The sequence below is a fragment of the Etheostoma cragini genome, chromosome 12 (assembly GCF_013103735.1).
Source record: "Etheostoma cragini isolate CJK2018 chromosome 12, CSU_Ecrag_1.0, whole genome shotgun sequence".
NCBI classification, from domain to species: Eukaryota; Metazoa; Chordata; class Actinopteri; order Perciformes; family Percidae; genus Etheostoma; species Etheostoma cragini.
In genome coordinates, this window is record NC_048418.1 from 8,532,948 (window position 1) to 8,605,036 (window position 72,089).

Below are 72,089 nucleotides of genomic sequence, written 5' to 3' on the forward strand. Positions count from 1 at the left end.
TTGCAGATGTTGGTATTTTGAGACCCGGTGCTGCCTTCGCTTCTCCTCAGTTTTTCTCTTCTTTTTTCTTCTCCTGCCAGGAGCCGAGTGGGCCACATGAAAAGGATGGCAAGTGACAGCTAGAGAAGAGAAGGGTTATACACTCTGTCGGACAGTCCATGAGGATGATTAACGGTGTAACAACGTTAGGTTACACTATCAGGTAGGCTCTCATTCCCAAGCCTTGTTCCATGTTTTTGCTATCTAACACACGCTAGAGAATGTAGTAAATACTTTCACTCTATCTCTCTCTTCACCATCCCTCGACACTTGCAATGTGAAAACATGCTTCTTTATTATAAAGATCTTTTTCTGCAGTAGAACACCTGTGAAGTGCTGTGTTAAATATTGTGTATTCAACACAAGTATGAGAGTTGCAAACCACTCAGCTTGTTTTGACGTTTGTTGGAAGTCAGATTCATTTACACGGTATAGTCCCTTCTCACAAAAGCCTGTGTGAGCAAACACACATCTGACGAACAGCCAGTCAGAAAAGATAACGATTGAATTCAGCAAAAAACGACAAGGAAACAAACAAAGCACAATGTAAAATAGCCCGACGTGCAGTCTGACTGATCTACCCTTGCCATATTTACCCATTATGACCATCTTTAGAAAATCATCTGTGTCGAGCAGAAAAACCCTGTTACCTGCAGGTGTGGAATAAATCAAAATGTAACCATTCAAATAGATGTGACCTTTAGCGTATTAGTGTGAAAGTGTGTTTTGCAAGCATTCATTTGTCTTTTAAATCCTTGAATGTTGACACTCAGTTCAGTTTGAGGCAGTGCAACAACCTCTGTGAAATTCAACCGATTTGTCTCAATAACTCCATCAAAGTCCTTTGAGCATCATTGTCATCCTATTAGTGGGCCTCTCTGGGGGAAGACAACTTCATTGAGCCATGGCGAGTGGGATCTGACAGCTGAATGGGGGGTTTGAATAGTGACTGGGGTGCGAGGGTGAGGACAGAAAGGTGCAAGAAAGGTATAGTGGAGGAGAGGTGTGTAAAAGACACTTGAATTGAGAGTAATGAATCCGGAGAGGAGCACAGACATCTCTTTTATCTTCAAGCAGCCTTGAAGCGCTCTTTCATCATCATCATCTGACAATTGTGCATGTTCATAGCTCATGGTGTACACATTTACCTGCAGGGAGGAAAGACAGATTTCCCTTTCAAAGAATATACTCCCCCACTTTCCCCTTTGTCTGCAACGTTTGGGAGCAGAGTGAGGAGTCAATAAAGACATCCACTGTGAGGGACAGGCCAGGTGACAATTATTTACCCTGAAATTAGCCTTGTTATTGTGCCTAATGAACGTGTGTGGAAATTACCAGTGAAAGCTTCGAATGGCAGGCTTACAATGCAGCATAAAAAGGGCATGGCGGTGTTTAAAGAGTCCCTCATTAGGGTGACAGAAAACGATGTGAGGAGCTACAGTTTCTTGTACATTTTAAAAGCTGAAATAATTAGAGGGGAAGGAAGTTTCATTCCTATGAGTCATTTTAGTTTGTCTGTTGTAAGAGTTCAAATCAAGGCACAGCAAGTCAGTTGTATTCTTTGTTATTCGTACTAGCGGCATGGTTCTAGGGATGTAAATAACAGTCTGTGACCAATCCAGACTGAAACATCTCAGCATTTATCTGATTGATTGACATAAAATTGTAGAGAAAAGCATAGTCCCCAAAGGATAAGTCCTACAGACTTTGGTTTATCCTGCTTTTTCAACTATCATGTGAAATATCAACACATTTTCAACACAGTTCCAGAAGCTTTTAAGTCTGAAGACATTAATGGCTTCAGACATCACATCCCTCTTTGGTTTCCTCCAGGCCACCACGAGGTTAACATTTGTGGTTTAAATGTACCATAATATTTCAAACAGACATTCATGTTCATCACTTTTTGACGCACTGGGTAGTGACAATGTACGGTCGCAGTTTTAAACAGTCTTCAGTTAGTTGAAAGGTGTGTCTCATGCAGACGCTTAAGGCTGCCAAATTCGTTTTACATTAACGCATCTGTGGTTTGCAGAAACAGACCTATGTGCTGTAGTTAGAACAACATATCCACCGACCTAATGTGAGTGGTATTGTGCCTGTGTGCTTTTGAGGTCAACTTGATCTGACCATAAACTCCCATTTGTCCTGTTATTTTCCTTTAGTCTCTTTTATTTCTGTTATCTTGTTTAGATTCACAAAGCCTTGGGATAAGTGCTGCTGTTTTACTTAAGTTACTCAACGTAATGCCTTTGCCTCGGCTGCACCTACTCATGTCTTTCCATTGATTTTATATGCAATCATGCCATGTCTAAAATTCCCCTCATGCATTTACCTCAAAGCAATAAGCACAGCAACAAAGGCACTGTCACGGTTATAGATGGCTGTAGACATGTAGTCTTGCCTTTGTGTCTCTTGACTGAACGCAAAGGCAGGATATTAAAAGAGCATAAAAGCCTGTGCTCTCTTCTCTCTGACCTTTCTTAGGTGATCTCAACCTGGTTTGTCACTTTGTATACAAATGTGTGTGTGTGAGAGAGAGAGAGAGAGAGAGAGAGAGAGAGAGAGAGAGAGTGAGAGAAAGTAAGAGAGAGAAAGACAGTGTGAGTCAGTGTGTGCTGCTAAACTAAAGCTCAGTGGCCTTCCTTGGTCCACAAGCAAAGACTTGATGTGACCATCTGACTGGATTTACTGTGACCCAGTTAAGCTGATCCTCGGCTACTGCTGCCATGGAGACAACCTGGCTTTGCTTTCTTAAATTCCTTCTTAATTGAACAGACAGCTTACTTACACAACAACTTTCAAAAGGCATTTAGGTAGGTAGTTTATTTTTCTTTGAGGTGAGGTTTGTCACGGGCTTAGTCATCAGAAACATGACTTCACCCCGGTCTACTCTGCTCAAAGCACACTGAGCCTCGGACAGGGATAACAGTTATTACTATACTGGCAGACGTATAAATCTGATCTAAGCAATCTGACAAGTCTACATCTTCATTTTATCTATTCTGCTGGTGAATGCTGTCCGGAGAGATGAATGGTTTGTGATTTTGAGACGTATTTACAACATCCAGCTGAGGTTTTCGGAGCTGTCCTTTGATATGCCAGTTTCCTCCTCATTAATTGTCCGCATCTTTCCTGGCTGTGAGATTGCTGTTTGTCCAGTTATGGCAGCTTCTGCTTTCCAAAAGTCCCCACAGGCCGAAAGTGCTGATTCTGCGTGATTTTATATGAGAACTTATTCTCTCTTAATCGCAAAATGGTCTACAGATGCCTTTTTTTGTGTGAGTCAGCCCCAGTTTGATTAATGTGATCGGGGAGCGCTGAAAGTGCTGCCAGGCTCAGTGGTGTCACCCAACACTGCTGAATAAATGAACAGAACTAATTGTTTGTTTATGATTTGAAATATTAATAACTTCAATGTATGAGGTCGTCACTTGAAGTCATTATTGCGCTATGGCTGGTGTGGCTTCGTTTAACCATTAACAGTAATAGCATCGGCTGCACTGGCATTAGGACGTTTAATCAATAAGGCTACATTAGTTGGACTTTGATGCAATAATATTATTCCCTTAAGAAAGAAAAACTGTGTCTATTCATAATTAAAGTAACTTGCATAATGTTTTTGGGAAGTGTTGGGGGGTAAACATTTGAAGGGGAAACTGCTGGAGATGGCAGCGAAGATAGTGGCTTCTTTTAATGAGATGATGAAATATTCTCCAACAGCTTACAGCACATTGCACAGCTTCACTTTACTGTATGTCATTCAATGAGAAAAACTAAGTGAAATGATATCACAGTTACAGTTGCACACTAGATTAGGGACCTTGAATGCAAGTGAAAGTGGCCTTGACGATTATCATTAAGTATGATTGCACTTCAAGGATCCTCAAGTTCCAGGCTGACAAGTATTCCCGAGCCACTGATTAATGGACTATTATACAGTATGTTCTTCTCTAGAGCCACTTAGAGGACACTTTAGGGTTTCCACAGACAGTGGGGTAATCAGACCGTACAGTGCTTGTGTACTCTGGACATCCAAAGCAAGTGATTTTGGTCTAATGTTTCAGTTTGGAGCCTCATCAGGATTTCTGCAGTCTGCCTCACTAATGCTGCAAGTTTAAAGAGGATGACGGTGAATCTGGAGCCTAAATCCCATCTACCTCTTGGTGAAAACCCCAGGCAAAGTTTTGTTTACGCTGTGCTCTATCAGTAATCTGGAAAGCATTGTAAATCCTTCACATCTCCACTTTCATCTCCATACAGCACCTTGATCATCACTGCATCATTAGTGCTGCGGCAATAATGAGAGAGTGGGATGAAGAATTGCAACCTTCTGGATACATTGCTTTTGTGGGGCGTGTGTGTGTGTGTGTGTGTCTGTGTGTGTGTTTTTGTGGAGGGGATGGGTGCACCGACACTGCTCATTATAGAAAGACTTTATGTAAATCCAAAAGCCTCTGTTGTTGTTAATCTTTGTGAGGAAGCTATCCCGAACATTTTATTGTGCAGCACACAGCTCTCAAAATGAAATAAGATGGTGATGTTGATTATGGCAGATAGTGTGGAGCAAATAGCCAGATCTGAGCTATTGTTAGACATCTAATCAGTAACTTCATTTTGTTTTATTGCACAATGGACAGTCTTCTGGAGTAGCAAAACAAACCAATATATTGGTTTGCAGATGTATAAGGTGAACACTTTCCATTTTCACATATTTACTAGCAGTCATTTTTACACTTTATAGTTTCCTCTCTGGCCACAGCTGAAATTCTCTAAAAACTGAAATGTATATAGGTATTGTCAGTTATGATTTTATGTCATTTGCTGCTTAGTAAATATTTAATATTCATCAGAGTTTCTTCCCTGACATAAAACGTCGGGATTGTCACCCTGCCTTGCCGACTGATTTCATTATTCCATCAGTCTGGGTTATTTTGTGCCATTGATACTGTCTATAGTTCGTGCTGATTGAGCGGATTTTCCACCCTGTCAGTTAAATCCCAGGAGAAACACTTAACATCAAGACTACTTTTGACAATAAAAAACACACATATTTTAAAGATGCATTAGTGACAATTGGAGTGAAGTGCAAAAATGTCAGTATTGCATTGAAAAGCCATCAGTCAAATTCTCCGTCAAATCTGATCTTGGGCGATCATATGGTTCAGTTTGCTTATCTCCGTGAGCAGTGGCAACGTATTCAAACAGCGGTGTGTCAGATCTCATTGGATTTGAAAGGATGGTATTACACTGCTGGATCAGACTAACATTATTTGATGTCTTTTCATTATTCCAGTCTACATTAGACCCCCTATTACTGCTGGCAGAACATAGCCACACTCTTAATCTTCTAAATTAACATGTCCTTATGCTGATGGAATGAGGCTTTAATAGCTCTCAGTAGACGGCATTTAGAGTGAAGGAGAGAAAAGCTATTTGAATGTCCCCATTGCCAATCCACATCTCCTAGAGACAAAAACTGTACTACTTAGTACGGATGGCACATGTGGACGTCCAATTAGGACACAAAGCAAACAGTCTCCAAGCAGCCAAAGTTTTTGCAAATGTAAAGCCAACAATACAAATGGGAAACATAGTGATCAATAACCTGTTTCCTGCTCTGTTGTGTGCTCAGTTTATAATAAAAAGGTCTAGAAAGAAACAATGCGCCACGGTTAGTTTCCAAGGCAGGTCTCCCTCGTGGCTTTTAAAGCAAGCTGTCTGGCCTGTTCTGATGTATCGTCAGCTATTATTCCTGATGCCACCCATGGGGTCGTCCTCTCCATAAACTCTTCCCCTTCACTGAGCCCCTGCCTCCCATCACCAGCATGCTTGTTAAACAGGCACACACATTTGTCTAACTCATGTTTCCTCCAAGGCCCACAAGCCTGCCAACCCAAAGCTCCTGCTTATCACTCAGTCTCTGCCCCGTGTGTGTGTAAGTAAATGTGTGTGCATAGCTGCTTACACACATTTATACTAATGTCCTGTCCCAGATAAAACTTAAGACCTTAAAAAGGGTCATAAATCAATGACAAAATAAGCCCCCCTAAATTTCATCTCAGCCCCCTAAAAATGATAATAATAAAACATTTTTTGTTTAAAAAAACAAAATCAATTTAAGTTAGAGTTTGCAAACTTGTCTGTTAGTGACAGAAGACAAACAATAACAGGTTCAAAGGGCTTGAAACAGGTTTAATATCCTGTTGCTGTCGCAGATGTTTTACACTTGTAACCCCGTCAAGGAAAGGGTTAACCGAAATGCAGTTTTGGACAATCAGAGGTCACGGTGAAGGACTCCTAAAATTGCTGAATGTTAGAACATGGTGTTAATGTATTGGTTGTTATTATTGTGACTTATAAAGTGTCAGGTTTAGTTCCATCATAGTGTTATTAGTGTTAAAGAATGTTAGTTGACGTAGTTCAGTAGTAACTGTAAAATAGATTTTTAAAGGGGAACTATTCAATTTTTTTATAGCTGTTTTTGCCTTACCTGAACAGCTTCTGAGTAATTGGAATGGTTATATTATTTTTCAGGTTGAATGGTGGTCATCACACTTCCCCCTAAAGCCTGTGAGCGGATAAACCAGCCTTGCAACTTTGTGCCGGCGAGCCGCCAGCCAAAGCGTCAGGAAGTATCGTGTGATATCAGGTCTTGCGATGTAATGAATTGCTTCACGCCGCTGCACACATACACCCATTCAGGAACCGGCTAACAAGGTAGCAATGGAGTTTTTCACACTATCGCTATGGCTGAGTCGGCAAGAAAAAAAGCAGAAAGCTAGGAAAGCATTTTCTGAGGAAGCGAGAAAGAGGAAAACGGCAGACTGACGAGCGAGGAGTCAGACACAAGTAAACAAAGGAGCTGCCAAATCTCTATTATGAAGCTGTAGGTGGGAGATCTATAAAGAAACCCGCGAGCAAAAAAACTGCGTTGCGCCCCTTTAAATGGGTGGTTCTGATAACTAGTATGCTCTTGTGAAGTCTGACAGCTCAGGTAAAGTGTCCAATAACATTGTAAAAAACATTGTATGTCAACGTTTGTGCTCAAAGGCAGTCTATAGAAGATGTTTGTAATGAAATTAATTCCTTGAGGCATTTTGTCAATCTACTCTTTGCAACATAAACTGATTAAACTGTGACACCGCAGCATGATGCATCATACAATAAAGTAATCTGATTGGCAGCAGGGGTGGTGGTAGCAGTGTGCATCAACAACCTTTTCACATTCATTCGGAACGGTAGCATCAGTGCAAATTGTGTCTAGCTTTAATCTCAGGAGAAACATGTCCGGTGAATTTTGATTAAGCTATGGCTTTGCTACAAGTTCTTTAGATGCTCGTCTAATCAAAGCCGCACCATGCTGCTAGCCTACGGCTCTGCTGTCGACAGCTTGGGGGATTCAAACGGATTTCCCTATTGGTCATAGTCACTCTTTTGAGGGTCCAACTCGCTCCGGCGCTGGACAGGAGTACTATCCTTGTCACTGATACCTAGCTTACTATTGTTTGATGCTGGGCATGTCTCTGCAGCACCCCACCTCATCTATCACAGTAACCGTGAATGGCGGACAGGAGCAGCGGAGGAACATAAGCAGGCTGCTCCGACCCTCCCTTCTCGTACTATATACTTAGTAATCTGTGCTGAGGCTATTCCCTCAATGAAGAATGGAGACCTTGTGTTCTGGGGCTCCAGATGGCCAAAGACAACACAGCACACAACACTACAACTCTCCAGAGAGATAAGGCGATATGAGGATATTGTGATGCATGCAAGCTTTTTGTGTAAAAGTGACTAAAATGTAACGTGAGAATAATATGTTATTTTCTAATTTAGCTTCTTATTTTGAGCAATGGGCTCATGCATGAACATAATATTTTATGCAACAGTTCACGTGAGAGATTTCTGGATTGTTGTTTGTTTTTCTCACTACTTTGAAGTTGCTGAGTTTGGAAAAGGTGATGGCATGCATTTTAATGCGCCAATCAGAATCAAAACATGATGACAGTTGTCAGGTTGATTGCTCATGTTGTCAGGCCACTGTCAATCAAATCTGATCAAACCACATCCACACTGTCCTGAAGAAGCAGATTATTAAATGTTGAACTATTAATAAATTATATTGATGTTTTGTTTCCCAAACTTTAACTTTGATTATTTGATTAATGCTTACTTAGTCACATGTTTCATATAAAAGTGAAATACTTAAAAAATAACATGTTTTCAGGGGCTTTAATCCATAAAACTACACTAAAATTATGAAAACATCAAATTGTATTGCACAAAGTGTATGTACAACAAAACCTTGAACAACATGTCAAACACTTGACACAAATGGATCCAGCTGACAAAGGATACGGGGCTGTCTTTGACAAGGAAATAGTACAAAACATCAAATAGTGGCTATTAGCTACACAGTTTATTTGCCTCGTACTCTGCGTAGTTTGGTTGTCTGGAACTGAAAGCTTGCAGTGCAGTGAGTATTCTGGTCACGTCTGCACTGGGCAGTTTGAGTCTGTGGCGGAGCAGACAGGCGAACAGATCCACGTGCGGGGCCCCTGGAGGCGAGAGGCGGTTAACCTTGTAGCGCAGTTCCACCAGCTGCAGCAGAGCAGAGTCCTGTGATCCCTGAGTGTACGGGTAGTCTATCTGAAGAATCAGGTCCTGGATGGCCTCGGGGTCAAAGTGCACGCTGTATCCGAAAAGCTGCATGCTGTTTACTTTCATGTAGCCGATGTTGTTAGACGGCTCTGTTGCCTCCAGAGGCTCATAGTACACCGTAATGTTTTTGTTTCCTCCTGTCACCCCCACAGGGTCCCTGATACGACTCCTCAGGTAGAAATGAACCGTCTCAAAAAAGCTCTTCCATCTGTTCCCTACCGTTAAAGTCCAATTATAGCAGTCCAATGGGATATCCAGCTTGGTCCGTTCCCAGTCAGGGTATCCGTGCTGACCTATGGGCATGGTCCAGCTCTCTGAATGGCTGCCCCCAAAGGGATTCACAAACAGAGACAACGCCGGCTCCAAAGTGCTGTTTCTGGTGAGGCAAAATTGCAGGGTGAGTCCGAGGAGCATATGAACGCGGTTGGACTTCACCCGGTTGCTCTTGAGGGTGAGCAGCATTCTTTTCCTCCAGGATGGGTCAAACCAGGTGTTGACACGCACATCATTGCTCACAAACACAGCATTCAGAGCGATGCGCGGGTCGCGCCGCTGCAGCAGGTAGCGCAGCTCCAGATCCTGCAGGTCTCGGTCACTTTCCAAGCCAAGGTAGGGGTCCGTAGGGTCGGGCACGGCGGGCCGGCAGGCTCCCTGGATCAAGGTGTAGCCGAGGTTGCAGCCGGAGCACCTTGTCTTGTTCTCTGAGGAACAGGAGGCACAGCGGGCACCGTTGCCCACAGAGCAGGGAATGAGACCCTGGCAAGGCGGATGGTTGTAGGGGCAGGAGCAGCTGCGGCTCTCGTCACTGTAAACACCAACCTGGTCGTTCTCACTGCAGTATAAAATGGAGAGGGCGTAGCTCAACCAGAAGTGCAGAGGCCTGAGAATTGAATGACAGTTATGTTAATCACTTCAACCTTAGAGATAAACACTTCTGTTTTGGCTATTAAAGAATATCTAATGCATATTTGTTACTTTGAGTCTCATGTTGTTGTTTTTTTGGTTACATTTTGAGAAGATTAATCCTGCCTTTCAAATTATCAGTTGTTTTGATGTGCAGCAAAAACAATTTTAGCCAAACTCCGACTCTGCTGGAGTTCCAGAAGCAAAATCAGATCAAACTGAATATTTGAATCTATTGAATTCTTCCTCTGTGGTGCTGATGGGTGGTGATGACACCCACATAACAGATGCACATACCCATACATAGTGTGGGTACACGATTTGTTCTGCCCGCACTACCCGTCCTGCGCATGTGCAAGATGTTCGCGCATACGCAGATGATAACCATGATGAACAAGGATTTTTGACACTGCACGATCTGTTTTCACAGACAGTTAAAAATAAGTCTGTTACACAGTAGCAGTCTGCTGTTAGCCTTCACTGGAAAGCTAACGTTAGTTTAGCTAACAGCTAATTTGGCTAACCACTAGCTGAGACAGCATGTAAAAGACCCTCAAAACTAAAAATAACCATTAAAATATATAACAGCTGTTACGTTAGTTCTACGTTAATTGTGCTTATTTAAAATCCAATCACTCAATACTTGTCTTTGTTATTACTGTAAAGTCTTAATTTAGCTGTAGCCCGCTTTTCCCAGTGTTTAGTTTGAGTAACGTTATTTTAGACTGAATCAAGCTGTCAGTTAGCGGTTAGCCAAAATAGCTGTTATGTAAACTACCGTCGGTTACTGACGTTACTCAAACTAAACAGTGGGAAAAACAGGCTACAGACAAATTAAGACTTTACAGTACTAATTACAGTCATGACTATCATCTGCGCTTGCGCAAACATCTTTCGCATGCGCTGGACGGATCGTGCAGGCAGAACGGATCAAGTACCGACACATACATAATTTATACTGTTTATTTTACCGCAGATACAGCACATTACAATGTTATTTAAGTACAATAAATTAAAAAAATGTATTTTGTTCCAAAGTGACACAAAGAAACAGACTTACCCAGTGACCCTAAACTACTATTGAATCCTTTTTTTTTACAAGCAGAAGGGGTGTGATAAAGATGTGTAATTGGATTGTGAACTAAGAGAGGCTTTGCCAGAATTTGGCTAGAGAGCTGATGTATTGTGTCATTTAGTTAATTTCCCTGCCCGAAATAGCTATCAATATAGAGTGTTCATGAGAGGGGCATAAATCTGAGAGAAGTTATAACCACAGTGGTCTCTGGTAGGCTGCTGAAATAGAGTATCCAGGTGGGAGTACAGTAATAAATATAAGCAAAGTCATCATGTATTGCTGGCCAGAGCAGCTTAAATTCCTGGATGTGATTCTGTTCAAACAAATGGATTGTTATATGAGGAATTTTAGGATACTGGATTGATTGTTAAGTGGTTTCAACCTGCAGACAGTTAAATGGTTCTATCTGGTCAAACATGGTCTCGTTTGTCTACTAAACACCACCCTGCCGGTGGAACAGAGGAGCAGATTTGTTCCTGTCAGCACATTTTGCCTCACTTGACAACTACTTTTCCTCAAGTGCCTTCTAATAAGTACCATCCCGCTCCGCTGCTTTCTCCCAGCATCTGGTGCATAAATCATTCTCATAATTATAAGTTTTGGGGAGCACCTTGGGTTAACAGGCTGCGGTATAAATATTCCCCTCTCTTGTTCTTGCCTTGCCTCTTACCTCGTCCTCTGCAGGACTATTTTGGGCTTTTTTCGGCATCTCTTGCTGAGGCTGAAGAGCTTGTTAGCGGCGCGGCGAGCTTTGGTGAAAAGCTGGTTGCTACTGGTCTCCAGTTGCCTGTAGCGCTGGAGCATGCTGGCATCCGTCATCCACATGTGTTCCACAACAGATGTGTTTACAGCGTAATGGGTTGGCAGTTTCCCAACAAAGCTTTGGAACTCCTCTGGTAGGAGAAAAAGCACATGAATGAGTAAACTCTGCCTATGGCTATGAGCCGCAGGGTAACATTATTCCCCAAAAAAAACTCTACCCCTCATTGTTTGTCCCAGAAAATCAAACAGCTCAAGAGGAGAAATAACAGCTGCAATATGCCACGAAAGCATGTTTTGCTATTCGAATTTCTTTGGAGGGAATGCTGATCTCATGAACATGTCAGAGGACAACGTCCTTTTCATATCTTGTTTCTATGAGAGGATACATGTTAATCACCCCCTGTTGCCAGGGTACAGTACAGTACACCTTCAAAGCAACCAGTCTCTAATTAGACATGAGTAAAATTGAAAGCAAATTGCTGTTCCTGCCTTCAACATTGTGAAAGTAAGGCTTCGGTTGCCACGGTGACTTGAATCGCATGTGTTGAACAAAGAAATGATAAATACATGTATATATATATGTAAATATACAGTATATAGATATATATTATAAATATATACATTTATTTATAATGTACTTTTTTATTATAAATATATATACAGTATATAATAAACTTTTTTGTTTAACACATGTAAATACATTTTATCATAAATATCATATATACAGTATATACAGTATCTATATGTATATATATATGTATTATATATTAGGATTTATTTTTTGACGCATGAGAAAACGTTTTCAGCTTTGCCACATCTGTGTTTCACCTGGTACAAATTATTTGCACATAGGTGCACACGTGAAAGCACTAAACTCTCTGCCAGTCTCTTTCCGTACTATAATAGTATAGTACAGCAGGTTCTTCCTTTCTGATTTGTTCCACGAAACAATCTATCAGAGTTGCTGCAAATGTTGTAAGTGTCCGTGTAAATGACAGGTGAGGTTACTTATCTTCCTGTACAGTGTCGGTGTGTTTGAATGGTAATTATTATACTGTCTCAAAATGAATGAAATAATACCATACATTATTAGGTTATTGGATGCAGGCCAGGCTTTGTGTAATTGTTGGTTCATTTATATGTAAAGACCCCTTTTCAAAAACATAGAGCTGAGGGAATTCACTGTAGGAGACATGAATGAGGAAAACACAGTGTGCTCTTGCACTCCAGGGCTTTCATTCAATGTCACACGATCAATCAAAGAGCGTCACATTGGGAGAGAGTTACATTCAACAAACATGACAATAAGCTCACTGGTGCTCTAACTGTGTCGGTTAGCTCAACGCATTAGAGGAATAGGACATTTTGCATAACCTTTTTTTTTTTGTATGTTGGTTTACCTTTTCTAAATAAATGTATGCAGAGGTTGCCTTTTCCATTATGAGAGCTTACTGATATGACTTTAAAGTAATAGTTTGACATTTTGGGAACAGATTCCCTTTGTTGCCAAATGTTAGATGAGAAGCACCTCAAAAGCTCACTAATTAACATGTCATATTTTGTTGTGTTAGACAACACGTTGTATGCTGGACTATTTTTACGCTTCGGTTTTTTTACAAATTATTATTATTATTTACAATACAGGTGATTGGTATTCTTCTCATACTCTCTCATAGCTCTTAGCAAGAAAACTTAATCCTCAAATATTGAACTATGTCTTTAATTATACTTTTTGTGATTCCTTACAGCACTTTGGTGAGAACAGATGGACTTTTTAAAAATATCTGTGTATTTTCAGACACTGCAGCCCTGAACACCTAAAAAGCACCAGAGGCATCATTTGATCTGATACAATGACTGACAGGTCTCTTGATTCAGCGTCTGGCAGCTGCCAACGTTCAACAGCCAAGAATACATTTAGAACAAATTCAAGACAAGTTTATATTTATTTTTTTTGAGAAAAATAAATGAAGTCCAGCATTTTGAGAGTTTTAAAAGCCAATGTTCCACGCCTGAGTTTTTGACCATTCAAGCTGATATTTTCAGGTCTCATCTCATAGTGAATTATAATCCCTGACTCACCAGATTCCTCAAACTTCTTGTAGGTCAGCCTCAAGGTGTCTCCGATGCGCAGCAGATTGGTTTCCAGAGTATCCAGGTCAGAGAGAGGACAGTTACATTGAGGGAAGTCCACGCTGCACTTGCACCAGCAGTCGCTGCTCTGGCAAACAAACTGGCCTTCAGATTTACAGCCTATGTAGTTGAGAGCCGCCTGAATGAAGCGGCTCTGCAAGTAGCCTGGTAGGATGACCTGCAGCCCTGTGGAAAGTATAAAACTGGATGAAGATGGCTGAGGTCTTTATTTTGGGTGTCCTCGTGAAAAAAATCCTATAACTTTGCATAGTGGTCTGAGAGAAAACTAGACTCCTGACTCCTCTTGGCTCTGTATTCAGCCTTCAATTAATCTAACTGTCACGGGAGACTTTGGTCAATTACAGTTCATTTCAGAGAGAGAGAGAGCGTTTCTGTTCTCCATAAAGAGGACAGAGGTAGAGCTGCAGGAAGTGGACTCCACTACAAATTCTGCCGTTTGTTATTTGCATTCTACCCACTGCAGCTTTTAACTATTCAAAACATTAAAATGAGCCACATTGTTGCACTGGGTACAATGTTCTTTCATTACTATGAACATCCACACTGTAGTTTATTTTTACTCAATGCGACATACACTGCTGTTCGGCTGCCGCAAATACTCACAACACATCAATTAATCAACGGCTGAAAATAGTCAAGAACACATACTCAGTTTGCTCCTGTTTGAGTAATGTTAACAAAAAAACACAGTGCCCAGGTGTATTAGGAGGTTCTTAGTACAAACAAGAAAAAAAGGAAGAGAAAAGAAACTTATACAACCCATTTTTAAATGTTTATGTCTTTAACACACAATGGGCTTGGAGCTATGTTCCTAAGGGCGAAATAAGAGAGATTTAAGAAAAAGGACGGTAGGACATTTACTTTGTCTTGATGAGCTGCACCATTTATTCATGGTCAAACTGAAACCTACACTGCACAACACCTCAACTTGACAACTTGTCGCTAACTTGTTCTCTTCTGCGAGCTTTAAAGCTTGCGTCTGGTTCTTTTCTTCATCTACTCCTATTTGCGTGTGTGGCTACTGCTGATGTCACCATTATGCGCTAGGGAGCAGATCTTACCTTGTAGTTGAACCTTGTTTTCTGGACTATGAACCAGTACAGAACTGACAGTGTCCAGATTGTCATAGTTGCTGCATCCAAGCGGCCCGGTTCTGGTTTCTGTCACCTGCAAAGAAATAAAGAGAATATGAATCTTTTGTATTGTGATTTTTTCATTTCATCTCTTGAGTTTGACAATACAGAAAACAAGGCAGTGGATAGACTTAGTTTAGTCAGTGGGGGAAGTCATCTAACACGTAACTTCTACATGATCTTTTTGTATTAATTTGATTCGTAACTCATTTTTACTTTACGTGTATTTTGAAATGCCAAGAGAACATTGAAAAGCCTCATTGAAGGCTTTTTATGTCTTTAAATGGATTTTAAATGCAATGAGTCACAGACGTAATATTTAAAAGGTCTTTGTTTAAAAAGCTTTCTCGGAGACAATGAGTGGTTCTGATCTAAGAGAAGAAATCAACTAATCAACTTCCCTTTGACTGAAAAACAAGGAAGCATAGGACATGTGAATGGGACAGTGCAACGGGGGTCTGGGAGTCCTTTTGGGGGGTGGGGGGTTAACAGAGTAGATAATTTCTCCTATTCTTTTACCTTTTTAAGAGGTTTGTGGCTTGAGGATCGCTTGCACGCAATTTCTGTTAAATACATTTCTTTATTGCTGTCAAAACAAAGAGATATGTTGTCAAAGTTCCCCACTGCATTCTCCAATAAACTACATTCATCATCCAATGATTTTTACTACAAGATTAACAGGGACCTGAGGGCTTTGGCTCAAAGCTAAATTATATTATCTTGGTGGCTTTGTTCGCACACACATTTTACACACATACTGTGACACTGCTAGAGAGGCTCTCCAGACCGGCGGGTCAAAAAGTGTCAAAGCAAGGTTTCAAGTCAGTTATTTATAACTTACAGAAACAATAAGGAACTTTCACCAACTCTTCACCTTTCTCTATTTCTCCCTGTCTCCCAATTTAAATTCTATTTAATATGCTTGTTCGGCATGATTGTAACAATGACAACATTAGCAAAGTTAAAGAAGGCTCATTATGAGATTTAAAAGAAAAAGGTACAAATCATAAAATCAAGAAAATAGAACAAAACTCTTGCTCTGTGTGTGAGTATGTGTGCAAATGTGTGTGTGCTGAAGTTGGTGTGTGGGTTTGTGCTGATGTGTACGTTAATGTTAAACCACACACACCCATGCATTGCCCTATTGTCTCTCTCCTCAGCGCTGACAATTATGCTTCTTCTGGTCTTTGACATGGTAAAAGTTTGTGTGTGTGTGTGTGGGGGGGGAACTTGTCCCTCATATAATAGCTATGATGCCCCTAACTGATTTACATCATTGCTTTTATTTAAACAATAATTCATCTTGGTGTTAAACTTACAATTTATGACACGCTGGAACACAAAAACACATAACTTACACATATTAGCATAAGTTTGTGCTCTGGATCCATCCTATTTCCTCATCCTCAATAACCTATTGTGTGTGATTTTAATGAATGGCCATGTATCGCAGGTACTGCTTTACATCCCTCATAAAAAGTAGTTTTCATCTCGTTCTCTTGCTCTTTTTCTCTTGCTCTGATCTTCAATCTGCCTGAACTCCACACATACTGCAAAGTGGCAAATAAATGGAAGTCAGCCTGGCTGGAAATTAATGGAATGATATTTGTAATCCATCAAGCTGATGCACAACCATAGGAACACGTTCTCAGTTTAGGAGGGGAAAGGGGGAGTGGGTCACTTGTCTTCATCAGTGGCTACTCACTTTAGCATCTACGTTTGGCCCTCAGGCTGATTAATGTGTGCACTCTAATGGCCATTTCAGATGATAAAATGGATGATTGGTGTTTCCTAGTACAGGCACCGCCACTGCTGCTCGCCTCGTTTGGCTCTTCACTTTTCTCTTTAAAGCTTGATAGTGGGGAGGCGATGGCTTCGAGACATTGTATCTTGTAATATTGTTTTCCACTGCTATAAAACAGTCAGTCACTTAGTCTGTAATGGGTGATTAACAAAGACCTGTTTGACCATCTTACAATAAAAGTTCAACAAATTAATTTATCAGTCTGTTGCAAATCAAATCATCCCAGTGCCTTCTGCACACATGAGCTTTTTTATGTGACAATAAACTGCACGATTAAGAGAGAAAAACAGGAGAGATAGATTAGCTGAGCCCCTGCAGCTACAACATGTGAAGTTCCTGGTGTCTAGCCAATTCTGTAAATAAGCATTTGTTCTTAATCCTACCTGATTAAAAAGTAAAAAGTTATGGAAGTAAATTCCCTGAGCTGGAATTAAAGGATTTGTTAGTGCATGTTAGCGCTTAAAGTTTAGTTACCAAAGTTGCATGAATGTAAACGTTGCTCTGCACACATTGTGTGGTGGAAAGATGTAGAAGTACTGCACTTTGAGGTACTTTCATGCTACTTTATACTTCTCCTCTTCTTCCCTCTTTCTGAGACAAATATTGTATATTTGACTTTCATGCCACTTCATTCTTCTTCTCTTCTTCCCTCTTTCTGAGACAAATATTGTATATTTGATCCACTACATTTTAAAGCTATAATTCCTTGTTACTTTTCAGATTACCATATGACACACAATCCATATGATCGGTTTGATGAGTCTGTTTTATCTGAGTCTTTGTTATTGATGAAACTATCAAGCTCCACTTAAACTAGCTCCACCTCCACTAATTGTTGAGTAAATGTCAATGCATCAACAATATAGATCCAATAATATGACAAGAGACCATTGTCAGGAGTCAGTCTAGATAATAACTGTGTTTTACTGCCCTCTCTTGCTGAAATGTCAAGTCCATTGTACCTGTAACCAGACCCAGCAGTGATGTCAAAGTATACTGGTAAACCCTGGAGTACACTTAAACGTTGCCGATGAGAAGCTAAACCACTGACGGACAGCATAAAACAAGATTTAAGCAGGTGATGCATTTTACATTTTGTTGCAAAAACATGTAACATTATCATTACAGCAAGTAAAATGTTCAATTCAAGACTTTTACTTATGCTTATGTGGTATTGTCACATTTAGTTTTACGTAAATTATCTCAATACTTCTTCCATTACTTCCATTACATGTTAGGCTCACAGTAAAAACTGACTGAATGATGTTATGCAACCTTCATACAGTGCCTGTTTAGCCTTAGATCTAGCAACAGACTGCTGCTGTTTTTTTACTTCTACTTGACCTCCACATACCCGTATGGCAGTGGATGCAATCTGGAGGTGGTGCAGCCGGCGCAGGGTGCTCTCTCTGTCTGTGAAGTAGGAAGCAGCCAGCTGGTGGAGAGCCTCCAGGGTCACCGACCCCGTAGTGTTTGAGCTCTTGCTGGAGCTGCCATCGACCCCCGTGGGTGAAGACTCCTGGCTTAACTTCCTTTTGTCCACAAATATTGTCAAAGACTCCTCGCCTGTTGACAGTCAGGCAGAGGGAAAAGGAGAGCTACATTAGATCTGACAGAGCAGCACTAATCTTTCATCTTTCATTTGTAGGTTTTCAGAGAAAAGCGCAATAGTGATTGAGGCCTAGTCGACATATACACAGGTATATAAAAAAAAATCCTGTCCTCGTGAAAATGCTAAAACATAATTGAAGTGCTGTCAAGAGCATGCCAAGCCAACAGACGGCAACATAACTCCAGTAGCACAAAGAAAAAGTAGAACATGTTGGCCAATCGTTAAAAAAATATATATCATAAAAAAAGCTGTTACAGGAGGACTACCCAATAACTTGAAGTCCAACGGCCTCGTCCAAGACTGGCTACATTGGCGGTGGGTCTGTGTTGTGGTGACAGTGTTGGATTATTTCCACAATACAATGGAAGTGTGACTGTACATTTATGTGTAAATATGTAAAAAGTTCTGCTAGGAAACCTTTAACCAGTACTATTTTGGTCATGACTGCCACTGCAAGAAATGTTGCCTCATTGTTGAAGCCTCACAAAAAAGAAATAACGGCACACACTCTGACGTTAAAAGCCAAAAACCTTTCGCTGTCTATGTGAGAACACAAAAACAGTGTTTCTAAAAAGTATTCAAGCTGGCCAGAGTTTTCCAAAAGCTAAATTTACAGTGACCTAGGTGTTCTAAGGGAACTAATGGTTTAGATGATTGGATTGGAATTAGAGACACGGGTCCCTATTTTAATGATGTAAGCGCACGGCGTGAAGCACACGGCGCAGGTGTGTTTAGGGTATGTCCAAATCCACTTTTGCTAGTTTGAAGGCAGAAAAGAAGTTCTGTGTGGTTCAAAAGGGTTGTTCTTAGTGTCTTTATTAATTCAAAGGTGTGTTTTGGGCCAATCACAATCACAGTGTCATCTCCCATTCTTTTAAACTCCTTAAAAAGCCAGGCACGTTTGTGCCTTGGCGCATTGCTATTATGATGGCGGATTTGCACCGTCATTTTTTCATTTGTATGCTTGTATGCTGCTGCGCTTCCCTGTGTGTCTGTAACAAGCATAGTGTGCGCAGGCTGTGAATAAGCCTCAGCACATTTTACTAATTTGGTGTTAAAATAACAATGAAATGCTTGGTCAATGGCGCAATCACTCCCCGCTGCCTCAATATAGCAATACACCAAGAATTCACTTGAATACACCTGCCTGTAAGACAAACATACCCATGGGCGCAAAAAGAACACACCAATGCATGGCGTATTTGCTATTTAAATGATGTGGGTGCTGGACAGTCTTAAAATATCAAAGACGTCAGGCTTTGCGCAACGCTGCGCCAGATGCAAGATAGGGCCTCTTGTCTGTCTGGCACAGACAAGATCTCTGCATCTATTAAACTCTCAAGGAACAGACAGCTTATCCAAGATCATTGATTCACTTCCCCTAATTGTTTTCTAATTATCTTAATTATTTTAACCAAAAATGACATTTAAAAACAAAACAGAAGGTCTTAGGTCTTGTCTTGGATCCAAGCACATTCTACAATTGGAAACATCTTAATCACAAACAATTACAATTATTACATTATAAAAAGCATCCTGGAAAACCAAACTGCAACAACAGACTAATTAGGTCTTTTTACACTTTACAACAATAGTGAAGCACATTGTCAAGTCTGTTTCAATATGAGCTCAATGCAATGAATCATTAATCATCTTTCCGTCATTTAATAATGATGATTAAGATGTTTTACAGGTTCACGTGATGAATTAGTGGTGTGGACGCTATAAATAGCTACAGCTGTGCACAATGACAGCTGTTCTGTTGCTGTCGGGAGAACTTTTCAGATGCGGTGAAGTTGCGCTGCTTCTTTGCTGTTCTTCTCATTGACAGGTCCAATAAGCCAAGTACCCCAATGATTGAGATTTAAAGAAGAATCAAGTGCATGATTTATAAATCTGACCACACTGCTACGTTTGTGAGTACACACACACATTTTGTCGTTGGTTTTATGCATCTGGCCCCAGAATGGTGAAGTGAAAAAAAATATTTTTGTTTTTTTTCTGAGATTTTGTTTCTCCAAACTGCCTCATCTACATTGTTTCTATTGGAATAGTTCATTTCCCCCACATTTCTCGGTATAACTTTCAAAATGTGCCCCTGGGAAATTGTGTCAAATCAATAAATTCAGCTGTGGGTTATTATATTTGCAGGTAAAAGCAATAGGATAGTGTCCACACTGTGACCTACATAACTTGCAGGTCATTTATAAGGCCAATAGGTTTTTAATATAAAGGGCTGAGTTACCAAGAAAATACAGCCAGTGTCTCAGAGTGGTGAGTGCAATTTGAATTACAGTGTGTGCTTTTTAGCAAACCTCAACAACATTAAATCCTCTCTTTACTATAACTGCAAGTTAAGGCCATTTAAATTTGGCCATTTAAGGCCAAATTTCATCAGCATTTTTTCCTAAATAGTCCCTCAAGTGTCACTCGGGTGACATTTGTACTTTTAATGCACTGTAGTGTATTGAGAAGAAGGTCATACTGTAAATACACGGGTAAACAGAACCTGACATCTTTTGTTCATCTTTGTCTCAATAAGATTTCTGGTTTTCCTTCAGATGGGATTTCTGGTTTTCCTTCAGATGTGATTTAGCTTAATCAGCTAAACGTCTGCCTGGGATTAACCTTATTAATTTTATTCATCTTCCCGGTTTGATCACAAGAATAAATGTACATAAGCCATTGCCATTGGTGTGCCATTATAAAAGTAAGCAAGGAAAAATCTCAGTCAGGATTAAAAGAAAACAATGTATTTTGTTGGCAAGAAAAAAACTTCTGTAACTTGAACTCAGGACAGTGCTCTTTGTTTCCGGTTTATACCAACAATTAACATTTATTTATGTTAAAAATAAAGCCTAAACCAAACCCTTGTAATGGTGGCTGATCAGAAAATAGTCACATTAATAGTCCTGATGTAATGTCCTTATCGGCAGGATTACATTGTTTGTCAGTGGAAAACAGAAAGAAACAACTGCCTTTTGTGTCCAAGTTCACACTTTCCATCCACTATGCCATGCCCTCTACAATGTTTTATGGCTTTAGAACAAAATTGTGCTACTTCTGCCTCTGTTTCTGACAGACACAAGTCATAATTGTCATTAGCTGCTAGATATCCTTATTAGGTATACTTAAACACAGGTCATGTTAAACAATTGAGCAAACAATATTCTCAAAAGGCAAATCCAAAGCCTCCAAAACATTTGAATTGACTGTTCAAAACTCTTGCTTTCAGCAGACTTCAACTTCATTTGGATGAAGTTTTGCCACCTACAACATCAGCTACGTCAGTCAAAGTCTGACCGTCTTATATTAAGAGCTGCTCCAAGTTAATAAGAGTTTCACCCTGTTATTAAACAGTTCTGTCAGCTGAGTCCACTCTCAAAGGAGGTGATTGTATCTTTGTCTTTTCTATGATGGAGAGGTTTTTGAACACTGGTATGAAATATTTAAAATATAAAGAATTGTTTTGTCTTTAGTTCTGAGAGACAGCCAATTTGTGTGATTACTGTTGATTTTTGGCCAGTTACTGTATTTATGGGAATAACATAAAAGCGCACCGAACATCAAAATAATCCTGGATTTCAAGCTGATTTGCCTTTGAATAATTCCTTCAAATCTGTGTTATTTTCTTACAGCAGACACTTTTTAAACCCACATTTATTTCTGATGTTGAGTTGTTAAAGATAAGCCAATTGCTTACAAATGACAGTGTTGTACAAAAGTGATGAAGCTCTGTTTAGGGAAACGCTAGTTTTGACAGCCAAACAAAAATATACAATCTGCCTTTTAATGCCTTCTCCAATTACTTTTTGTAAACCAAATTGTAGATATTTTATGTTTTTTTCTATGCCAAAAAATACTGATCCAGAAAAATTATTATATGCTTTGTTGTTCGGAAACCAACAGACGGTAAAATCAGTGCTTAAAAAAGAATCGCATTGGAAGCTGTGCAAAGCAGGCATGGTTTGAAGCTCTGTGTACGCCACTGTACCTCCTAGAGTGGCAGAGAAGAGGACGTGGGTTCCATATTTCTTGATTAGACTCTCTGTAATCGTCTCGAGGGTTGGCCGCCTCCCCAGCTGGCGGATGGTGTGCATGAAGTCGGGGTCGAGGGGCAGAGCCAGGCCCCCGCTGCCACCGAAACCTTCCCGCTTCTCCACCACCAGGCTGTTGACCTTCCATCGACCAAACTCCCTGTAGACACACCAACACACACACATGAACAGAGACATTTCCTCACTTGGTTTAGGCCTTTATTGATGTAAAAGGCCCCAGGCCGCTGTTTAAAACAAGCTGTGTGGAAAGAAAAGGCAGAGGTGAATGTATGTCACATACAGTGAGCGACTGTATATAATAGTGTATAGTGTACTAACCACACAAATGCACAAACATTATTAACACAAGATGAAGCTGTTACATATCCCCTAGGGAGCTCACTGATATATAAGAAAACCACTTCTAACTACATGCTTGTATTTTTTTTTTCAAAAGGCAATGAGATTACGGTGTGCTTTAAGTCAATCAGGTGTAGGGATCAGTTATTTATCCATTGTTAGATTTTGCTGACGCTTTTACCCTGGTAATCACATAAAGTTTATTAGGGCATTGATTTGTCCATTTGATTTGTGTTATTTAACACTATTACTGTTTTATAATTGCTAAACAACAGTGGGCAACACTGGAGTCGCATATTCAAATCTCTAACTACAGTCTGCACAGCGGCAGTTCACGTGGACCAAACTCTAGTTCATTTTCCATTGCTTTAACACAGTTTTCAAATCTCTGCAGATTTATGCCGTGGCTTTAACCACGACCTGTACAACACTGTGGATTTACAGCACTTTGTTCTAATGGTAACACACTGCTGTCACTGTTAACCATACATTCAAAGATTTCAGTCTGGTGCCTGTCAAACACTGCTGATTGTAATTTTAGCTGAAGGGGTCTTGTTTTAGACTAGTCATTGAACATATTTATTTTGTATGCAAACACCAAATAAGAATTACAAACAATTATACACTATGGCGTTTGAGAAACAGGTAAAAGAGCAAAGACACCAACATGTCCAGGTCTGATGTCTGAGGTTACATACACAGCTATAAAAAAACAAAATGGGAAAAACATTACCTTTACTATAGTAAAACTGAGTTCTTACTGTTTTTAAGAAAGTAATGGAGGTGAAAGCAATGGAAACACCACATTCATTAGTATTTAGAAATGATGAAAACATCTAATGTGATGAAGATAACTTGCAACATGATGCTAGAGATTATTTTGTCTTTTGGGGGATATCTTTAGCCTGATACCAGTTATTGGGAACCAGGATGCAGAATTCTACAATTTTTATTTTTTTAGCAGCAAGGCTTTAAAACTGCATTGCAACATTTATGTTGCAAAAGAAAACTGTAATTTCTTTACTACTGGTCCATAACATCCTAGAGGATTTCCTGCATAGACAATAGGGAAGATAGAAACAAAAGTCCGGGATAAGCAGTTGTTGATTTTTGGAGGAATTTCCTTACAGGAATGGTTTGGTGTTTTGGGAAATATGCTAGTTTGCTTTCTTGCAGAGTCACATTATACCACACTCATCTGAGACAGGTATCAATCTACTTATCTAACTCTCACCAAAACAAATGAGTGTATTTCCCAGAATGTCAAATGTCATCAAAGAACTGCTCCAGTCTAGTGGTTCAGGTGTAACATACTCAGATTGGTTGGAAACATATTCTGTGCAGAGGAGCCCGGCATTTCAGCCCAATTCAGACGGGGCCCGACTTATTTACAGGGCTTTGGGCCGGGTTTTGGGCCGGGTTTTGGGCCGGGCTTAGGGCCGGGCTTAGGGCCAGCATTTGAGCCAGTTTTCACATCATACCTCCCTCAAAGGTGAAATCACAAATCGCAGCTAAATGCGTGAATTTCTGTTGTATAGATGCTCGACTATTTGAAACAACAGCAGGGAATGGTTTCATAAGAGCTGATAAAAGTAGGTGCAGCCCACGGCCACCTGTCAGGCAGAAGTGCACTCCCGGGCCCCACCAAAATTTCACGAAAGTGCAAAGAAATGGCGATTGCTAAGAGAGATGTTGTTGAAGAGATCAAGGGGGTTGTGTTGTTTGACATGACAACTGTCACATGGATGGATGATCACCGTAAAATGAGCTACATGTCACATGCATGTAGCTCCAATCACATGCCACTATGTGTGCAGTCTGCCTGTCATAACTGGTGGATTGTTGGTAATTGGGACAGACAGCAAATACACTACTATTAATAATACATATAAATCATCTTGCCTAAGTTTTTAAAATAGCTGAGCAACTTCTAAATATTTCCACATACCCCCTGGTTGTGAATCTCTGATCTGTCACTGTTGTCTGAACAAGCTTGCCATAGCTTTAAATAACTCCTGAATGGATAAAAAAGATCTTATTGGCATGCAGCATTGCAACTCCCACAGCAACAGAAAGACGTAAAACCAAAATAAAGTCCCGCATCAGCTGCCATCATTTGTTATCTTGTGCCCTTTGGACACAAGTCTCACTGAACTCCAGCTATTCACAAACAGTCTGGGAGACACAGCTGCTACTCTCTCTCTCTCTCTCTTCTCCCGTCTCTCCATAGCATCAGTTAATGTCTACCTCTCCCACCGTGCTGCCCGCTGCTCTGTGTACCTCTCTCCTTCTGGGAGGTAATCAAATCACTGCCATGAGAAAAATGATCAGCAGCAAAATAATTGGGGAACTAGGACATTGTGGAGTGTGTCATTACAACCAATCATCATAATGAGGGGACAGGCTGAGTGCCCGTCCCTGGTGGACGGATAGGCATTGTGTTTCCTGCCCAGGGTTTAGTCTACAACTATTCCATCAGCATTCACATATGGCAAATGAGGGGTGTCCTCTGTAGGAATGTATTTAGCTATCTAATGATAAACTGTTAACTGTGTGTACTGTAAGTAATCAATAGCAAGGAAAACAAGTTAAAGAAGGGAAAAACTACAAAAGGTGCAGTGAGGAACAAATCGACAGCTTAATCACACACTGCTGCATACGCACATGCATGTGATGCTCATTGTGATGTTTCAGTTATTACAGAGGTCACAGGGGCAGAATAAGCAGTTCAGCCTCCAGGCTATTTAAGAGCACAAAGAAAAGTACTAAGCATCTGCAACTCTGTGGGGACTGTAATATATATAGCTATGTGCATGACATATTACTAAGAATAAATCCCTCTGTGTTTCCACAATTGATTTTTTCCTGTTATCCACAAGACAATACTGGCCAAAACAGGCAAATGACCAAAGTTGGTTCTCATTTTGGAGTCTTCCCTGAAATCCTCCTGACAGGTTGCAGACTTCTGACAGGTTGCAGGATTGACTGCTTCAGGGTAAAAGACCCTTGAGCAGTGAGACGCCAGCCGATACAAATAGCGGCCTGCCTTCAACAGTCTGAGCTGTTTGCTCCTTTTGTCATTTTCAATGAATTTCTCTAAATATGTGACTGGTTTAGAAAAGAAAAAGCCTCAAGTCAGGGGGCCATTGGGACATTTGTGCAGCAGGTCTATTGAAAAAAAAATGCAGCTGTCACTAAGAGATAAACACCTCAGCCTAAATGATTCCTGAGAGGAGATAATGGACCAGTTGATTCATGCATGTATGCAGAGCATGAAAGAACTCTTGAGGCATTAATAAGTCACCTTAATGCTCACTATCTAAAAACTGCACTAATGTACACTAGAAAAGACTCCACAAGAACATCTCATTTTCCATAAGATCCAAAAATCTCTCAATATCTAAACCCAAACAACTGTAGGTAAAGCGATGACGTTTCAACACACAGACCTTTGACAAAATCATGAACATACACATTAACATATGTAATTACAAATATATCCAATTCTGCCCATCTTATTGCATGTGTGTGCCCTAAACACTGACTGGAATGCATCGATCAACTTAATGGACACCTAACCGTTGAGACAAAGCAAAAATACAGTATACTGCATCTTAAGAATGCTTTGGATGAATTTTTTGACACATGCAGCTGTGAAGTGCAGCACTGCATGAAGTCACTGAAGGAATGTACAGTAACTGTTCACAGGGGATTAACTCCTGCTGTATAATCAAATGCAGAAACACTGAAGCATAAATCCAAGCAAGGAACAGATCAATGTTTGGTGCTACAGTATTCACATTAATGATGCGTTTTCACTCAGAATACAAAGGTATCGGGAAAAAGGGCACACTTTGCATTGCTACAGCAGTTCTTCAGATTTGCTCATCAGCTTGCAACTAATTTGGTGCAGGTGTGATACCTGTGAGGGCTCTCCTGAGAGTTTGCAGGTTTTCATTCCTAACACTAGAGCAGCTGCTTTCACTGATTGCTTCCTTTTTGGCTCAAAGTGCTCATTAGTGAAATTATACAGTAGCATGTTGGGTGAAAAACCTACAAACACTCTCACACAGCCCGAACCTGAAACTCCTGAAAGAAGCACGCACATGCATACACACACCAAACACAAAGCTCTCCGTCTGTCTTACCTGTAGATCTTGTATCGGGTGCTGAAACCTTGCTGGTACCTCTCCGCAGCTTCCGTGAACTCCAGGGACTGGTGGAAGGGCCCTTTATCCGACAACAGCCACCCCAGGGAGGCTGGGGCTCCGTCGCCTTGTCCGGCTGCGGCTGCGGCTCCAGCGACCCCGGAGGTCCAGCAGCAGCAGAGCCAGAGGCTGAGAGCCGCCCCCTCCCATAGCAGAGACAGCCGCTTATGACTGATTCTCTGACAGCTCATGCTTCACCCAGCGACACCTCATTCTCTCCGGACTAGGAAGAGGACAGACCAGAAAGACAGTGTTACAGTTTAACATGGGAGATAACAAAAAGTAGGCTATATCCTGCGTGGCGCAGATTTGCAGACTATGTGAACATTTCCTTTTAAACCCAGCATTTGAGAGTTAGTTAGACTCAGTGCCAGATCACATGTTTTATAAAAAACACATAGGCCTACCTGATTTTGCAATAGGGATTAAACGATGCGTTCTCAAGAATAAGTGAACTATATCTATCTTGCGAGGGCTGCAAATAAAATCTCTCCAGTTCATTGATCCGGCTAAATTCATTTATTCGTGATGAGTCCTTTCTTTCAAGCGCTACTCCAACTTGATTCTTGCTCTCACTCAACTTTATTCCGGGAGACCATCCTCCCGCATCCGTGCACGGAACCGCTCCTCGGTGAGAAGTTGCAGCAGCGGAGACACGAACACAGCTGAGTTCATTCTGGGGATGTCCGTGAGGGAAGAGATATGTCCAGAGGTTGAACGCCTAAGGTAGATTTCTCTATCCTGTGCGAAATCCCTTTAATGCACCGTATGATCCTTCACTTCAGGTTGTTATCATTCCTCTACATTCTTGATAAAAACGTTGCGTGTGAGCTATGATTCCCCCCTCCACAGAGCGAGCTGGTGGATGAATGAGCGCCTGCTTCTACACAGAGAGCTTTTTCTTCCCCAGTTTTTTTTTTTTTTTTTTCTTTTTTACAAGTGAGATAGCAAGAATGCGAGCAAGTGAGTCATGATGAGGGTGAAATATACAGTCTAAGTGGATTTAAGTTTTCAGGACTGCAGGATGATGATGATGGTGATGATGATGATGATGGTGATGATGATGATGATGATGATGATGATGATGATGTTGATGATCAGGGCTGCTTCCATCATTCACCATTACCTTCACATAATTCATCCTCATTACACGGCATCACAGCGTGTTCCTCTCTGTGTGAACGTGGCACTAAAGTTTTAAAAAGGAGCTTTGGTGAACGCCAAATTAATCTGCCAGTGTTGTCGTCGTCCCCCCGTCCCCCCCCCCCCCTTGTTGTCCTGTGCTACAGATCAGAGCCTGTACCTTGCATGATTAACTGGTCCACCTCTCTTAGAGTGACATGCACACACCACTGAGCATAATTACATTATCAGGAAACAGGTTTCTTGGATGATGTACTGTAATTCAAATTCAGGAGTGCATATTCATGTTGCCACCGCCGAGCGTCATAATTTGCATAAAAAACCTTTCTCTGTGTAAAAGGATGCTTGATTTCATAATTAGGCCTAAATAAATGTTGACCTGTGACATGTAAATAATAAACTTTGAACACTCTGAATTCAAATGGTATTTCTCACACAGTGATGGGCGAGACAGGTGTAGGAACAGATGCTTATGTGGATTATTTTTTCACCACCTGCCTTCCTCGCAGCAACAACACAACTACTTGACGTGCAGTTGACACATCTTTCAGACATGTGAGAGCTGAATGACGTTAGAGGAAAGTTAGCTGCCACAATACTTCAAGTTATGGTGGAGGAGGTAGCAGGGAGAAAGCTCTGTGTGTGTGTGTGTGTGTGTGTGTGTTTGGGGATGGGGTCGACAGGTACAGCAGATGAATCTCTAATTAGACTCTTGTGTCTGCTCCTCTGGGACTACAACAATGAAAAACAAGGCAAATTCCAACGCTAGAATTTGTTTGATGTTGTGGCAATTATACTTTATGTTTGCCAGGAGAGTCCTTTGTCCTGCTCTCTCAAGTCATCTTGTCATTATGCTTGTCATTCACACTAAAACCCGGATAGACAAAGGCTTCCCTGTGTTAAATGGGTTGCAAGGAGAGTGTCTGTTGATGTAGTTGAATCTATTGCCTGCTTCCATTGATTCCCCTTTTTGCTTTAATGGAATTTGGCAAGTCTTTTTTCTCCTTTTCAAAGTTCAAATTAGGACAGTCAGTTCAATAACAGGAGATCACATCTTTAAAGCCTAAATAGCTGTTGTATCCGTCAGTGCTGCTGACTGACTCAATAAACTCAAACACTTACAAATTTACAACACAGGAAAGTTTTTCTTGTAATCTTCCAACTGGAGGATCCGCCTCCCCAGGTAGCTGATCTCTGCATTTAGGACATCTGTAATGATAGAGAAGCCTGCATTTGCTTTTGCAACAAAAAGAACACATTAAATATTCCAACTTGTAATTTGTGTGGAGAAAGGACAGGAGAAATGAAGGAGGCTAAATGAGCTTTTCCCTCGGGGCTGCAAACTGTTATAGTCTCTTGAAATCTGGGTCTTTCTTGTCTGTGTGTGCTGTAATTGAAAAGTTCCAGCACCCGGTTTCTTTTTTCCTTCCTTTGCTTTCCCCATGCTTTCTTTCCCAGTCTGACATCCCTTACTTCCTTTCAACCACACAAACCAGCAGTCTCTCCTTTTCTTTCAGCGTCTCTGCTTTTTCTGTCTATTTCAATTCTCTGTCATCTCTCATTTGACTCATTTCCCTCCCCCTCCCCTCTTCGCTCCTTGGCCGCCTGCTGAGCTAAAGGACGAATGTAGCCAGTTTTGATCATTTGTGCCTCAACCATCCTGCTGAATCAACCTCTTCCAGCACATGAGAAAAAAAGGCGGGGAAACTCAGAATTGTACAGGAAGATGATGTAATCGCTTGACGTGACATGGGGTGTCAATATGCCTGAACACAAGCGCCTCAAGCCCAGTAACATGCCATGTGCCAAAGTAATCACAAGTCAAAAATGACATTGTGATTTCCTCCCACACCAGGAAGTCAGGGAAAAGATGTTCAACTGCACCTTCTGACATGAAGGCTTTGGCATAAAACAGGACTGTGTGTCTGTTACTGTGTGCGTCTTGGCGTCCTCTCTGTTGAAATGAGTATATCAAGAGCTCTGGCGTCTCAGAAGTCTGCTCACTTCTTTGTGTTTCATCTGACAACACGCTGTAGCTTTCCCTGACTGCAAATGTGTTTTACTGAGTAATTAATTGTCCTACACCTTTAGTTGTGAAAGAATGAACCGTAGTTGATGATTATGGCCACACTGTGTGCCGTGTGCCCATTGTTCTTTGAAAGTCTCAGTCACCGAACGGAAAGGCGATGTAACTTGGCAGGTGGTGAATGTGAAAGTGCGAACAAAATGGTACGGATAATGACGAGGTCTCGCCTTTGCTAATTCCATTTAACCCTGGAGTGAAGACAGCTATTGGAGGGAAACCTCTCTGGTGTGGGTAATTGGACAAGCATGCAAAAAAAGATGTTTGGAAACTAAACAGCAAATGCCTCCCACGCTTTCATTTGAGTGTGAGGGGGACCGAGACACATTAGCAATCGTTTCAGCACATTAAACACGATCTCAACACTGAGATTTTTAAAAAATAAATGAATTCAGGTTTGATTAGTTTTCCCCTTCACACTATTTTTTTTTATTGAGGAAAGAAAAAAGTCAGCTCTGCGATTGCTTGTAATGTAAGTTGGGGGAGAAAACAACTAAAGAAAAGTTCCAATGGATGTGAAAGAAAAACAGTGTTATTTTCCAAATGCGTCCAGGGCCCACCTGGTTGAGTGCACTGCAGCTCTTTTGGTTATTCAGGTCAGGGAACACACATGTCCGAGGCTTTGTCAAAGCTTTGGCTTCTGTGGCCCAGCTGCTATTTTTGCTTCTTCCCTGTACATGCCCTTTCATTCTTGAGTCACACTGAAGCATTGGAGGGCTGACCTAGAATACTGAAGGCCTGTCACACAACAGGACAGGAACCTTTGTGCACAGAAAAGGTAACTAAACACCACTCAGGAACTAAAACTGCTTTTCTATCTATTAAATATCCTCATGCGGTGCTATTGAATGTATTTAAATATGATTGGTGCAATTAAACGAATTGTGCAAAAAGGCACTTCATGGCCTCACTTTGTACTAACTGAGTGCTAGTCTAGCGCTGGCATGGAAGCTCGTTCTCAATGGCAAAACACTGCTACAACACACACTAGTTCACCATAATCTACAAAAGAACTACTTACTTGTCCTTTTCTGCAGGTATTCCACAAGCGCGCCCTCGTTTAAAAGAAGTCTCCCAGCTAATCCTGCCTTTTATTGACCAAAGTTGGAAAAACAGTAGCTAATGTGATCTTACCTAGCAACTGCGCATGTGCAACTCCTAACAAAGATAGTGAATAAGTGAGATGTCTTATTCTGTAGCAAAAACAGAAACCCGCACAGGGTGACAACAGGATCTGCAGCAATGTGCAGAACTACAAAAATATGGTGTTTTTTTGAAAATGAAACCATGTAAACCTACTCTGGTACAACCTCAAAATACAATTATGAACCTGAAAATGGGCATAATATGGGGGCTTTAATACTATCATTAGTGTAGCATGGAGACTGTACCATTATCCTTCTTTTCAGTTTTTCTCTTGATTCAATGAAAAAGCTGACAAAATTGACCAAAATATACTTTAAAAATATTTATTTATTTTTAAGTTGTTTACAAGCAAACCACAAAAATGCATTAAAACATGATGACTTATTTTGATAAAGTTTCCCCATATAAAAGATATGCAATGCTTTTGTACACTTGTTAAATTGGCTGATCACAATGAAAATGAGTTATCCACTGGTAAAGCTCATCTGCTTACCATGACAGCCACACACCTCCAGACTGAGACTTTAACCCAGACTGTCCCTAGTCTCCGTGATCCTCAGTTCTTTCAGTTTCCTTTGCCTGTGACATAGTGACGTTGGTATTTCCATAAATACCCATACTTATAAAGATGTTACGAAATTGATATGAGGACTTATTGTACTCACTTGACGTTTTGATGTTTTGGTGAAAAATGATCTTATGTCTGTTTTTCTTTTCTCTGTCATATCTGGGAAACAACAACACAAATCTTTAATGTCAGATGTCTAAATATGAGTTAGGTTCATGGGTTCACCACACAGTCATAATATAATTATAAAACATCTTGTGTCCTCCACAAAATATCAGGTTTTGCGTGGGACAGAGGATATATGTTTAACTGCAGCAAATCCACTGATGAACCACTTAACACCCTATTGAGCATAACAACTGTAGATATTCAATGTTAACCTTAATATCAGTTCACACACATAATGTAAGTCTTATCGCTGTGTTAAGTAGTGGGTGTACTTCTATTGCACCCACTACAACTAATGCATTTCTGGGTGCAACAAGCCCCTCTGACCCCCCTTGAATGTACTCCTGTGGTGCTAGGGTTCAATCTATTGCACCTAAGGACTCTAATGAAGTGGTTGCACTACTAACAAACCCTAAATATAAGTTTTTTTTTAGCTTATATCTCCAGTAAAGTGGTAAAAACCACACAAAGCCAATATCATTTGGAAATGTAAATCAGTTTACTTTGGAGGCAATGTTTATTTCCACACTCCTGCAGATAAAACTGGAGTCAATCATGGCATCGTGATAAAATACTGTAATCGATTGACAGTCCTAGTATTTAATTGTGCTTGTGGTTGACGCTGTTCTGGGAAGGCACGTGTCTGTGAGTCATCAGGAACAATGAATCAACTTGCCAGTCTCCTGCTGACTCTGTTGGCCTGTTCTAGCGAGCCGGCTAGATGTAAACATCAGAATAAACACAGAGGAAAAGGTGGGGAAGATGAGCTTAAGCTAGTAAGACCATCTCTGCAGCCATGTCATGACTACTGGTCAATCATCAGGACAGGGAACTCCACGATCCAGTGACTCTGCTGGCCTGGCTGCTTGACCTTTTCAGGTGTGGGCATCCGCGTGGATCCATAGCAGTGGGTGAGGATGTCTGTCGGCTGCAACCTGTTGCTGAGATCTTGACTGCGTGGACAGGCATAACCATCTCTGCGTCCATTTCCATCTCTGTTTAAACGGGGGTGCCGGGGCAGGCGTAGAGGTCTGGTATTCTGGGCGTCCTATTGAACAGTGTGCAGGCCTCGTACGGGGAGTCAGGGTGGTCTTTCCAGTGGGATGTCGGAATCATTTTGTATTTTGGTTTACCTTTTTGTTTGGAGGAGTATAAATACTTTATGCAGAGGTAACCTTTTCAAATGTGAAAGCTTTAAATTACTGACAAACTTTTATGTTAAAATCCACTTAAGGGAGAGTTACAGTTAGAGTAACTGTGCACTGAAAGAAAGAATTGAATGCTAAAAGAGCAGAAGGTTTGGCAGGAAAACAAATACCTTGCCATTATGAAAATTATCTCTCACTGGGACGTCCATTCAGTCAGCAGAGTTCAACTTTGAGTCCCTTTTATGTTCGAAGGAGTGTTTTTTTTGTTTCTTATTCTCTTTAAATGGTATTATTTTTCAGAAATTGGTCATGGTATTTTACTGCATTTAAAAAGTGATGAAACGTTCCTTGAAAAGCCATTTACTTTTTCCTTTCCTGTTTTGTTATATGATTGAAATGTACTTTGGACAGAATTAATGTAAAGTAATTTGCAAATTTTCTATTGAAACAAACCCATGAAAAGCATGTTGTCTTTTGCATCAAAACACAACAACAACATTGCATCAGTTAATAAGAGCCTATTTTATCATGAAAGTTTTGAAAATGTCACATTTTGTTGAATGTGCACACAAAAGACCCAGATTCTTGTCAGGCACATTATCATATGTTATTTTATTTCTATAATGCTTGGAAATGGCATTAGTTTAAAAGAATAAATCAAGGCTCTTTTCTTATTAGAAGTCAAGCTGTCACCATGACCTTAGACTCATGTTAAGGTTGATTGTTTTATTGTTTCCTTTGTAAAAGAAATTCAGCACTTGTGAATTTCAGTCCTGAGTTACAAAGCAAAAAATACATTTCATTCATGTTACAGTAATCAGTTAACAGAAATTCAACTCTTTTTACTTTCAAAACAAAAGATTAGAAAAATAGTGCATGCTAATAACCATAATTGTGGATTAAATAAATCCTCTATCATTGTCAGGTACAAAGGTGTGTCCTTAGCCATGTCACTTCTCTTCCGAACGCTGACCTTAAACTACTGTTTTTGCATGTTTTAGCTGACAAATGCAGATTTCACTTTGACATTCTTATTACTGTGTTCTTGTCAGCCACTTGTTTCTATTCATTTTCACAAAGAATTAAAATCTAATTTTACAACTCCTTGAACTTCTTATTGACCCTTCATTTGTCTTTCTTAGCAGGTAAATTAATGCTCTGTTATGTTCACCATCCTTGTTGTTAAATTTGCTGATGACACAGCGCTCATTGGGTTATTTAAATCACTATCAAAACGAGATGAAAGCTTTTGTTGATTATTGCAACAGTCATTTCCTAGAATTTAATGTTAAGAAAACTAAAAAAATTAGTAATGGATTACAGGACAAATAATATGACAACTGAGGCAGTGGAAATCAAAGGTTCAATTATGGAAACAGTGAACACATTCAAGTATTTGGGCATTGTTTTTTAATGAAAGCATGATCATGTTGACTGATTGATGGAACAAATTAAGTTGAGAAGGCCAGGATTGATGGAGTGACTAAGATTGCTGGAAAAATGGTAGGAGAGTTAAATACAATGGATAAAGTGTAGGATGACCGCCTGGCAAAAAAGACACAGAAACCCGGGTCAGCCTCTTCATGGTAATTTGACTGGTAGGGTTCTGGAACGTAGTGGTAGGCTACGGGCCCCCTGTGACACCAACCAAGCGGTATGCTCTCTCTTTTATACCTCAGGCTATCAGACAGACCAGCAAGCACTTTAAATTGACATTTCAATAATTTCAGTTTTGTATTCATGGTCTATCTGTGTTGTATTTATGCTTTGCATTGTATTTATCTTTATCTTATTAAGGGAAGTCTTATCTTCTTATCGTATTAAGGTATGAGGACTGTTATTTCCATTTCTATGGATGAAATTAACTGAGCAAGCAGTGTACAGTGGGAAATTCAAGCTGTTTTGCTTTCTTTCTGAAAACATGGCGTACGTTGCAATCAAACAAAGCAGATTAGAGTGCTGGGAGTCAAGAATGAAATTAAATTCTATACAAAAATGGAAAATGGAAAATAAAACCCATTGAACACTGATAACATAGTTTAAAAAATATTTAAATCACTACCCATATTTGCAACATACATGCACATTTACATGAATGAACACTGCAGCAGCATCAAAAGGTCTCCATTGTCTCCTACTCTGAAGCTGTGTAAATGTCCGTGTTCAGTTATTCAAAGTAATGACATGTTTTTAAACTCATTGATCATACATTGAGATAAGCACTCAGCATGCATTTGAAATAATTTGTACTGTTATTTTGATTATTAATAACAATAATATTCCATTTTATTTGGTTGCCTTGCAGTAGATCAAACACCCACTCAGACAGATAAAACAACGAGACCAGAAGGAAAGGAGCGCAGAGAATGGGAGGGAATGTTATCCTGGAGGTGGTAAGGTATGAGGAAAGTGTTTGTTGCTAAATACTGCTTGTTCTTACACCAAACTAAGTTGCCAATGTTAGCTTTGTCACTGTGAGCATGTTAGCATGCTGACCTCAGCAAACACAGCCTCACAGAGCCGCTGGGATGGCTGCAGACTCTTAGTCTTATTTGGATTTCATTTTATTAAAGCTTCTGTTTTGCCTCCACAACATAGAGTCCTTGACTCCAAACAAAACTAGGACACCAGGACAGCATGTTACATTTTATATGTGGCATGGAGTTATACCACACTGAACCCTGATATTGACGTGGGTGCTTCAGATTGTTGACTTTTGTGCTCATAAGACATGACATTCACTCTGACCCTTGCTGTCAGGATAATCTGCCCTTTCAGCTTTCATAAAGAACCAAAGGACACTAAAAAATAAGGTATTTGACTGAAACTAAGCCTCTTACTTGAATTTGTAAGTCTTTTCTCTTTTAATGTGGTCTCCCATTCCCTGTCACTGTGTATTACTGTCTGTCTACATATCTGTTAATCTCTGCCCCGCAGCCTCTCACACTCAAACCTTTCTGAAACTTTTAAAGAGTAAGCACATTTATTGTAAGCACTCTTTCTTCACTTTCCAGAGGTTAGTTAAAAATCTGTAAGCATCTGTGCACAGAGGCAATGTTTTCTTTTACTCAGTTCTCCTTTTGTTTGCTGCACACCTCTCATGATATGAAAATCTGTCCCTCCCTGTCAGTGTTACCTGGTCTGGGTCCATATCCACCTCTTCAACTGCAGTTGTCTGTTTATCACGGCTCACACCACACATAGCATACATGACACCCATGCTTTCGTGTACTAAGTTCTTAGTGAGTTGGAGACCGGGGGAAAGAGATTATGCTGTCCAACGGATAAAGTGTGTCCAATCCCTCGCCTGGAAAAGAGATCAAGACAGAGAGAGAGAGAGAGAGCGAGAGAGAGAGAGAGAGAGAGAGAGAGAGAGAGAGAGAGAGAGAGAGAGAGAGAGAGAGAGAGAGAGAGAGAGAGAGGCAGTGTGTGTGTTTGTGGACAAATCTTTATTTTTTTTACTTGTATGTGAGCTTTGGACTTTTGGGGGAAGTTATGTCGTACTTGCCAGTCTTCGTTTCACCCGGTCCAGTTGGTAGTTGAGGATTAGGTTTTTGGATTAGGAAATCATTTTAAATGAGGTTTAGCTCTGAGTGAGAGTTTAATGCAGGAATAAACTCAGAGAAGTCCCGTTTAACACCTGCTCATCAAGATAGTTTACAGTACATCAGCCAATGTCCTTATGTCTTACTTGCATTGGTTTTGTTGGATGTTTTTTGGTGTGTTCTCAATTGTATTTCTTATGTCTAATCCCTACAATATTCAATGTGCAATGTCCAAAGCATCATTAACATTTTTATGGCTGTGTTTAGGCAATTTAAAGCAACAGGGCAATAGACACCATTGAAGTCTAGGGGGGAATTTTGGACTCATTTCAGCATTTCCAAAACATATGCACTTGTTAGAGAAAGACTTTGGTATGGGTTAAATGTGAAAAAGTCAACATGTCAAAGTCAACAAAGAGTTTAAGTTGCCTAAATTAACCCCATAATGTGTAGCTTGCACAGTATAAGACATTTTACACAGGGCAGCAATTCAATTCATTACAAAATGCATCTGGCAATTAAAATGTCTGAAAATATTCTGTAGGGTAGAGTAGTTGATGTTAACACCCTTATCTGGCCAACGAGACTCTGAGCTGCACACTCTGTTTTGGTAAATGAATCAGGATAGTCCAACAGAGTCTGGATCCACATCAGCTGGACTGTGTCCGCTCTGCAGCCTCTGAATTTTAATAGACAGGTTCACTGTAGGACAGTGTTTGAAATACTTCAGGAAAAAAAATACAAAAACTAAAGTGAATGTTGAGAATTCTGATTCTGAGAACACTGATGAGTATGTTGAAAGCATCCAATGACAAAGTAATTCAGGTTAGTAGTCACTTTTTTATCAAAAAGGAAAACATCTTCTTCTGCCACTGTGTCGTTAATGGCTGACCAGAGATAAGTGTTTCCCAAGGGCATTCACTAACACATCTTTATACTTCTAAAAGAGTGCAGTCACATGGCATTTTGATTTAATGTCTCTTTGACTGCTAGTTGTCAGTTATTATTTCTGATGTCTGCTTAACATTGACCAGAATACAGATCAGAGTTGGTCTGGAGGTAATGGCGTTGCAGGTGTGTGCCTCATGTGCCTCATGGGACTTGTGGAAATGAAATGAGAAACCCTCATCGCCTATCGTCAGGGATTAGATTGAACGACCCATTAAAGGCTCTGAAATCCACTACAGATGTTTTAATTTATTCAGTCTGATTAGACCTCTTCCCAGGTCTGTGTGAGTGTGTTTGGACTGATTGATTGACATCTTCCTGAGTCTCCTGTTAGCTCTGTGGCACCTGTTAGGGCGTGGCAAATGACACTTTTATCATTCTTATTGGTTGATAAAGATTTGTTACCTTATAAATCTCCATCAAAGCTCTCGCCCACCTTCTACCTGAAAGCTTTAACAGACTTCTCCTCTTAAACCGAACACTGGAACCTCAACTGAATTACTCACTTCAGATTTTGGAGAGATAACACAGATTATTTGCAGGAAAGAATACTTTTTATCAATACTGTAGCATGTGAAGGCCTGTTTACAGGAACTCTCAGATCATAAAGATTCTAAAGTTTACAGCTTTAATCATTTTGATTATCATACTTCATATTAACGAGTAGAACTCAAGTGGTGATGTAAATATAAAGGCATCAAAGTGTTGTTTTTTTGTTCTTTGTTTTAAAGTGAGATGCTTTCATGATGAACTAAACTTGATAACCTTGGTGGAACAGCAGCACTGAAGTAACAGACCATCCCACACAGCTGAAACCTGAGAAAGTTCTGCACCACTTTAAGGTAAATTTCCACCTCACACTCAACCTTATGTTTAAGATGGCGCTCTTGTAAGAAGAAGTGGATTTCAAGGACCTTGTGTGGCATTGAGTGCATAAAACCGCAGATATTTTTCAGAGTGAGTATCTCATTTCACGACAAGTTTGTGGTGTTTGTGTGTGTGTGTGTGTGTGTGTGTGTGTGTGTCTCTGTATTTTATTCACCTCTTTGCTGTTGGGGGCTGGAGGAGAGGTGGCAGGTACATGGAGTGCAGGTCAGGAGGTGCGGACATCATCATCGATCCCTCTCAACTGGAACCCCGGGAGCTCTAGCGTCTGAGAGTACATCTGTGGGGAGTGTGCATGTGTGGATGCACCTCCACTATGCATGCCTTTCTGTGTGTGAGCTTTATAAGGAGTATTAACTGAGCAGCCTTATTTGCACTGCTTTAAAATAGAGGGAGATTCCTTCTGGGGCATTAGAACAATATTAGTCCAGAGGGAAGTGACACTCAGTGGCTCAGCCCTGATTTTTATGTGTGAGTGAGGCAGCAGTTTAACGTAAGCACATTGCTGCCCTGAAGGAAACACAAGTCCACTTATCACAGGACTTTGCAGGTCATCACACCTAATGACAATATGTGTATTTGCATGTCCGTGTTGGGAAATCTCCAGTCTGAGCTCATTAAGGTTATCCTACTGGTCTGTGTCAACATATTCCTGTGTCTTGCCTTAAGCACCATATCTGGTGTAATACAAGCCCTTTTACTGATGCCTCATTAAGACAAAGCCAAACAGCAATGCTAAAATACCAGCAGTGAAGCTCATCTGCATTCCAAATGTGCAATGCAAATGGGAGTGTGAAATGAACACCGGGAAAAGGCGTGAGTCCCCATGCTTCACTAAGCTAAATGAAAGAAATATTTTGTGTACACACACACACCCACACACACACACACACACACACACACATGCAAACGCTTACACATACTGACACACAAACATGAACGCCCAATCGCATTTTGTCTGCAGCTTAAAAAGAAACCCATCAAAACATTTCTTATAGCCGTGAAAGACTCACGATCAATATCGAAAGTGGTGGAGCGTAAAACCATGAGAAAGAAAAAGAATGCAATTCAGAGGTGAAATGAGTTTTTAATTTGTATTTTTTTTTTTTACTCTATTGACATCATAGCTTTGGTGTGGAAGGAATCTGTGTCTCACATCCCAATACTGATCCTAGTTGTAATCACTGGGCCTTCAAATCATGTGAGTTTTCATCTTGTTAATTATTTAGACCAGGGGGCTAGCTTTGGTTGTCGAAGTACGGAGAGTACGAAGTACTCTCTAACATATCATCTGGTGTTTCCAGACATTTCTCATGTTTTACAGGAAGTTCTTCTTTTTGTTACAGCAACTGTGGTTAAAGAATTTATGATGCCATTGACAGGCGGCTAAATGACACGCTCCGATTCATTGCTTAAAATTACAGATTTCTTTGGATTTGAGCATTGCTGGAAAAATTTGAGATAATAAAAGTAGTATATAACTTACCAAAATAAATAACATGTATAGTGTTTTTAGATATTTGAAATCAGAAATATTAGATACATCTTTAAAACTAGCTCCACCTAGGCTAATAGCAATGCATTACAATCTGATAATGTAATATGCAGTATGATAACACTACACTTAGATGTGACATTATTCTGATTGAACAAGTAATCTTACTCTTGATAATTCAAATACAATTAGGTTATAATACCTCAAGAAATTTGAAAGCAGGAAATAATGTTGATTTTGTACTTTTACTTGTGTTTAAATCTGAGAACTACTCCCACTGCTCTTTATCATTCCAATGACTTCAGGTGGATGCATGTGAATGACCTTGATCATTGTTTCACAGATTGTTGTGTGGCATGCAGCACCAAGGTCTAAGTGTCTTCAGAAGTACAGCAGGTAAACACATCCTTTCACCAACATCATCAGTCATTTTCACTTGAAGCAAGGCTGAGGCGCTCATGTCCCTTTTTTTGGATTATGTGACTGTTGGTGTTAGCATGAGTTAGTTATCAGAGCAAAAAGCATTTCAGATAATCTTGTCTCTCAGTCCTTGTTGATTAAACTCGGTTCAGATTTGTGTGTTGTCTTGCATACAAACGCTTCAGCTTACACTGATTTTGATTAACAAAACAAGCCCTGATTAAATGGATTTGCAAATGAATGGTACTGTACACTATGTGATTCAGAAAAATAGCCTCCATTTTTCCAAAAAAGAACCTTCTTTCTCCCTTTCAAAGAAACATACACGGTTTTTGGTTTTGTCCCCTGCAATTTTAACTTATTAAACAGCAAAAACATTTAAATTACGTTTATAATAAGCTCTCAAGGAGTGTGCAGATCAACTGGCAGATATCTTCACAGACAATTTCAACCGCCCACTGCTCCAGTCTGTAGTCCCCACATGCTTCAAAAAGAACACTATTGTCCCTGTCCCCAAAAAGACCAAAGGTTGGTGCAAAGACAACAACCTCCATCTCAATGTCAGCAAAGCAAAGAAGCTGATTGTGGAGTAAAGGAAGCAACAGAGAGAAGGACACTCCTCTTACTCCATCAACATAGTCTCACATTGCCAGACCTTCCTCCACAGCGCCGCGAGCAGGGTCTGGCTAGTCCACACAGCATTCCGGGATGGGAGAAAAATGTGCTCTGGTTTAGTGGCAATTCTTTAAACCAATCACAATCATCTTGACTGACGCTAAGCGTCGGTCAGAGACAAGGTGCCACTGCAAAATTGCCTCGGTAAAGAACTAGTTTTGGTAAAAAATGTGTACGTTTAAAGTTTTAAAGGTTTTTGTCGTGCAACAGAAAACTGAAATAGGACAGATAGACAATAGGTCTAGCTATCTGTCTGGACTTACCCTGCAGAAATCTGAGAAGCAGTCAACCATAGTCCTCATAAATTGACAGGAGCGTAAAATTACAACACAAAGAAAGTGGAAGTGAATGGACATCTAGGGATTTCCTACAGCACCAGAGCCGGATTCCGGAAGTAGAAGGTCATGGATGTAGACTACCATCAACAGGACTTTGGTGGAAAGAGTCATCAGCTTCAGGTTCCTCAGTGTTCACATCAGACTGGATCTAACCCGGACTTACCTCACCAACACCATGACAAAGACTGTCAGAGAGCAGTTCAACATGTACTACAGGTATGGGGTACAGGTAGTACCCCATCATCTTGTCCTGTCTCAGCAGGCTCAGCTTCATACCACAGGCCAAAACACTTTTTACCTTTTGAACATATACTCATTGCATGTCACTTTACCCTAAAGACGTCACTTTATAAAAGTAAAAGATTGCCAGTGACAACAAGTGTTTCTGTAATTGTTAAAGCTTAAGACAATGGCATACGTGACGCGCTGTAAAAATCGTTCATGGCTTGGATGCCTGAAGAATGAAGACAAGCTATTTTCAACTTTCACCTTTTTCACGTCTTTTAGGAATGTTCATTTGCTGGGGAAATAGACAACTCAACTGCCCTTTGCAATTCACCATGAAACAATAGCCTGCAGGGGTTAGAAATAAGTAGCAGTAACGCAATAATGTGTTTAAACTAAAAGAAAACCCCTTCTCAGTTCTTGCTTGCTGCTGGCAACAAAAGCAGAGATAACCTGATGGCAGAGATTATAAACCATGTGCAGTAACAGAGAAGACAAAAGAGCTCAGCTGTAAGAAATACCAGAAAGATGATGCAGAATCCTGTTAATGATCAACGTCAAACAATTATCTGTGTCCTTCCTTTTTTCCAAATCCGACTAACTTGGCCATTACAACTCCTTATAATTTACCAGTTCTATTTCATCAAGTATGGGGGTGCACCTTGTCCAGAAGTGACAATTACTGTAAGACACAGAACTGTTGACTCTTGCAATCTGCATGTATTATAAACAGATCATAAATGCAGCTACTGCACTATTATAATGACTGCAGAAGTCAGCTCTTCATGTGACTTGTGTTCTGTTGGAACATAAAAGCAAGATTTTAATGTGACTGATGTCAAAGTTTCACCTTTAATTAATGCATTGTAATTTCATAGCTTCAGTTGTTTTGGTAACACTACAGTTACATTAACATAGTGAGCACAGAGATCTCATAGTGACTTTATAGCTCTGAGTGTGCAATAACATGGAATAATTATTATGCAGTAAATGGTTGTTGAAGTGCTTAGGAAATAAACAGTAAAGTACCCCTGTGTCACTGGATTGGTCGCTGCGTGTGTTATCACCAGTGTTGGGAAGGTTACTTTGGAAATGTAAAAGGCAACCAACTACAAGTTATCCTATTTAAAATGTTATAGTAGTGTAACTATTTCAATTATGTATCAAAGTAATTAATTATATGTAATTACTTTTGATTAGTTTTATAAATTGTTGATGACTGTTTTCAACTGATATGCATTTTCAAATGTTTAAACATGGCAGAGTTGACCTGACAGCAGTGGTCAACACTGACTACACTGTCAAACTCCTTAATCACATGATAAGTATTATGAACTGGATATGCACCAAGCATATTGTTTGTTTTCATTAAAAGTAAAGTTGGGCAAAAATAAAAAGCAATTCACAGTACCCAGCACCCTCACTGAACTGCAGTCTGCAGACGGGTGCCGGAGAGAGGGAGTAAGAGTGGCGGTGCCAATAGACATATTTTCAAGTTTACATTTTATGCTGGGTTTTTACAGGCAGTTTTGCTGCCGCTCTACAAACGGCTGATTAGTTAAAATCCTAGTTTCATACAGTGCCCAGCATAAAGCACAGTGAGACAAAACTATGTTGTTTTTTCAAAGTGTGCCACTTTGTGACAATTTCCCAACTGTTATTTTCAACAAATCTGTGACCCAGGTTGTGCGCAAATCACATTTAAATCGACCATAGTCTACCTCATAGACTGTAATTAAGTCCATGGTCTGCCCTGATCCAACCCACCTTGCTACCTGGGTCGCGAAACAGACTAGACCGAGGAGGGCCACCCCCATTCAAACACATAGTCGACCACAGTATAACCCGATTGAGCCATCGTGCCACAAAGTCCTCAACCCTAACATTTAAAAGTGAGTCAACAATTGCTTCAAAGCTGTTTGTCTACATGAAAACATTATTCCATCCACTTTAATTGAATTCCTGTTGTTAAATATTAGTTTAACATCAATTCAAATGAACATATTTGTAACTTGACAAATGATCTTGATGAGGAGGTCCTTGGGTTTGTCTGACAGGGCTGCGTTCTATCTATATACAGAGAAATGTGAACTTCCTCACACTTGATGTTAAATCACTGTTATCACCTGGATGTTGCTAGGTTTAGCAAAGTTCAATAGACCAAAGTCTGCTTAAAACCTGCCCAACTGAAGCTTAAAGTGACTCAAAAAGGCAATTGTCTTTTTATTGTAGAGACCTTTAAAGGAGCAGGCTTTGAATTAAAAATAATGATTCTACTCTTTACGTACGCACGCACACACGCACGCACGCACAAGTGTGTGTGATCCCCAACTATACATTCACTTTATATATTGAAGCTCTCTTGCCTTAGGAACACTTCCAATTGCTCTGTCCCCTTCCCCTCTGCCCGCTAAGTCATTATTCTTCTGATTACAACTAAATGAAAAAAATATTTTTCAATAAAGAAGATGCTCCTTATTACTCAAAGAGTTTTCTTTTCACTGCTTTATGACTTCTCTCTCCTTGTTAATTTCTTTTTTGTTGAACTTTTGATAATAAGTAACTTTTAAATTGGCAGACTTTCACCGAGACGGCGCCCAGGCAGCCCTCAAGGCTGCACAGTGGTCACAATGTTCTTTCTGTGCAGAGTTGGCAAATGTTTTTTAAATGTTTGGGTGTGTTTTTCTCCATTTCTCTTTTCAGACACATCCATGTTATGTGAGTACTGGAAACACCATTGCCCTCACCTTGAGTGCTGCATTGTAGCTAGCCCACTGTTCATATTCAGGAAAGGTCAAATGTAGTGGAAAAATGTTCCCATGGAGAATATTTAAGTAAGGCTTAAGATTTAGATGTATACTGATTATTGTGTTGTGGATTTTTAATACTGATCATGAGTTCTTAAATAATAAACTTGAGAAGTAGGAATCAACAACCCCATGTAAACACAGTAAACATGAAGCTACAGTCATCAGCTGGTTAGTTTAGCTTAACATAAAGAATGAAATCATGGGGTTGTCCCCACTTTGGTTATTTAGATTAAAAAACACATGTCAAATAATGAGTTTTAAGGGTCATCCACACCAAGAACAATAACTGTAATAACAACAATATTATCATCCACACTGATGCTTTCTGTAAACAGAGGCGCCAAGCATGCGCCGCTTGCTCCAGCTGAAAATACATAATACACTTCAGTAGCACATGTTGCAGCATAAGATTATAGAGATGTCTGCAGTAATATCCTATATATTTGTGAATTTTGGTACATTAAATTAACCTAAAAATATGAGGTTGTTGTGCATAGAGCGCAAAGAGCCAGGGACGAGAGCAGACGAGCTGGTGTCACCACCTACTTTCTCCAATAATAACATGCAAAACACAAAATTCACTCTTGGAGGTTTCTGCAACATAGGAAACACTTTCAAACTACAAATGTTAGATGTAAAAGAAATTTCCTTCACACACTCCTGTTTACTTTAATTGTAACAACATGCTGTTTTACCTGATGAAGGTCTAAGGACAGTGTGCAGAAACGTTCTTTTCTCTCACCTATAGAGATTCCCTCCTATGTATCTGTCCATTAGATATTGAAAGTCTGTATGTTCCTTCACAGTCCAAAATGTGAATTTTGGACTGCCACAATTCATGCACTTAATAGTTGATTATTTTATTTCCGGTTTTGCAAAGGAGAGAAGGAAATTCAAGTCCTGTGTAAATGCAATCTCTCTGCAGTGTCATGATGTAAATTCAGATGGAATTTGATTGGCTGTCAGTGTTTCTATCGTTCATCGAATCGCTCTGAAAGTGAGTCCAACAATTTTGTTTGACACTGCTATACATTTGTAGTTATCATTATAGTCATCATTCTTGGTGTGGAAAGCCCTTTAAAGGTGCTGGTAGGTGGGGTTATGTTAACTTTAGACAGAGCCAGCTGTTTCTCGACTTAACGCTAAACTAAGAGTCTCCAGGTTATATAATTAGCTTACATATATGAGATTGGCATTGATCTTTTTATCTAACTCTTAAAAGTAAGCCAATAAGCACACCATACAAAATATATCAAACTATTCCTTAAAAAGTACTTTTTTTATTTCCCAGGAACATCTAAACCAGTTTTCCAAAAATGTTCTCTCTGAAAAGCCTGTGCAGGGCAAATATTGTTGTGACAGTAGTGCAGAGAGGTGAATAACAAAAATCATTACTCATTAGATTCATAACAATTACATTCAAAGTCCAGTTAGAACTGAATCTAACAAGACAAAACAAATCAGTTTCCCCACCTAAACCCTCATTTGTAAAATTCAAAAAAGTTCTTCATGCTGCAGTCATGTCTGACCAATTCCCATGTAATATTTTAACTCAGGTTAAAAAATATGGAGCTGTGTTGGTTTTTGCAGTGCATGCGAATGAGTTTTCTGATTTCTTGCCTTAACCTGATTTCTCTCAGTTACATGATTTACTGTGTGCACAAAAATGTAGTCATTACCCCAGAGTTAGTTTGCATCTCTAAGATGTTATTGATTTTGGTATTTTAAACATCTGCGGTATCATTTAAAATTTTAAAATGAGCTGCAAAAGGATTATAAAAAGTGAGATCATTGCTATATTTTCTTTTAGCAAATTGTTCTCAAAAAAGGAATGGTATGACATGGGTTTTCACACACACACACACACACACACACACACACACACACACACACACACACACACACACACACACACACACACACACACACACACACACACACAACATTATCATGTAGGCGTGTGAATTTTATTACCATCTGCTACACCATTTCATGGGCATATAAAAAGTGGCAGCAACCCTCATACATATAAATGTGTACTCATCAGGTATTCCTCCGATGCAGGATTATGTGTTAACTTTCTAGACCCCGAGGTAAATTCCACCTTTGCCGTCTCTGCTCTTGGGTTCGTCTATTTAATGTTAATTCAGCTACTGCGCTGACATTAACTCAAGTGCTGCTGTGATTTGTCACAGGGTGGAGAGCCAAAACTAAACTTCAAATACTCTGATGCAACCCTCCCATTTATTAAATCAGTCCACTCCCTAACTTCTACTTCTTTTGACCCAGTTTTCCCAATAGTTACTTGATGTTTTTGAATAATGACATTAAAGTGATGGATGCAGCCATCAGTCACACGCTAACATTCAAGTAGGCCACTGCCCACATAAACCCTGCCTTCATCAATTGCCTCATGTTGCCATTTTAGGCCAAATACAGTATTGGAATAAAACTGATATAACTTGTGGACAGTGAGGATAAATGTGTGGGTTTTGGGATCACAATTCTCACTTTTTATCATTTGTTGGTGCTCAGGTTCAAGTGAGGTGAAGGCCACGTTCTGTTAGTGTAGTACAGCTGGAGGTGAGCTGAAGGAGCTGTGATGGATGGATGTGGACCAGAAACCAAGGTCTCGTGCCATGTTTTCTCAATGACGCTACACAGTGTTACAGCATGTGGTCATGTTGACACAGCAGCAGGTAAAAGCTACTCACAAATGATAAATGACACTGTGAATTTGAAGGACAAAACTGCCATCACTCATTGTGATCATTTAGTTTAACACTGATATCCACCATCTGCTGAAATCTTGGACACGGCTTACAATTGTACATTTTAATCACTTTCAGTTAGTAAAATAATGTTAAACAAGGGAAATGTAAGCATGTCGAGATCAGTAAAACATTCCGCAAGCCACACTCGTGGAACAAGTACGAACCGTTTCCCTGGGATCAATTGTGATCATTTACTGCAGCTTCAGTGATCTATGGCTTTTTGTCTTTATTTAAGGACAATCATTAGTGCTTTGCAATGATAAATTTGTTTCATTTTAAAGGGTACATTTTGGCTGAAAGTCCTGGTAAGCAGAAATCTTTGTGTTCTGAGTTTCACCATAGATAAATGTGTTGTTAACCACACAGCCAAAGATGAATGACTAAAAAATTCTTCAAGTAGCCTATTTAAAATTAGGTTTTCATCTTGAAAAGATAAGCAGTGTTCTCTGCTCTGAGGTGCCAGGGGCTATTCCACTGAAGGGGCTAAAGTCTGTTATCAAATCAGTATGTTGTTATGTTTTAAATAAAGTCTACTTCTGCTTGAGTGTAGTGTACTAAATTATCAATAGGAATGCTAGCAGCAGCAGCACCGCGTAAGACACGTTTCTGGAGAGCAAAGACAAAGACACAACCGACATGCAACAGAAACGACATGCTCACGCCACGCTCACGCCATGCAGGCAGGGTGCAGGAAGCCTGAGAGAGCTTGTGGAATATTGCCAAAGGACAATGATGATATGCGCTATGCTATATGTAGTTTTTACATATAGGGTGGGGTTATGCAAAGGATGGCTTGAGTCCGTCATCAAGCATTTTTAATGAGTTGAATAAAGGTTGTAGCACAATGATTTGGTTTGGTGATTAATGACAGAGAGAAGCAAAAAGCCAGGCAATACAATGGTTAATTATTAAAGCTTTCAAAACTAATGACGTATTCCCTTCAACAGTTCCCAAAATGAAGTGATAGTTAACTATGTATTTGGTTTGACCTACAATCCGAAAAAATCTAAAGTATCCAATTTTTTAAAATAAGAACAAAAGAAAAGCATCACATTATAGAGCTGTAAACAGCTACTGTGTTAAATGTAGGATTCATTGTTGGGATTTTGACAAAATGCTATCTTGTAATAATAATGTGTTGCATCATTTCCCGCAGCCATAATGTAATTGTGAAAAGTATAATTTCCTAATGTTTCTACAATGATAATCTGGCTGCTTCAGAGATGTCACATGCATGGACATATGGACAAAATGGGCAAAGACCCTCCTGTGGGTCACAAACTGTGAGTTCAGGAATTAACAAGCCTGTTTCATTTACACCTTCTGAATCTGTATGCCAGTACAAACATTGCATTGTCTGATGGATTGCAGCAGTAAATGTCTTTTGGTCCCTCCCTCTTTCTTTCTGTCTGTCATCAGTGTTAAAACAGTTATGTCACAGCCACAATGAACTGTTTGATTTATGATTTATACAGTTATTCTGCCTGTTCCAGTGCAGACGAGTTATGGGCCTGTTAAAAGTGGCATCTGTCAAAGCAGTGATGAAGGCTGAACCTCAGCTTCTTTGCATGCAGAATCAGTCTGGATGTCTGCCTCTCCATGGTGTTCTGATCACAAGAATAACATTTCAAACAGCCGGAGAGTTGTCATGTGAACACAAGTGCATGTGCAAGTGTATGTGACTTGGAGTGATGGATATATTTACACCTTTTGAACATCTGGGTTGAATGACGGAAACTTAGCTTTTTTGAGATTTGATTGCTTTCCGGTCCACTCAAAATGCATGAAGTGACTAAGTTCCATTGGGTTATTATAGACCTCTGTTTCCTGCTGCTTCATTTTCCATACACAAGTAGGAAAGTGCATTTACTTTCCTCTCTGCCAGGATTGTATTTTCCTCTCACATTTCATAGCTATACCGCTGTCTACTGTGAGTAAGGGATGATGACTGTAGTTGTGCCTTGTGTCAGAGTGCATTGGCACAAAGGAAAAAAATTTGAACACCCACAAAAAACATGTGCAACCGAAAAAACAGAAGGCCACCTGGAATATTTTATGTACTCTTGTTGTTTTGCCTTATTTTTCACCCTGCGCTGACAGCATGGCAGGAAAGGTGAAAGTCTTGAGCTCATGGGGACTGTGGAACTGGCAGATTGGGACAAGGTTCCTCCTCTACGTCAACTCTGAACATCCGGGTAAACATCATGGCCAACCCACACAATGCCCTGAGAAAATTAAAATATTGTTGTTTGGTTGCGGATCTAACTTAATCAGTGGAGTCAGTCTGTATTGGACTCTCCAGATGGCAGTTAGGCATCATACAGTTTATATTTTCTTTATTATTTAAGTGTCTAATCACTTAATCAAATGCCATTTGTGCTTCTGCAGTTTGGACTGGACACAGGTGGTTGCGTGATGTTTTACTTCATTAATGGTACACAATAACAGCACATCGATGTGGCTTCAACTGCTCTGCGTAAATTACTGTATGCTTACAGGGGTCTGTGAGGAAATAGAAACCTTTTTTTATCTCTTGAATTGATTAATTTGCTTCAAGACTTGCTCCACACTCCACCGCTGTCATTATTACAGTAAAGTCCACATGTAAAAAAAAATGTTTTTTTAAAAAGTGTTCTGAAGAAATTACAGGGCTTGAGAGCACTGCGGCCACTCTGACCTGCAGGTGTTTTTCTTAAAGGACAGTTTCTATGCCTCCAGGAAACAAGTGTTGGAGCGCTGCAGTGCTCCTTTGGCATTGAAAGTGCTTAATTATGTTCATAAGATTGGCTTCCAAAGGATGACTCAGTGTGAAGGTTGGTTTATTTTTTCATTATTGCATTCATTTTGCAAGAAAAATAGAAGGAAATAACTGCTCCAAGTAGTATTAGCACAATGCAATGGATCTTTTTATGAGAATGCCAGAGTAGAAAATGCATGATGTCGAACATATCTACATCTATTGGCTTTTTGCCGCGACTCTGTAAGCTTTAAAAAAGGACGATGTGTTTGGAGTTTTGTCGACCAGATATGGAAAAAGTTTAATCTATCAACAAGCTCTGGTTGGTTGTAGCGCTATCCTATGGCATGCAGAGGGAATTTGAAAGACAACCGTTTATGGTATGTCAGGCTACAAGAATAGTGCAACATACAGTAATGGGATTTCAAACAACATATATATATATATATATATATATATATATATATATATATATATATATGTGCATGTATGTTTTATAATGTTTTAACAGGGATGAAAGCTCTTGCTTTAATAGAGGCTGAGTGGGAGCCATCTGGTGAAACATGGTCTGGAAGGAGCACAAGCTATCAAGACCTTGTTCTCAGCTGCTTTGGCAATATGGAAGAAAAAGGTTTACATGGACACAGATCAGTCCACCAGCTTGAAGGTGAGCATCACACGGGACACAGAGTGACAAGACAGAAACTGACACAGAAAACAGATGCCGACACAAACGCCAAGGCACGCAGCAGGAGAAGATCAATTGTGTCTTCTTGGCTTTCATCAAAGTTTGTCAGGAAGGAAAATATGTCTGTACTTCCTCAAAGCCCCCAGAGGTTTATTTGTAAATGTCACACTTGTCAAATCGTCAGCAAGTGTGTCTCCCGTTGATGCCACATTTTCTCTAAAACAGAGGAAAAACCAGCAGATGTTAATTACAAAATAACCTGCTAACATGTTTTACTTCATTTTTGTTAATTTGTAGGCAAAGAAATCCCAAAATTGGAAGTACCACAGCTTCATTGTAAATTAAGACTCCAGCATCATCAGCACTAAACACACACACACGCACACACACACACACACACACACACACACACACGTACAGATAAACACAGATGTTACAGGAATGTTTCTGCTTCACATCAGAAGACAGGCAACATTCAACTCTCAACCACATCTTCGTTCATCTTGTGTCTCATTAAAATTGTTTGCCTGGGTGACACCGTTCTGTCTTCAATCAACTGTGACCATGTCATCTGTCTGAAAAATCTGCAAATGATCTAAATCAGTTTCAGTTTCAAATCATCCACCAACATGTACCACATACTTAATATCTTTCTAAATTTGGAAGTACATCTGTTAAAGAAATTACACTAATAACAACTTGAGACAACAAACAAAAGGTTCTGCTAATTCAATAACATTTCATTGAAATAATGAAATAAATAGTCAGATGAATGTGTCAGATTAGCATGTGTAATAATCAATATTTGCTTAGTATTTAGTTGTAATCATAATCAAACAATAACAGTTTTTTGAATGTATGAGTATTCAGTGTTCAGAATTATCCAATGTCTAAATTAGAGAGATCTGTAAATTTACAACACAATTTCAATTTATACAGGTGGAATAGGTGGACATTTTGGGAAATACACTCATCCATTTTCTTGAAGAGAGATAGTTGAGAAGATTGATACCACTCGTAATACTTGCATATAATTTGAAAATATATTGGCATGTCCATGTCATGATTGTAACATGAATCATGTTTTACAGATTTTACAGATGTTTAACACATTTTACAGTACTTTCATTTCCTTTTTTTCCCTACATTATTATCCGCTAATAAAAGTTTTGTTTTAATTTAAAAGAAAAAGGAATACAGAGTAAGTTATGTGCATGTCCCTCTTAAACACGTTGCTAGCCACATTACCAACCCTCTTGCTACTGGTATTGTACTGATGTTGTTTGAAGTATTTTACTAATACCAAAATAATTACACTGTAATGTGTAGGCTGCAATCTGAAGCATTCCTGAAAGTCTGTTCTTGAATTTGATTAACTTTATTTTCTACTTTCACCCCTGAGGTTTCATCATTTCCAAAAATATCTCAATGAGGATCTACTCTATCTCAGGGTACCCTGGTGTGGCACTGTTGTTGCGTAATGTAATTCAACATGGTGTGTGCCAGCAGTTTTAATAATCACATCTACAGCATGGTGAAAACGTAGAAATGGTTGTTTACAATCCTGCAGATTTGATGCAGAAAGACACAAATAAAGTCTTAAGTAGGTTGTCAACATTTTATCATTCCAGCTGTGTTAGCATCGTTTCAAATCAGCATACCGCTGAAGTAAACATGATTAATTCATAATGACTATCAGCTCTAGTCTGCGGGAGTTAACGAGGATAGGAATTAAGTTCACGTGCAATCTGCGTTTAAGAGAGCAGTTGGAGATAATGAGCATGTCTCATATAGAGGGAGTGTGTATAACAGAGTAGAACCCAACATGTACTGTAGGTCTTTAGTCCTTGCAGAAGCACCAACAGGTAAAGGAAAACATAAAAGTAGTGAGTGGCAACTACTCATATGATCCCCTGGGAATTATTATTGACAGAACAAAAGTGTTTAAATAAAGAAAGGTTAAGGCCTTAACTCAGGTCGGCCTCTCTCTTTCTGTATGTCTTCAGCCTGTGTTCAGCCCCCAAGGCTCAGATGTTTGAGTCTGACTCAGGGCAAATTATGATAAGCCCTGAGCTAATTTTGAACATGCAGATTTCCCTGTCTCATTGTGGCTTTATACTGTGATTTTTTTAGAATGAAAGAAATTGTGGTGCTGAAGATAGGGGGATTTGAATTCCTCCCAATAGTTAGCGGGATTTCATTCTAGGTGGCCATATGCACAGCGCTAATTACTCTATTAATTTCGTCTTGTTGAAAGAAGACAACAATTGAATCATCTTGGGTCAAAGGGATTTGCATTGCAATGAAGTGCATTTTTGCGCTTGTGGATATGTCCTTTAGGTCCTTCAAATATAAACAACAGAAAGGCAACCATTGTTAAGAGCAGGATCTAGCTATAGAGAAGCTGTATGTACATCATTTTCCAAGGCATGATTTTCCTGTTCCAGAGCTGCACCATGCCATTTTATTGTAGCTTATCTATCCTGCACAACATAGCTCAAATTGGATTGGGTTTCATTGTTTGCACAGAGTCCACCTGCTACACAAACAAACTACAGTATGAGTTGGCACAGACATATGATCCCTTTCTCAGTTGATTGAGTGAACATCTGAGCCCTTGTATTTGAGCAGCTCCCACTTTTGGACATTTTTAACATGATAAGCTTCAGTGTGCTGGGAAGGACGGTTTCATCTCTGATCTAAAGAAATTTAAAATATTTAGCTTATTTTGTCTTACAGTGTTTTTGTGCGGGCTTATAATTAAGATGTCCTTACCATAGCATCATAGTTGCTGAAAGAGCTCAACATAAGGCACAAACAATTCAAAAAGACAAAACAAATGCAAAAGAATCATCTTAACCATGTTGACTTTTGACAACACATAAATGGTATAAAAGGCACACTGCAACTGCAGAAACAGCCCAAATTCGTAGTCAACTCAGTCAAGTCGAGCTGCACTGCTTTATACACATGTAACATGCTTCACTCTTCATGTCACTAACCAAACAATCAGACAACAATTTCCCCATCCCTGCCTTGTCAACGCTGCTGCCGCCACGCACCTGTATTGAACAACAACTCCGGGGCAGAAGCTAACATGCATCAATGGGACACGAATGTGTACAGATGGAGAGACAGAGGAGGAGAGAGGAGCTTAGTTTCTTATAGAAAGTCCCCCGGCAGACTAAACAGCAGCACCATAGCAGCATAACTAAGGGCTGCTCCAAGGCAAACCTAAACCAGCCCTAACTATAAGCCTTGTCAAAGAGGAGACTCCGGCCTTAAGCTTATTCCTTACTCTTACTTACTGGAGACAATGTGAAAACTGGGAGCTGAAAGCCTGTGAAGGCTCTCATATCAACTGACCAACATCCATCCGCTAATGAAAAGCATGTGATTTGGGATCATAAAAACTGATGGTATTGTGAGCGCCAATCAGAGATTCAACTTTTAGCCGCCGAGAGGCTGAGTAGGGGAATAACTTGCAACATGTGCTTAATGATCAGATTCCAGATTTATTTGCACTAACACAAACAAGGTTATGCTTCCAGTACATCCCATAATTATATTACTGGTGTCCAAAAGTCCTAAACAATAGTAAAACAAGCATGAAAACAGTGGTCAGCAAAAAAGATGAGACTTCCCCCTTTCACCTCCTCTCTTAGTCCCACAACCAGAACCAGTGAACAGACAATATTACTTTGCTTCCTTCGCCCCCACCAGGTGCATTGATTATTGTCAATGACCTATCAAAATAATAGAGCTACACCTGGCTCTTACAGGCATGCTTGGAGATCTTCCACTCGACAATGATGTTCGAGAGGGCACTAACAATGTTTATTTTAGTTTTAATAATGCAATTGCATGATTCATTAATTATGTTTTATATATATATATATATATGTATGTATATGACATATAACATATATATATGTAACATATTTAATGATCACTTAGTCTGATTCAAATCCAGATTTTTTGCACAGAGTACTGCAGGAAAAATTGAACGGAGACAAGATACACAACAAATTACAGCTACACACAAGCAAATGTAAACTGCATCAAACACATCTCAAATGTTCAAGATTTTAAAGTTTGTATTCATTCATTTACATGGTGCAAAGTGCTGGAAGACTTTCCAAGTTCAGTAATTACTTCTGGGGCATAAATAGTCTGCTGAACAGTATTTTTAAATTTGAGAAGAGATGTGATGTACCGCGGCTGCTTTAACAAGACACATTGATGAACAGCACGGTATATTTATGTATTATTGGAGATACTTTTTCTTTAGTCCCATTTGCAGTTTATTTACTTGCAGTTTAATTTGTTTCAACAAATTGGTCACTGTGTTTCTTAAACCTGCATGGACTGATTTGTTTGGCCAAAGAACAAGCTGTAAACATGAAACGGATCTTTCACCACCTTATATGTTCAAATAGCAAACTTGATATCAGTTGTTTGTTAACACGTCGAACAGATTGTGTTTCTTTTAGCTCTGTTTCTGGTCTGTTTTTTTAGATGGTAAATGCCGACCCATGTTTAACATTTAGACGCTAACATCTAAATCTGCAGTTGTTTGGTGCGGTGTACAGGTTTTTTTAACACTCAAAAGAGTTACTGAAAACAACGGTGAGGGTGGTGAGACTGAACCAAACAGTGCTTGCCATGAAACCAAAAAAGTGGGTTAAAGACAGTACAGCAAAACACTAGAGCTGAGCTGAACAGCAGAGTTGGGTGACATACTGTATCTGTGGGTTTGTTACTTCAAACAACCACTTACACATACGTTTAGTCATGTTATGCATTGCATAAATCTTAAAATTGATATAGCAGCTTTGGTTAGCTTGTCCTTTTCAGCATTTCTTCTCTAAATGCATTGTACGTGTTTTCAAAGTGGTGAAAACCTTTTTCTGTACTTGTTTTCTCAAGAGCACTGAACTGTCTTGACCACTATCCAATTTTTATTTAGGATTGACAAATAATTGCATTCAATTAATATCCCAACCACTGTCATCATTCTGTCAGCCCTGATGCCACATTACCCCTTGAGACCACTTAACAGCTTACCGTGTCTCATATGTTCCTAAATCATCCCCCCTTATATAGATGAGATGTTTGTTCCTGTGAACCCGCCATCAGCCGCCACCGCTCACTGCTGCAGTGAAGAGGGAAAATAATGACATGTCATCTGATAATGGCTGCATTGCGGACGACCCAGCCCTTTTAATGGATTTATAATAAATGCTTGTGTTTTGGCTGATGCCACTGATGGCTGCAGAGAGGCAGGATAATGTTCTGGAACTACAAAGTCATTTTAGATCAAGCCAAGGCCACAGAATCAGAGATAAGAGCTACATTTTTATTCCATGAGAGGTGCTGGGCTGGCAGCTGCAGCCCATAGAGCTTTCTGTCCCTCTTCTCTTTCCCCTTCATCTCTTACCACGCTCAGTCAGGGCATTAGAGGCCGATGACTCTACAGGCTGCTCAATACTTACCACTTTAAGGACTCAGGGTCATTCTTGTTCATGTTTTTTGGGTCAGTGATTCATACCTGGATAAACACAGTCATAATTGGGCTATGTGGATGGGTGACATTTATCATTCAATAAACTTCTATAAATGGGGTTGTTACAAGCAGAGTCAGATAAGGGAGTTTATGAATTGAGGTCTGAGGTAGTATTATGGGCTTTCCTTCCTCAAAGGGTCCATTTTATGAGAGGAGATAAAAGACAGAGGCATTAAAAAAATGTGGCTATACGGTGACCCGTGGTACAGTATACTGTACAAAAACAGACTAAAGGTGCCGGCTGATTTAAAAAAAATGTTTTTTTTAGATTTATTTCACCCACTTTTGATCTCATTTAAATGAAGATTAACTTGAGCAGTTGTTCCAAAAGTGATTGCCACGGCTTGAAGATTTTATTCATTTCTGCAACATATACATGTATATTTTGGTTTTTAGATTTCTAAATATTATACAGCATATCAGAATTTCTGAATTAAAAACTGCTACGACACAGCTAATGACGTAACAACTCACTCAGGAGCTCATAAGAATAGTGTCAGAGCAAGCGGTGGAAAGATTTGAGATGGTAAACAGAGCTCAAAGAGATGCTGACATGTCTCAGCCCTCAACACAGTCTGAGGAAACTGAATCGAGCCACCAGTCCCACAAATAAAATCATCATCAGGCTTTACTAACAATGTTTATCTGTGAATCTGCACAGCACCTGTTGGCTTTTATTCTGATTGAGAAACATATTGTTTAACTTAACATTTATATAATATAAATTAAGCTAAAAAAAATGTAATCACGGTAAGCATCTCAGGGTTAGGTGGCTTTGAGTTTTGGGTTCTGTAGTCTAGCAAAGTCTGGGAACAACTGAACTAGAGAGTGCACATACCAACACGGCACAATTCTATAAGTTTATCTTTTTAAGACAATACAATTTTAAACAGTTGTATGTACGTGGATAGAGATCTGCAATCAAAATGCCCTTAGTGACAACAAGCAAACTGTTTTCATACATCAGGGAAACCTAAAAGTAATAGACATGTATAATGATTTTTGGTGAAAGTTAGCCTCTTGCATCATAGGGAGGTCAAGCTTGAATACTGTCAGTATCTTTACTGATGGAGGGCAACTGATGAGCATCTAGAATTGTTTTTGAAATAAATTTCTAGCTTTGTGGTTTGACAATTTAATTTTTTAACGTTTACCTGATCAAGGAGGTTGGAGGCACAACCAACCGCAGACGTGGCATATTAAATAGCACTATGACTTTGAGCTTTGAGTCATTCATTTTTTTTTGTAATTTGCTTTTAAAGGGACGTTGGTTTGATCAAAAGTGATCCATATTTAAAATCCAGTTCTTGACATGATACATGATGCATACTGAATGGATTGTGTTTGCTATCTGCTACAACAATCATGTACAGTATGTATATGTAGCACTTTGTCCAGTCACACAAACGTACTTTGTTGTCTTGGCCCACATGCCCTATCTCTGCCTCTAAATCTCAAACATCTACCGCTTCATTGCATAAACGTATTTCCAGAGCTTTCAGATGCTGCGCCCCTTTTGATACACAGCAGCAAGGTCACCCTTTTTATAACTAGAGTGACAGTTGTGCAAATGTTTCCCTCTCTCATCTGTCTAAGGCACTTCAGACTGGATTGAGGAGCGCCAGTGTCGACACCGGTCAGTGAATATTTAAGAAACATTCACAGTCTTTAATCTTGTATAGCTGACAATAATTTCAGCAGAGAACCTTGTCCCCCCGCCCCAATATCTGAGAGAAAATGTGTGCTTCATCTACATGACTTGCCACATTTCAGCATTTGAGATAAAAGGTTGCATCACTTAACTTCCTCAAAACAGCTCAAAGCCTTCATCGATTGACTGCCAAGAACACACTGCCGTGGAGTACAGCATTGACACAAGCCTGTAATATGAAATGGGATTTTCTTTTAGCAGTGGTGGAATGTGTTCTTGATGATCAGTGCTACAAGTTGAGGGTGGGTAAAGTGTAACTCCTTCATTTACCCCGCCAACATTTTCCCATTGATTCTGAGGGCTTGAGCCAGCAACCTTTGAGTCTCAGTTTCAGTCACCTTTAGGCAGCCGTCAGTCATCAACTGTTTTCTGTTAGTGAATCACGTTCCAGCGCGAGGCATTTAAGATGCTCCCAGTGGAGATCATTTCCAGTGCACGCCTTAGATCAAAAAGACTACAGCAAGGATTTGGCCCTATAGCAAGCATAGGAAACACTTTTGTTTCAACTACTCCCTCATAAACAACAAAGCACCAAAAAACAAGTGGGGCATAATTACTAATTTAGCCCTTTAAACATTTTTTTCAGAGAAGTATGAATCCTTTTATATTAGTTGTTATCTGAACATCTTTTACTCATGATTTACTACAGTGCATTTTGTTATTCTTTTTAGAAACATAATAATGCATAATTTACATGCATAACTTTCAGATGAAGGACGACAAAATCTCTGACTAAACATGGGATGTTTTTCCTTACTTTATTCTTTAAAATCCCTAAGCACAGAGTTTCAATTTCAAGCAGGATCAAACACAAGTAAATCTGCTGCCCGATGTGCCCCACAATCCACGGGAACTTTATTATATATATATATAGACATTTGCTACGCAACTTAAATACATTACAACCTTATATTGTAAGCCATACCAACATTAGTGTTTTGGCCTACTTTTGCTCAGCTGCATATAAAGTTGCACTAAGAAATCTTTTCATATTAACAATGGATGTGTAATGTAAAAGGGGGTGCATGTACAGTAATGACAGACCCAGTGAGAATTACCACCCAAATCTGCAGTTCACGACAGCTCTACAGAGCGTTTTAGTGTGTTTTGTCTCATTGTTTTGGTTTTACTGCATCAGTGTAGTTTTCACTGAAAGAGCTGACTATAGCCAACACTTCCTGCCAGCTCCAAACAACACTTGGACACTGGCCCCTTACCCACTGCAAGTACCAGCTAGTGACTAGCTGGTGAAAATGGTGGAGCATTCAGCACTTAAATAGCCAGTTATTTCCGTCGACAGTTGGTGGAGACAAAAACAGAGCTAAAAGGAGAGTAAATATTGGACTTACATTCACCAGGTGGCCGAAAACACAACTCCCAATGACTGATCATGTTTCTCCATAACTGCTGTGTTTGCCATATCAGTTTAGAAGGAGATGTTATGGCAACGTAGTGTTCCCAACTTGTTTCCTCACATATTCAAACCCTTGATACAATTTAAACTTAATTTGAGAATTTAGTGCAACAAATACCAACAAGGAGGTTGACTTAATTAAAAATTATGTTTTTAGAAACTTAATCCATTAGCATTCATTGTAATTCAAAATAATGTTTTGTAGCATCTCCAGTGATATGCAGTGTAATAGTCCTAAAATGTAATTAATCAAACTATTTTTAGCTGTTGTATAGTACATCATACATTTTCTCTGTCATACAGTGATGGGCCTTGTATTAGAAAAGCTCAATTAACAATTTTCTGATTGATGGAATATATCTTTGGTCCAATAAATCCCTTGGTTATTATTACTGTGATTACAGATTTGACCTTTATGGAACTTCAAAACAGTTTTGATATCCTATTTTCACATCATCTTTTTTTATGAAATGAGATTTTTATGCTTAGCACAAATTATTTTAAAGATGCACCCATGACATTGCAGATACTGTATATCTACAGAACCCAAACATCTGGTTACCATTATCCACATTACAGTCCTTTTGCAATGTCTTCCTATGAAAACCGCAGTCAGTTTTCACACAAACAGAATAAATATAACTTTTGTGTTGCTGGGAGCACAAATATCTCTCTGCAGAAGAAACCACAAATCGTCAGTTTTAATGTGGAAACATTATGCTGTAATTTGTAACTTATATCTATTGTACTGACTCAGAAACCGAGGCTGATTCTAAATGAGTTAACTGACAGAGGATCCTTCTTTTAGTTACATATTGGTTTTCCGCAAGAAGAAAAGTGAAGTCTGGAAAACAGCAGGAATGATTCCTCTCAGATTGTTGAAAGTTTAACTAGATTGCTTTATTTAACATGTCTTGTTTATCAGTTGTCAAAAACTCCTGGCTAAACAACAGACATCACATTCTGATTAAAGGTTTATAGCTCATCTATCAACTGCTCTTCCTTCTTCTGTCAATGATTGATTTGGCTGCATTTTCTGAAGATCTCTGCAACTGATCCATTCCCCTTTTCAATATCAACCACCTGAATTACTTATTCATTACTCAAGTGCTTGACTGACACACAGTTTGTACTGTACTGCCTAATTCACTTTGCCAAAAAAATCTATTGGGCCCAAACTGACATTTTCAGGATGATTGGTCTTTGCAAGTCTTTTGAATTGAATAGAATGAATATTCCAGGCTGAATGTTTTTCCTGCCTGTTAATTAGTTCTTATAACAGGAATGTGGGAAATGAAGTGTGTCCTCTATCACACACAGAGTTAATCCCCTGAATATTAGGAGGGAGGTACCTCGACAGGTCCCTCATGAGCTAACATGAATTCCAAAGACAGACTTTTTTGAAGTGGAGAAGAATGCCTCACCTATCTAATTTCCTGTTTTTTGTGATAGCGGTTTTCTCTATTGAAAGTAAATCACGTCATATGATGAGCCCCCTCCACTCTCTCCACACACACAGACAAAGAAATCAAAAGAAAGAGAGAGATTGGCAGACTGATGCACATTTTGTCGATTCATAAGCGAGCTCCGGCGTTCTTTTGTCGTGTGTCGCCTCAGTTGGCCAGACTCTGAGTTACACAATTGGTAAACCACCAAGTGTGTTGTTCTTTTACCCTTGACTTAAAACGGAGAAGGTTGTGTCCTGAAGACAAATGAGGCTGACTGCTGGCACAGAATAAAAGGTATGGTTTAATCTTGGCCTTGGATACACTCTAAGTGGGTTAATTAGGGCCAAACACCACTCCTTCCACTACAGGGAAGATGTTGTGTTGATACGTCTCAACATGGGCATGATTGGAAATGCATGATTATGGAAAAGGTTTGCATGGATGCATTTTAAGTTTGAAAATTAATCTGAAAAATTGAAAGTGGAGGCATCATTCACCTACAGCTTTGTGATCCAGATTCAACCATGTGATGTGACCTAGTCGATTTATTGTCCAACTTGCTCGGATGCAAGCCTAACAGCAACAAATGACCAAATAATTAAAAGCAGATTCCAACTCAAGGCAACCGCTTTAACTGCCTGGACAGACAATGTCTGAACTGTGTGACAAACTTTATTACTGATTTGCCTTTATGGACTTCTGAGATATATGCCTTGAGGTCTATGTTGTCATGTCTTTGACTACGTCCATTAGGTAAAAAGCTTTGATCTTTATCAATCAAAATGGTGTATCCAGCACTTCCAGTGCGCTCCAGCAACACTACACACCTGGTCAAGAGATTAGTTATAAAAATGAATCCCGAGGTGAACATGAATGTGTATTTCACCCAAAACTACAAATGTCAACGTCATGGTGGTACCAGAGGTATTTTAAAGTCATTAGCATGAATCATCCGGGAACCATGTGCATAAAATTTGTGCCAGTACATCAAGTAGATATTTCACAGGATAAGTCAAAGTTGTGACCGGCTTTTGGCGCTGAAAGTCAGGGGATCAACTAAAAGACATGTGGATCATCCTCTGGGCACCATACGTGTCTGTATTGAAATTAATGGCTATCAGTTTAAGTGAAATGTCTTGACAACAGTAGGACTGTCAATCTCCTGGTAGTGCTAGAGGAAAAAGTCAGGGGATCACCAATGACAAGTAGCTTTATCCTCTGGGGTACACACATTTCTGTTAAAAACTGATGGATTGTTATTTCCATCTGTACAGCTAGGTTGCAATTTTCTTGGGGGGGATGCATGGGATTTCCCCATTTCTGGTCTGTATATCCCTGCCTCTGCTGAATTATTTTTATGCCCAGTGGGGACAAAATGAATCCCCTAACTAAGTAAAGCTGCAATGTGAACACATAGTGCCAAAGAACGACAGATCCGAGCAGTTGTAGCTGGTTGGATTTAGTTTCTACAGAGCTAAAATGGGTTAAATGGGTTTAGCCGCCAATAGGCTACTGTGAGCCGGGTACAGGCACCACAAGATGGCAGTCCAGGGGCCATGCTAGTTGAGGTTAGCCAGAAAAAATGAGCGCCATGCGGCAATGATAGTTGATGCTATTTCCTTTTGAGATTATTTTCCATCGGATATTAAAGTTCATAAATAAGTGTTTTGGCATGGCTGGCCAAGTGGCACTATAATCATGGGATTTAGTTCTTGCATGTTCTGTTTGGTCATGCTTGATAAAAAATTGGACACACCGGCGTTACATGCCTCAGTATCACACTGTAGAAGTCAGGAAGAGAAATGTCTGAATCAAGTTGGATTATTGTTTAATAGCTGAACTTTTACATGGAAGTAAGATTTTTTTTGGGTTACTTTTCTGTAAACATAGGTTGATGCCTCGCCCAGTATGAACTGTATACAGAGGGGTCCTCATAGGTCTACAGTAAACACGCATACACCATCACCTTGTGCAATTTAAGTTCAAGTGGCCACTTGATGAACTGCAGTGTGAGGAAGAGAAGAAGAGATGTACTGTAATGATGATGTTGTTGACTGGAAGTTATTCCTATCTCTTTAGTGAACTGACCATTTGCTTAGCCCCAGCCCCTCAATTCCTGTGGCTTCGCCTAAGCTACCGATATGCCAATTCTTATACTTATTCTTTAATTTTTAAAACCATGGGTCCTTCATTTGAGGCAATGGTAGACAAAAGCAGGATCTCATGATTCAGCTGTAACACGTTAAGTTCCGTAAATGGTCAAGTGAACAACTTCTGACACAATGACATGGTGATTTATGGGATACCTGGACAAGTTTGTTGTCAGGGGACTAACTCCTAAAAAATCTGACCTGATTACATCAATAATACAAGTCTTTGTAAATACACTAATATGTGTGTTTTCTTTCAGTCATGCATGTTAATGTAGTCGTTGATGTGTGCCTTTTAAAACAGATGTTTACCATTACTACAACAAATACAATTTTCACTTAATTATTAAATAAATGACAGAGGTTTTTAAAGATTAGAGGTAAAATAATCCTTGAATAAACATTTGCAGACTGTATCCCTAGCTACAGCTTAGCATCTCCATAAAATAACTATTTATATTTTATGTATTAATGCTGAAACTTTTTGATGTCAACAATGTTCTTCCCTTCCAACTGAGACGTTCCTCATCTTTAGACCAAACAACCTGCTCAGAATCAAAAGCAGAGACCACAGTCCCCTCGTAGGAGCCTCCAGTTTGACCGATGAATAGTTTTTTTCTGTGACCTGGTTTCTTTTGCATATTAATCACTCCTCCATGCTTGTACCCTCCCAGGCAAAGGGTTTTCACAGATACCAGTCTGTTTATAGTACACTGATAATTGCCGCGATGTTTTCACAGACCATCAGCCAAATAATTTACTCTAATTAGACTTGCCTCATAGAAAGTGAGAGCAGGAGAACTGAACTTTCAGAGAGTGTAGGCTATTGGGATGAAAGTCATAGACGGAAGGGGCAGAAAGAGAGGAAGGGAGAGCAACCTCAATGATGAGTCATGAAACATTCAAACCTTACAATAATTCAAAGATAGAGAGGATGAAAGAGAGGAAGGACAGAAAGCACATGACACTGTGGCAGCATTTCATGATTTTGACAAGGCCTGACAAAGATCTCTGTTAGATCAAAATATTGCACTGTGAAATTGCTGATAGAGTTAATACAGTGTGTGGATATTTCTGTCTGAATCTTGCATTTCATGGTTTACCATAAATACTCTAAATGAAAATTTGAGGATTTACCCTTTGTAATTAGAAATACAATGGCCTGCATTGGGACGAATGGGACTCTTTTACATGGAGAAAAACAGTTAAGGAGTTGCATGGGAGCTTTCTGCACAGCAATATTTTCAATAAGGATTGCAATGGGAAAAACATAATCTTTGAATTTTATTGAATTACGACACAGACACTCTGTAGGGCTATTGCCATCTTTTCTGAAATGCAAGTCACCAAACTCTTTCAAATCAGTGAAAGCACAATAGATACAAATTGTGGGCTGCAAGGTGACACACTGAGCAGTTTTATTGAACGCAATACCAGAGGACACGGCAAGAAACACTCTTATTTAAACGCCCTTGAGAATGACACTGGATCCCCACCAGCTCCAGGACTGCTGGCCAGTAGCTGACTCTGACCTCTGACTTCCCTGCAGAGGGGGGTAAGTAATAAAAACAACCTAACTGCTTTAATGCATGATAAACTACCTATTCTTTCCTCTTAGATGAGATAGAAGCACCACTCATATTCAGTGAGAAGCCAGAGCACTCCGCATTATGCAAGAATTTTGAGCATGTAAAAAAAAAGGCTGAAAAAACGGGGTGGCTAAATTGACACACATTAGTTGTATACTAATGAATTAAAATAATTAAGTCAATTTTCTAAAGTCCATTTCTGGCTGTAATCTGTTCACCTTAGTGCTAAAATAAAATGATTACTCTAAGGAGACTGGCAGGGGATGAGTATGCAAAAAAAACACATAAAAAAACAACATTACACTGATATAAAATAGGACAGCAGGGCATTGCACAAACTACTGGTCCTGCAGAAAGGCACTTCACAATTCAAGCCCAATCTGTGTCACAGCACGAGTCTGTTCTCTCATAGTCTGGCAGTCAAACATGTATTACATTTCTTGCTATGAAGCTGCACTGAGGTTGAATGCAAAATATCAAGCATCTGTCTGCAAAGTTTTAACAGTCTAGCAGCATCCAGGCATTCTCCAACATCTGTCTTGCTAAAATAGGGCAACGTCCTCCTCATCCAACCTGAGGAGCAGGGCTATTTGTTGCTTTCCTTTCTGACTTAATCAAGGAGGCAAATGCTTTCAGCTAATTGATTAAAATGATCTCTGTCTTTTACAGCAATGTCATCATCATCCTTATAGTTTTGGCAGCTGCAGCGACTGTGTGTCTACCTGCATTTACCGTGCTTGTTGTCTGACAGTAATAGCAATCTAGTCTTGTAAAAGTCTGGACTAAAATTAAAAAACAATACACGCTGATGTGAGAAAACAAGATTTAGTTTATGTGCATTGACAGAAAATATCTACTGAGAGGTCATCCCATTTATGCATTATCTCATGTATCAACAGAAAGTTTGATTTGATTACAAAGACAGATTTGCAGATGCAGTCTCTCCTCAGGAGTAAATGTTTATTGATCAAAAAAGACTTGGGCATGTAAATTCTGATTTGTATGTGTGAGTTGTCTGGGGCAGAGTAGCTGCAGAGTAGAATCCATCACTATTGGCATGTGAACCTGATTACTGGAGAGACTCTGAAAGTCTCATAGACCTATGATAAAGAACTCTGTCCAGGCCTCTTTACAACTACATCACTCAGGGTGTCTGCACAAAGGAACAGTGCATTGCAAACACTCGCTTTGCAGACCTTGTCTAGGCACAATTGCCTTAGCTTGGCTCCATCCCAGCAGAGATTCTTCTGCCTGGATCTCGGGGTTCCATCTAAACTTTTCAGAAAGGGCTATTTTATGGAGAAAAAATAAACTTGTACTGAATGAGAAAAAACCACATTAAAACATAATTGTCTTGAAAAATGTGAAACCCTGTGCAAAAGCAGATTTAACAGTCATATTCATGGGGAGACAGAGTGGTGGAATCTGACTTGCAGTTGTTTCTCATTCAAAATGGAAGTAAGATGCAGTAACAGAGCCAATTTGTTCAGAGTAGGCGGGGTGGTCCATTTTCATTTGAAACACCACGCTGGCAAAAGAGAAAAATGAAATGTGAAAAACGATCTTTCCAGCAACGGGTATGGTAATCAGCACAGAGTTAGCATTTTGCAACTGCAGGCAGAAAAGCCCGCTCTGAATAAGCTCCTGGCCCACGGAGCACGTACAGAATGTGCATTTTGGACGTGTAACTGTTAACAGACATGGAAATACATCATTCTGTTTAGAGTCTCTTTACCCAGTCTTCTAACTGTGGAAAATACCTATCAATGTTCCACAGTTGCAAGCCCATGATAGCTGATCACACAAGAACATGCCACTTAGTTTTACATTTGCCTTGATGATGTTCAGCTTTTGGTTGTATTCTGATTCATCAACACATCATGAGGTGGCAGCATTGAGTTGAGCTCATATGTAAATGTTTACCTGCTGAGCAATGTTCATTAGGGTTGGTCAGTGGACAACATTGTTCATAAGAAATAGATGACCACTCAAGGGGAACACTAATCCATTTGTTGAAATTAGATCTGCCCAAGACAATTTCCTGAAGCCCAAGATGATCGAATTGCTTCTATTCACTAACCAACAGTCCAAAACTAAAATGTATTAAAATATATTGTTTTTACCTTTATTTAACCAAATAAGTCAATTGAAAACCAATTCTCATTTACAATGATGACCTGGCCAAGAGGCAGCGACAGGAGGCAAGTCAACAACCTGACCTCTGACCTCTTACAGCATGGTCTACTTGTGACACTTCAGCAGGTTTCAGTCCTTACATGACAAGTTTCAACGTCTAAAGTTTTTCTCATCTTTTCTCATTTTAATACATTATTTAGGTCCAAAGGGGTAAACAATATTTCCTTATTAAAGTTTAAAGATAAAATTTCAAAGTTAGAGCCTCTAAGACAAATGTATCCTGGGAAATCAGTATATATGAGTTTTTAGTCTTTGTCACTTAAGTAGAACATATTAACATTACTTTACAGTCATTCACTGTAAGTGACTAGCTGACACTTCATTGACATGAACAATATTTATAACAATATTTGAAAGAAACACTACAGTTTAAGTTCCGGAATCGGATGTTGTTGCTTGAAGAGAATCAACACATACTGAATATGTGTGGGATCGTTTCCCATATCACAGCCATTTCACATTAAATCAGAGCAAAAGGTTTGGTGCTTTCCTGTGCAGTCCCCATTGACTTCATACTAAACGCTGACAATTTGCACCGAAATGCCTTTCGTCTTTGGAGGGAGCACCTGTCTGACTCACTAACAGGGAAATGATGTCACCGGTTTTTGCAGCCAAGTTGCTGTGTACAGTCTGCTTCTCAGACACATCAGCTAAAAGTGGAGCTCATTTCCTGGAAGCTCTCAACCTTCTTGTAAAGTCTAATAATGGAGATCCCATGCCTGATCAACCAAACTTCCTTCAAACCTGTGAAAACCATCAGAAAACATTTTTACACATACTGTGTACGTCAACACATTTAAACTTTTACAGGTGCATTCCAGTTCTTATTAATTTTGTCTTGGTCTGGTCATATTATCTTGTCTTATTTCTGTGAAAATAAAAGCTTTTATCAGTTTTTGGAAGAATCCATACATTTTATTTGTACACAGCTTGTGAGATTAAAAAAATACAAGATTCTGGATAGAGAAGAGAAAAGATACCACTAGGAAAATTATTATAAAATCCACAGTTTGTAATATTTTGATCCACAGCTATTGTCTCTTAATTGGTCTCTTTTCTCTTTGAATGTGTCTGCAGTGCTGCTTTACACCGTTTTCTGTTTCTACTATCAGAACACATATTATTGTGATGAACAAGCAACATATTGTCCATGCCCACAGACTGTTTTCTGATGTAGTATACTTTCAACATCCAGCTGGGTAACTTAGCTTATCACCATGTAGTATATAAACTAAGAACACTGGACAGAGTTAGCAGATAGTCCACCCGTATGAATGATTTTGAGGAAAGGTAATCTTTAATAGAGATAATGTTATTTTCACACTTTTTCAACATACATACAGAGGAAAACACACAACAGCCACTAACTCAGATAGTTGATAACTGGTTTAAGGATATGGAAGAGAGGAAAAAAAAAGGTGGGATGCTTGATTTTACTGCAGTATTTGATATAATTGACCACAACTTGCTGTTAAAAAAACTGGAATATTATGTTTTTTTCACGAAATGCATTATAATGGATGGAAAGTAATTTGACTGATAGAAGACAATTAGTTTACTTCAGTGGAAGTTTTTCAAAGGTAAGGCTTGTGGAACATGGAGTGCCTCAAGGAAGTTGTCTTGGGCCACTCCTCTACACAATCTATAATAATGATTTACCATCTGTTTTAGATAAAGTGAGCATTTCAATGTTTGCTGATGATTCCACTGCATATTTATCAGGAACTTAAAACTACCAGTTTAGTGGTTGGATATCATTCTTCTTTATGTTTCAAACCGAAACTTGAACTCAGTGTAGAGCAAACTTCTGTAGAGCAAAGAGAAGAGGCTGAACCTTTGGGTGTGATGATTGACAAGAGATTGTGTTGAGACAAACATGTTCAGAAACTGGTAACTATAATGGGCAACACCATGTCAGTTATTAAAAGGTGTGCAAAAACCCTCCCACCACAGTAAACAAGTTATGCAGGCTTTGGTTTTTTTCACATCTGGATTAATGCTCTCTGTGGTTTGGTCCAGGACTTCGGCAATTCATATTAAAAAAACGAATTGATTCAGAATAAAGCTGCACGTGTTGCTCGCGAGTGGGTTTAGATAAAATGTTGATAAAATGCATGAAAGCCTCTCATGGTTTAAAGTTAAAAATAGATTTGTGTATTCATCCAACGAGACATGCTTTAGGTGGTAGTTTTATTTTATCTAAACTGAAAACCAAATCAAATCAACGTTCAGTTAGGTACAGAGCAATGTGTGAATGGAACTCTCTCCCAAAGACTATCAAAAAAATTCACTTAAGACATTTTACCTTCAAAGGAATTTTAAATGTTTAATACCAAATTAGAGTCTGTTATAGGGCTTTTTGTTATCTTATTTCTTAAGATGATCAGTTCGGAGTAGTCTCTTTTCATTTTATTTTATTTTTGTATTAATTGCGGTAAGTGTGAGATTTAAATATGTTTTGTATTTTCAAATGTTATAATGTCTGTGTGTGTAATGTGATGTCGTAAAGAGTATTCACGAGAATAGATTGAAGGACCCCTGGAAGAACAGCTTTTAGCTTATGCTGAAGCTAATGGGGATCCACATAAAACAGACATAAACAGACAAACAGACAATACCTAACAACATGTCTACGTGATTGGTCCCATTTGTCCACTGATTCCGTAATACAGTAGCTCCATAACCGCAGTACATTCGGGTTGCTAATGGAGCCAAAGAGAGCTCCATTTAATTGGGCTCATTTTTAAGACAAGATAAGTCCAGTAATGCCCATCAGGTTACGTGTAATATGTTACTTCTTTTTTTGCATTCACTGCACAAGCAACCCAACCACTCAGTAGGAGTCATTAGTGCAGCAAAACCATCTGCCATCTGCCGAAACCAAACCAAAGCTGAAAAGCACCACAACCGCGTATTGTGTGGTGGTCAAATGTTGTTCTTTTGCACCACACAGAGGCAACAACCATAATACTAATCCAAGCTAACTGAGTTTTAGTCCTTCAAGCGAGCAATATTGAAATACATCTGGCTAGGAGTGGGAGAGAAGTGCAAATGTCAAAGTTGTCTTTACCAATCAGATTTCCACTGTAGTTGGCTGTACACCAACTCATAGCCCATTCAGCCCACATTGTAGCCAAGAGAAAAGTGGGGAGTGCTTATGATAACCTTCCCTCAGGGGAAATGTGGCCCTAGAGCCTTCAGGTGGATGCTGGCATTAAGGACAGCAGTGATCTGGAGTTGACGGCCTAAACTAGCTCACAGGTTTTCTCCATTTATGGGCAGAAGTGGGGGTCCTCTTAGTCCTCAACTCTATCGGCAGACAAAAAAATTTATAGATTTTTTCCAAAACTAATTTTGCACACTGTTTCCTGCATTAGAACTGAACATTAAGACTAGACGTTATTCAGAAGGTTCAGAATGGTCCAATATGAACATAATTCCTATGATAGTGAGCTTTCCTTCCCTCTCACACAGACCTTATCCACACCAAACCCATACCATCATCATATTTATCTTAATACTTAAACATAATAAAATTTTTGACATGTTACAATGGCTCAATGCCCACAGCCTGTTTGGTCCTCGACACTACACTTCTGCCCATGATTGTATTGCAATCTGAATCATGGTAAACGGTGAATTTTACTTTCCAAGCTGACATACATTTTCTCAAATAAAACCTTTTTATAATCATTCAAAGATTGAATGAGTGGATAATGGTGGGATAGAAGCTTATAATAATTCAAAGTTAAAGCGATTTATTAATGTACCACTTGATGAACAGAAACAGAAAAAGTTCTTCAGTTGTCCGTCCTGGTTTTGACATGCTGTATCCTCTCAGGAAATATCAATGCGTCATCGATGCCCAGCCTCAAACCCAAATGGCTTTCTCTTCATCACACTTGCATTGCCCTGTTTCAGATGAAAGCAATCCCACTGAGGATAATTGTTAATTTGGTATTTGAATGCATGAACACAAATGTATATAGCAAATTATGTATTTTGTTGTAGTTTTCTCTGTCTGTTTGTATGTGTCTTGCTGGTTCCATGGAGTCTGTAATGTTTTCAACTGAATTTCTTTCTTGTCTGACTTTACTGTGTTTTCAATGACAAAATGTGCAACATGCCAGGCAGACTAGACTTACGTGAACAGATGTTTTCAGACAGGAAGTAACAACAGCCCTCCTTCCCCCTTCACACATGTCAGCAGTTTCAACTCCATCACTTCCCCTTTCATCAAGCAACATCCAAAACATATAAAGATATATTTGCATATTATCGCTACCTAAAGATGTACAGTTGGGTTTAGTCATAATGCACAAACAAAAAGAGGACACTCATGCAATGCTGCGCACACATTTTGCAGTTAACCAATACACCATGTTTTTTTCCTTATTAGTGTAGTGGTTGTGTTCAAACAATATTTTTCAGAATAAGTTCACTGACACTTCAGACAAAATGTTTATCCTTTAGCTAAATTGCTTTTAGACCAATCAGTAGCACCGTCTCTGTTTTTCCTTCAGTCTTTGCTATCAATTTGCAATCACATTACATGGACACCAAACGTAAGACTTGGTGCTGGTAGTTACATAATTAAAACTATAAATGAAAATATTAGGGTATTTCAAAGTGATCAAATAACACAATCCTAATCTTTTGTGCCCAGCTGCCAGGAGAACTTCCCTGGCTCTGCCTGTGTATTGATTTTGTTGGTTTTCTCATCTGGTATGTTGACAAGAGGCAAATACATGCCGCAAAGCTAAATGACTGCTATTTAATTTGGTTTCAGTGATTCAGCAGTGTTTACCTGAAGGGAAAAGGATACTGCAGCTTCAGTTTATCGGCCCACTGGGTTGTAGCTGCACACACAATTTGCAATACAGAATTTGTCTTTTTTAATCAATGGGTGTTGTTTTAATGTGAGGATAGAGAAAGGCTTTTATTTAGCCTGAAGCTGCATGACAAGCAAAGAGAATTTTCACCTTGCTTTACGTGTGCGACTTTGACCACTGAACTGTGTGTGTAGTATAGTAGGTTACCAGCTGTAGCTAGGTGCTAGCTAGCAACCTATTTGCTAACCGTCTGCGTGCAGAGCATGCTTGTGCTATCAGTGTGTGACAGCTCAAAACTTCCCAAACTTCCCACAATTTTCCGCCAGACCCCTTTCTTCTTTAATGACTTGGACATATAAAGTTTGACATATCCAAATTTTCACTCAAGTTAAATCATTTTCAAGTCTTGTGGACACATCTTGTTGTCAAATTGCACCACCACGGGTAAATTTGCATCCATGCAATGGTGGCCTTGCAAAACAGTCTCGGGAAGGAACTTGTTTTGGGGGAACATTTCAATTCTTTGTATGTCTTTATAATTATTCTCCAAAAGAACCAAGCAAGCCTGCCTTGTTGCAAAATCCAAATTTTCTTCAAAACTCGCCATTGCAAGAGAGGAGATCGCAGGTGAGGAACACC

General features: G+C 39.5%; 1 protein-coding gene across 2 annotated transcripts; it reads right to left on the bottom strand.

The window, feature by feature from the left end:
• Positions 1 to 8,255: 8,255 nt before the first annotated feature.
• LOC117954543 (BMP/retinoic acid-inducible neural-specific protein 3-like) lies at positions 8,256 to 27,974 on the bottom strand. Of its 2 annotated transcripts, none has more exons than XM_034888432.1 (8): positions 27,156 to 27,652; positions 26,689 to 26,971; positions 22,138 to 22,340; positions 17,886 to 18,097; positions 14,656 to 14,761; positions 13,523 to 13,759; positions 11,349 to 11,571; positions 8,256 to 9,580 (listed from the first exon to the last, which is right to left on the bottom strand). In XM_034888432.1, the coding sequence occupies exons 2-8, from the start codon at positions 26,937 to 26,939 to the stop codon at positions 8,446 to 8,448; spliced, it is 2,367 nt and encodes a 788-aa protein (XP_034744323.1). In that variant the 5' UTR covers positions 26,940 to 26,971; positions 27,156 to 27,652; the 3' UTR covers positions 8,256 to 8,445. The 2 variants fall into 2 exon arrangements, with proteins under 2 accessions (XP_034744323.1, XP_034744324.1); XM_034888433.1 differs by lacking the exon at positions 27,156 to 27,652 and adding an exon at positions 27,875 to 27,974 and having other exon boundaries at positions 8,446 to 9,580.
• Between the last annotated feature and the right edge of the window lie 44,115 nt (positions 27,975 to 72,089).

Bases quoted from the DNA above. Each gene is read 5' to 3' on its own strand.
- LOC117954543 (XM_034888432.1), bottom strand. From the start codon at position 26,939: ATGAGCTGTCAGAGAATCAGTCATAAGCGGCTGTCTCTGCTATGGGAG. The intron at 13,760-14,655 runs GTAAGATCTGCT...TACTTTCCACAG, and splicing joins AAACAAGGTTCAACTACAAG to GGCTGCAGGTCATCCTACCA. The intron at 9,581-11,348 runs GTAAGAGGCAAG...TTCAATTCTCAG, and splicing joins ATAGTCCTGCAGAGGACGAG to GCCTCTGCACTTCTGGTTGA.